The sequence below is a fragment of the Agelaius tricolor genome, unplaced genomic scaffold (genome assembly GCF_023055355.1).
Source record: "Agelaius tricolor isolate 1412-34295 unplaced genomic scaffold, bAgeTri1.0.p SCAF_66, whole genome shotgun sequence".
Taxonomy (NCBI): Eukaryota; Metazoa; Chordata; class Aves; order Passeriformes; family Icteridae; genus Agelaius; species Agelaius tricolor.
The window spans coordinates 781,496-851,626 of record NW_027269326.1 but is presented as its reverse complement, the minus strand read 5'-3'; the positions used below and the strand labels follow the sequence as shown (position 1 = coordinate 851,626).

The following is a 70,131-nucleotide window of genomic DNA, read 5'->3' as shown; positions in this document are numbered from 1 at the left end:
TACCAACAGGTGATTGTTTCATTGGTTTCATGTGAATTGTTTTTTACTCAATAACCAAGCTGTGTCAAGGCTCTGGAAAGAGTCACAAGTTTTTTGTTAGAATCTTTTATCTTTCTGTCTGTATCCTTTCTATATATTTTAGTATAGTTTAGTACAGCATTCTTTGATATAATATAGATCATAAAATAATAAATTAACCTCCTGAGAACACGGAGTCAGATTCATCACTCCTTCACTCGTCTGGGAACCCCACAAATACAAGAAACAACCTGCTGCATGCAGACCCAGGTGGGCAGCAGGGCTCGGGGGCGCTGTGAGAAGCACAGGGGAATGCAGCACTACCTTGGAGGGCAGAGGTGAAGCAGAAGGCATCGAATCTGTCCTTCTGCTTGTCCCTGGCGCCGTAGGTGCGCACCCCGGGCAGGAGGAGGCGGCCGCCGCACGGCTCCCGCGAGTTGATGATGGGGTAGTGCACAGTCCCATCCAGGATCCAGCCAGCGTTGCACCAGTCCAGCCCCTCTGTCCAGGCTGTGGGGAGAGAGGCAGCTCAGTCTTGGTGTTATAGGTAAAAGTTAAATTATGTCAAATTAGGGTACAGTTCAATTATATTGTATTAATTGTGTTATATTAATTGTATTATGTTAAGAGTGGGAGTGGTTATTAGAATGTTCTAGAAGAAGGGTCCAGGGTTTGGTGGAAGGGCGGTCTGGCGGGGCAAGGTGAGGTTGAAGAGGGATTGGATGGAAGATCTGACCAATCATTCGAAGCCCTGCAGAAACGATTGGTCCAGAATGAACGGCATTAAGGACCAATGAGAAGCCTGGAAATGGACCAATCACCATGCGGATCCAAAATGGACCAACCTGGACTCAAAGGGGGCAATAAATGGGGGGGAAGTTCAGTTAGGTCGAGGTTCTTCTTTTTGGAAACTTGTTTTCTGGGGAGAACCTCGGTGCACTTGGGGTAGTGCACTGTTCTGTTTTTGGCTCGCTGTGTGGGTGCATGGGTTTATCCTGGGCACTCCGTTCCTTGCAGCTATTTTAATAAACAAGAACCTCTTTCTCCAGAGAAAGTTTGGCCTCGTTCATATTCATAACACCGCTGTTTCCCCCCTCCCCATCCCCAGACAGGCATGGGTTTGGGCTGAGAAGGAGGTTGATTTTTTAATGCTTCACCTTTGTAGAGCTGCTGGTAGGTGGCGAGGCGGGAGTCCTGCTGCTCGCAGGCTCGCTTGGCTTCGTGGTAGTTGAATTTGTAGCGCCCGTTGCTGGGCTGGTAAGGGAAGACAACACCTGGAGGGACAGAGACGGGGTGAGGGCATTGCTGTGCCCAAGGAGGCTTTGACTCAACACCCATGGGGACTCAGTGCTGAATTTAAGGCTGGGGAATGGCGGTGGAGGCACAGAGCCACAGGCTCCATTCCAGCTGAGTGTCCCCCTCCTGCCACGTCCCCCAGGGATGTACTGTAGCAGCCACAGGGCTGCAAGGCCTCCCTGGCTGTCAGTTGATAAGAAGGTAAGAAATGCCTAGTCATGATGACTGGACCAAGAGACCCCTCTTCCACCTCAGACCCTGGTTATCTCTCTGTAAGACCATAGGTCATTTTCACCTTGACCCTTACCATTGGACTATTGTTTCCCAAAACCCACATACCCTCTATAAACCCCTGCCTCTGCCCAGAAGAGCTGTCACTGTGACCCTTCACAGAGGCTGCCAATAGAGACACATCTCTGGAACCTCACACAGCTCTCCTGCTCTCTCTCCTGCATGTGTTGAGGCAATTAGCAAGCAAAGAGCTGAAATCACCAAAGAGCTGAATTCACTCAAGAGCTGATCTCACTTAAGAGCTGAGCTGCTTGCTAAGATTGCCTGCAGCTGGGAGCCTGCCTGGGGCACCTGGACAGGTTGTGCTTGGCTGGACTTTGCTATCCAGACACCTATGGACAGACCCTGAAACCCCAAACCTTTATAATGCACCCCAAGCTCACCCTCCAGGTGCAGTGTGAGCGAGATGCTCTCACCCTCCAGGGGTGATTCCAAGCTCATCCTCAAGGTTCAATGTGAGCGAGATGCTCTCATCCTTCAGCCCATTGATGAGCTGGCAGTGGTGGTGCCGTTTGTCCCCCAGGGCTGTACCCCAATCTCACCCTCGAGGTGCAGCATGAGTGAGATGCCCTCATCCCCCAGGGGTGATTCCAATCTCACCCTCCAGGTGCAGTGTGAGTGAGATGCCCTCATCCCCCAGGGATGATTGAAATCTCACCCTCCAGGTGCAGTGTGAGCGAGATGCTCTCACCCTCAGGGCTCTACCCCAATCTCACCCTTGAGGTGCAGCATGAGCAAGATGCTCTCATCCCCCAGGGGTGATTCCAATCTCACCCTCCAGGTGCAGTGTGAGTGAGATGCTCTCATCCCCCAGGGCTGTACCCCAATCTCACCCTCGAGGTGCAGTGTGAGTGAGATGCTCTCATCCCCCAGGGCTGTACCCCAATCTCACCCTCCAGGTGCAGCATGAGCGAGATGCTCTCATCCCTCAGGGATGATTCCAATCTCACCCTCCAGGTGCAGCATGAGCGAGATGCCCTCATCCCTCAGGGATCATTCCAAGCTCACCCTCGAGGTGCAGTGTGAGCGAGATGCCCTCATCCCTCAGGGATCATTCCAAGCTCACCCTCGAGATGCAGTGTGAGCGAGATGCTCTCATCCTCCAGCCCGTTGACCAGCTGGCAGCGGTAGCGCCCCTCGTCCTCCAGCGCCACGTTGCTGATGGTGAGCGAGGCGTCGTAGCGGTGGCTGTGCCGCAGGCGCACCCGCGGGCTCAGGGGCCCGTAGTTCTTGTGGAACAGCCCGTTGGTGATGATGATGATGCTCTCGCCGTAGTTGGCCGGCTCCACCTTGCTCCACTTGACGCGGTAGTTGCGGGGCAGGGCCCGCAGCACGCAGGGCAGGGTGGCCGTGGCACCGCGCTGCGTGTGCACCGTGGGGTGCAGGGGCTCCAGCAGGTACTGCAGGTGCAGGGGGGCTGCAGCCCCCAGGCAGCCTCAGCACCACCCCTCTGACACCCCCTGAGCAGCCTCAACCCTCACCAGCGTCTGATGGTTTCTGTCATCCATCCTGACTCCTCTGCATCAACCCTCAGCAGTGTCTGATGGTTTCTATCATCCATACTGGGTCCTCTCCTTCCACCCTCACCAGTGTCTGATGGTTTCTATCATCCATCCTGGCCCCTCTGCATCAACCCTCAGCAGTGTCTGATGGTTTCTATGATCCATCCTGGCTCCTCTCCATCCACCCTCACCAGTGTCTGATGGTTTCTGTCATCCATCCTGGCCCCTCTGCATCCACCCTCACCTGTGTCTGATGGTTTCTATCATCCATCCTGGCCCCTCTGCATCCACCCTCAACCCTCACCAGTGTCTGATGGTTTCTATCATCCATACTGGGTCCTCTGCATCCGCCCTCAACCCTCACCAGTGTCTGATGGTTTCTGTCATCCATCCTGGATCCTCTCCATCCACCCCTCAACCCTCACCAGTGTCTGGTGGTTTCTGTCATCCATCCTGGCTCCTCTGCATCAACCCTCACCAGTGTCTGATGGTTTCTATCATCCATCCTGGCCCCCCTGCATCCACCCTCAGCAGTGTCTGATGGTTTCTATCATCCATCCTGGCCCCTCTGCATCCACCCTCAACCCTCACCAGTGTCTGATGGTTTCTATCATCCATACTGGGTCCTCTGCATCCGCCCTCAACCCTCACCAGTGTCTGATGGTTTCTGTCATCCATCCTGGCTCCTCTGCATCCACCCTCACCAGTGTCTGATGGTTTCTGTCATCCATCCTGGCCCCTCTGCATCCACCCTCACCAGTGTCTGATGGTTTCTATCATCCATACTGGGTCCTCTCCTTCCACCCTCACCAGTGTCTGATGGTTTCTATCATCCATCCTGGCCCCTCTGCATCAACCCTCAACCCTCACCAGTGTCTGATGGTTTCTGTCATCCATCCTGGCCCCTCTGCATCCACCCTCACCAGTGTCTGATGGTTTCTATCATCCATCCTGGCTCCTCTCCATCCACCCTCACCAGTGTCTGATGGTTTCTATCATCCATCCTGGCTCCTCCTCTTCTCTCCTGCACCTTCAGGAGGCACAGCTCAGCTCCTGCCCGGTCTGAACCCACCCAAAATCACCTCCCCTCTCCAGCACTGAGTCCAAACAGCAGTGCCCAGTCCTCCCCCCAGGCCCTGCTCCATACAGAGCTCCACATTCATATATATAAATATATATAGGGCCCCACATCCATATATATATACATATATATAGGGCCCCACATCCTGCCCCCCACTCCCTGCGCCCTACAGGGCTCCACATCCATATATATTTATCTATATAAGGGTCCACATCCTGCCCCCCAGATCCTGCTCCCTACAGGGCTCCACATCCATATATATACAGATATATAGGGCCCCACATCCTGCCCCCCAGGCCCTGCGCCCTACAGGACTCCACATCCATATATATTTATACATACAGGGCTCCACATCCTTTCCCCCAACCCTGCTCCCTATAGGGGCTCCACATCCTACCCCCCAACCCTGCACCCTACAGGGCTCCACATCCTTCCCCCCAGGCCCTGCTCCCTACCTGGGGTCCCCGTTGGCCTCTGGAAGATGCTGGACCCTGGGGGTGCTGCCAGGAGCCAGAGGCAGCCGAGCAGGAGCAGCCTGTGCATCCTCAGAGCCGGGGGCAGGACGGAGCCTGGGGGGAGAGCAGGGCTCAGGGACATGCAGGGGGACACCCCCCGGCTTTGGGGGGGCCTGGAGGGTGTCATCCTGCTCTGGGGGGGCTCTGTGACATTTACTGTGCAGGGAGGACACGGCTTGCAGGACCCCGACCCCACTGCCCGTGCCAACCCTCCTTGCTGGCGCTGCCCCGCTCTCTTACCGTGCCCAGCCAGGTCCTTGGGGGAGCTGCCGTGCCCATCCAACGCCCCGTGCCCATGAGCAGCTCCTGCTGCTTCCCTCCTCTGTCACAAACACCCCATGGTGGGGCTGGGGGTCCCACGGAGGAAGAGGTGACACGGGGACAGCACGGGAGGTGGCGAGCAGGTGCTCCCAGCCAGCCCTCCCCTGTCACCGTGCTGGGGCGGGCAGTGCCCTGGCACGCCCCTGGCCCTTGATGCCCGCTCCCATGGTGCCCTCTCTCCCTGCCCTGTCACCGTCTCTTCCTGCTTTCTTCTCTTTTATTTTGTCCCCTCTCCAACACCTCCCCGAGGAGCGCACGGGGAGGAGGAAGCACAATTTCCCATTGTGAGTGTCTTTCTCTTTATTGTTCTGCTCGGCAAAACACAGTGTGCCCGGGTAACAAACATCCCTTTATCTGCAGGGCACAGCTTTGGGAATTCAGGGAAAACGACTCAGAATTCAGGGAGAACGACTTCAGTTCTGTATTGGCCTCCAGCAGCCTCTTGGGCTGGCAAAGCCCTCCCAGTGCTGGGAAGGAGCTCTCTGAGCCCACAGACAGCAGGGAAAGGGTTAATTTTATTCCCCTCTCCCTGTCCCTGATGGAGGGATGATGTTCCCTTTGGGAATTCAGGAAAATCCTCTTGGGCTGGCAAAGCCCTCCCAGTGTTGGGATGGAGCTCTCTGAGCCCACAGACAGCAGGGCAAGGGTTAATTTAATTCCCCTCTCCCTGTCCCTGATGGAGGGATGAGGTTCCCTTTGGGAATTCAGGAAAAACCTCTTGGGCTGGCAAAGCCCCCCCTTGTGCTGGGACAGGGCTCTCTGAGCCCACAGACAGCAGGGCAAGGGTTAATTTTATTCCCCTCTCCCTGTCCCTGATGGAGGGATGATGTTCCCTTTGGGAATTCAGGAAAATCCTCTTGGGCTGGCAAAGCCCTCCCAGTGCTGGGAAGGAGCTCTCTGAGCCCACAGACAGCAGGGAAATGGTCAATTTAATTCCCCTCTCCCTGTCCCTGATGGAGGGGTGAGGTTCCCTTTGGGAATTCAGTCTGCATCAAGCTCCAGGAGCCTCTTGGCCTGGCAAAGCCCCCCCTGTGCTGGGCTGGGGCTCTCTGCGCCCACAGGCAGCAGGGCAATGGTTAATTTAATTAATTTAATTTCATTTCCCCTCTCTCTGATGGAGGGATGGTGTTCCCACCCCTTGAAGCTCTGGAGAGTTGTGCAAGGGGGCTGCCCCTCCACTCGAGTTCCCTCTGGATTTATCCTGCCCTCCAAAAAGGCATCAGAGAGGCCTCCCCATCATCCCCTCGGGCCAGGAGCAAAGCACAGGCACACAATGGTGCTGTGTTCTGGGCTGCCACAACTTCTTCCTCCCCCAGGGTCCATGTCCAAGGGTGGAGGAAGCTCCTCTCAAAGGAGGCACAGGACAAGCAGTGACTGTCTCCAACAGCACCCTGGCCTGGCCATGGCACACTCAGCACAGCAAGCAGCCCCTCCAGGAGAGATGGGCATCGGGGTGCCCTTGTCCCCCACCTGCTCCCCACTGCTCCCAGCCTCTTGTCAAGGAGGGACATCAATTTTGGTGGCAGCAGGTTGAGCTGGAAGCTTCTTTGTAGGAGTGTCGGGGGGTAGGATGGTCAGGACAGATGGAGATGAGAGATCTCTGCAGCCAGGCTGTGGAACTTGGGGTTTATTGCAAAGGGCCTGGGTGCAGGGGCCTTTTGGGATTTGGGGTTTATTGCAAAGGGCCTGGGTGCAGGGGCCTTTTGGGATTTGGGGTTTATTGCAAAGGGCCTGGGTGCAGGGGCCTGCTGGGATTTGGGGTTTTTGCAAAGGGCCTGGGTGCAGGGGCCTGCTGGGATTTGGGGTTCATTGCACAGGGCCTGGGTGCAGGGGCCTTTTGGCATTTGGGGTTCATTGCAAAGGGCCTGGGTGCAGGGGTCTTTTGGAGTTTGGGGTTTTAGCAAAGGGCCTGGGTGCAGGGGCCTTTTGGGATTTGGGGTTTATTGCAAAGGGCCTGGGTGCAGGGCCCTGCTGGAGCTGCCAGGCACAGCTGGAGCAGGACTGAGAGAAGAGAGGGGCAGAGAGGATGAGAGGGTGAGAGAGTAAAGGAGTAAAAAAGGTAAGAGAGTAAAAAGGGTAAGAGAGTGAGGTTCTCATTACAATACCATAAATCTTCTTCTGTGTTGAATATTCTAATTCTCACTAACCAATCTAGTCCAAGATACAAATCCTACAGCATTTCCATCCAGCCTATAAGAATCATTACATTACCATCCTGGGTTACATTTTAAACCCTACAAACTCCTCTTTGGGCCCTTCTGCCAAGCTGGCAGGGTCTGCTCTGCCCCTTGGGCCTGTCTGCAAGCAGAGGGTGTTGTTCCATCAAAAGGGGATCACCTTCAGTCCAGCCACACCATTGTTTTCCAGTTGTTCAGTAACTGAGGGATCTCAAAGCTTGCTTTCATTTCAATCTCTCTTATAGTTTCCATATTCTCAAAATCTTTTGCCAGACAATCATATTTGTAAGGCTTTCCTGTTTCCCAACACTTCTTCCAGCTCACAATGGTCAGAGCTTTGTGATCATCACTGTGATGAGTGAAAGGTGCCCTCGTCCCCCACCTGCTCCCCACTGCTCCCAGCCTCTTTTCAAGGAGAGACATCAATTTTGGTGGCAGCAGGTTGAGCTGGAAGCTTCTTCCAGCTCAGACTGGTCCGAGCTTTGTGATCATCGCTGTGACGAGCAGAAGGTGCCTGTGGCTTTGCTCCCCCGGCCTGAGGGAGGCTAAACCAGAGCAGCAGCGCTGCAAACGCCTCCCTGCAGCTGCCCACGGTTATGGGCTGGGTCCGAGGCTCTTCAGGGAGTCTGTCATCTCCCTCCCTCACACTTCCTGTGCCCACGGCTGCAGAAGCACATCCTGTTCTCCCCCAGCAGCAGCTCTTGGCTGCAGGATGCTGATTCCCAGCTCTGTGCTATCACAGACGAGCTGTTTCTCACATTTTTTCCCAAGTGAAGGCAGCAGTTACAGTCCCCAGCCCTCAGAAAACCACAGCCCGAGGCAGAACACTTGCAGGGGCTGCCATGAGTGACTCATCCCCCTTCCCCACCCCGTTAGCATCAGGGCAGGACCCCAGCCCACCACTGCTTATCTGAGCTCAGGGTTTGGCCCAGCGCTGCGGGAAGGAGTCACCCAAGTCACTTCCCAAACACACACTGTGTAACCTCTCTGCTCCTTGTCTCCTTTTCTCCCTTTTTGGGATCTGCACCCACTCTGCCAACACCTCTGCAGAAGCAGAGGCAGCCACAGAAAAGCCAAGGAGCCCCTGGGGCTCAGCTCCCCCAGCTCCTGGCTGGGCTCCAGCAGGAGCCTCTGGCTCTGCTCCTTGGTCCTGTTCTTAAAAACCCAGGTTTTCCTTCTCTCCTCTGGTCCCCACAGGAAACCTCAGCCCCAAAGCTCCCTGAACACTCATTTTTCCTTCTGATCAGGGAATTTGAGCCAAGCTTTGCTGAGCCAGCACCTCCACCCTTGGGCATCACCCTCCACCTCCTCTGCCTGACCCAGTCCCCAAACCCACCGTGTTTCTGCAATGCAGAGGCAGAAACCTCATGGATCCTCCCCACATCTCCTGCCTGAGGGAGCCCAGGAAATTCCTCAGGCTGCCCTGCAGGACTGGAGACCCTGCCAGGGGGCTCAGAGACCCTGGCACAGAGCCCAAGACCCCTGTGCCTTTGATTTAGCCCTTGGAAAAAACAATTACCAGCCTTGTATGAAGGATTACAAGCCACGAAAGTTTAAGTAGAATTATAGTGAATTTATCACAGGGTGAAAAAATAGATTTTTTTGGGTTTTTAGAATGGGGGTTCAGGGGGCAAGATGCAGGGATTTGGGCATATCCAGCCTTTCTCCTTCTTCTTCTTCTTGGCCTCCATCTTCTGCTGTGATGGTGGCACTTTTGGATTGGTTTAGAGTAGAAGCTCAGTGTCTAACATGGGTGATGGGTATTGGGAAATTATTGTAAATAAAGTACATGTAGTTTTTAGTATAAAAAAACTAACACCACCCCAAGGGCTGGAAACTATTACCAGCTTTGTGTGAGGAGCTACAAGCCACAAGAGTTTGAGTAGAATGATAGTGAATTTATCAGAGGGTGAAAAATAGATTTTTTTGGGGTTTTTAGAATGGGGGTTCAGGGGGCAAGATGGAGGAATCTGGGCAAGCCCAGCCTTTCTCCTTCTTCTTCTTCTTCTTCTTCTCCTTCTTCTTCTCCTTCTCCTTCTTCTTCTTCTCCTTCTCCTCCTTCTCCTCCTTCTCCTCCTCCTTCTCCTTCTCCTTCTCCTTCTTCTCCTTCTCCTTCTCCTTCTCCTTCTCCTTCTCCTTCTCCTTCTCCTCCTCCTCCTCTTGGCCTCCATCTTCTGCTGTGATGGTGGCACTTTTGGATTGGTTTAGAGTAGAAGCTCAGTGTCTAACACAGGTGATCGGTATTGGGAAGTTATGGTAATATTTTACAGGTAGTTTTTAGTATAAAAAGATAACACCACCACCCTGGGGCAGGGCAGAGTGCCTGGACTGTCTTGCTGAGCGTACCTCGGCAGGACAGGAGAAAGAATTTTATAGATAAGAAACAATAAACAACCTTGAGTCCAAGAAATGAAGAGCCCTGACTCCTTCAATCGCTGGGCTGGGAAAAGAGACTTTCTAATGAATATCAGGGTCACTGTGACCAGCAAGAGACCCCGAGACTGCCCAGAGAGAGCGACACCGACCCCACCCCGCAGCCCACACGGTTCCCAGCGCAGTGCCTGGAGCCACCTGCTGTGGCATCCCCACCTGTGCAGGTGTGCCGGGGCATCCCGGCCCCAATTTCCGTGTTGGCAGCGCTGCCCCGCTCCCAGCAGTCCCTTGGAGGTGAGCAGAACCTGGCAGCCGCCGCGACAGGAGGAGTTTGCAGCCCCGGCGTGGCTCTCCCTCCCCATGCAGCCCCTTGGCAGGGCTTCCCCTGCCCCCCGACATGTCTGAGCACGCAGCCGCCTCCAGGCTGTGCTTCCCGGGGCTGTGCTTCCTCCTGCAGGTCCTCCTCATCCTCCTGTTCGCGGTGTGGGTGCGGTACAGCCCCGAGGGCAGCCCCGGGCCGTGCCCCCCGCCGCTGAACTGCAGCCGCAGGAGCCAGGACCCGAATTTCCTGCAGCCCCGTGAGTACCCCCATGGCAGAGCCCTTCTGATGAGGGGATGGCGCTGGGTGTCACCTGCACACCTGGCACTGACTCCGGAGATACCAGAGAGGCACTGTCGAGCTGCAGGTTGGGGTGCTGGGGCTTCCCAGAGGGGTAGAGCAGACACGCTGCAGGGATTTCTGAAATCATTGCAGGAAAAGAGGGGAATTTGGGGCTGGGGTGTGTGTAAGAGCACAGAAGGGATCACTGAGTGCAGTGAAAAACTGCATTTCTTCATTCTATGAAAAAATCAAGGAATTTGGATCATCATCCCAAGCCTGGTAGGGAGCACAGCAGCTGCTCCGGGCACTTCAGAGCTTCTCAGCTGGGGTTTGTAGAGCCAGGGGGTTCACACTGAGCCCCTTCCACAGAGCACTGCAGGCTTGGGGTGCTGGGGCTTCCCAGAGGGGTAGAGCAGACACGCTGCAGGGATTTCTGAAATAATTGCAGCAAAAGAGGGGAATTTGGGGCTGGGGTGTGTGTTAGAGCAGTGGAGCTCAGAAGGGATCACTGAGTGCAGTGAAAATCAAGGGATCATCATTCCATGCCTGGCAGGGAGCACAGCAGCTGCTCCTGGCAATTCAGAGTTTCCCAGCCAGGTTTGCAGTGCCAGGGGATTCACACTGAGCCCCTCCACAGAGGATTGGAGTTCAGAAGGGATCACTGAGTACAGTGAAAAACTGCATTTCTTCATTCTGTGAAAAAATGGGATCATCATCCCATGCCTGATAGGGAGCACAGCAGCTGCTCCTGGCACTTCAGAGCTTCTCAGCTGGGGTTTGTAGAGCCAGGGGGTTCACACTGAGCCCCTTCCATGGAGGATTCAAGCTCAGAAGGGATCACTGAGCACAGTGAAAATCAAGGGATCATCATCCCAAGCCTGGTAGGGAGCACAGCAGCTGCTCCTGGCAATTCAGAGCTCCCCAGCCAGGTTTGTAGTGCCAGGGGGTTCTCACTGAGCCCCTTCCACAGAGCACTGCAGGCTTGGGGTGCTGGGACTTCCCAGACACGCTGCAGGGATTTCTGAAATAATTGCAGCAAAAGAGGGGAATTTGGGGCTGGGGTGTATGTTAGAGCAGTGGAGCTCAGAAGGGATCACTGAGTGCAGTGAAAATCAAGGGATCATCATTCCATGCCTGGTAGGGAGCACAGCAGCTGCTCCTGGCACTTCAGAGTTTCCCAGCCAGGTTTGCAGTGCCAGGGGATTCTCACTGAGCCCCTCCACAGAGGATTGGAGTTCAGAAGGGATCACTGAGTACAGTGAAAAACTGCATTTCTTCATTCTATGAATAAATGGGATCATCATTCCATGCCTGGTAGGGAGCACAGCAGCTGCTCCTGGCACTTCAGAGCTTCTCAGCTGGGGTTTGTAGAGCCAGGGGGTTCACACTGAGCCCCCTCCAAGGAGGATTCAAGCTCAGAAGGGATCACTGAGCACAGTGAAAAACTGGGGATCATCATTCCAAGCCTGGCAGGGAGCACAGCAGCTGCTCCTGGCACTTCAGGAGCTGCAGAGCTTCTCAGGTGGGGTTTGCAGTGCCAGGGGATTCACACTGAGCCCCTTCCAAGGAGGATTCGAGCTCAGAAGGGATCACTGAGTGCAGTGAAAAACTGCATTTCTTCATTCCATGAAAAATTGGGATCATCATTCCATGCCTGATAGGGAGCACAGCAGCTGCTCCTGGCAGTTCAGAGCTTCCCAGCCAGGTTTGCAGTGCCAGGGGATTCACACTGAGCCCCTTCCAAGGAGGATTCAAGCTCAGAAGGGATCACTGAGTGCAGTGAAAATCAAGGGATCATCATTCCAAGCCTGGTGGGGAGCACAGCAGCTGCTCCTGGCACTTCAGGGTGTGCAGAGCTCCCCAGCCAAATTTGCAGTGCCAGGGGGTTCTCACCGAGCCCCTTCCAAGGAGGATTTGGCTCGCTGGGTGCTACCAACGGGGTCTGCATCATCCTGCTGCATGCTGGGCATCACTGCAGAGCTCCTGCCGGGGCTCAGGGGCTGCCGCTGGGTTTTCTGAGCCACAGGCAGGGTTGGCAGCGGGACAGGAGCTGCAGAGCGCCCCGGCAGAGAGAGAGGAAGGAGCAGAGCCGCTGGGTGGGAGCTGCAGCAGGTTCTCCCGGTTCCTGCTGCCCACGGAGCCCCACCCTGCAGTGACTCACGGAGCAGCCCGCCCCACAGCTGTCAGCTGGAGAGGTGCAAAGGGCACCCAGCCCGAGCAGGAATCCGGCCCCACATCCTCTGCTTTGCCACCAAATGGTGCCAGACTGACCCCAGTTCTCTGCTCATGCCCTGAACTGGGACATGATGCCTTCAGGGGTGCTGACATCTCAGAGCCACTTTGGTGCTGCTCTGGTGGGTGCAGACATCTCTTGGCCACCCCAGGAGGTTTCTGTGCTGTGGGGTGAATGTGCTGAGGTTTCTGCACAGTTGCAGATGGGGTGGCTTGGAGAGGCTGCAGAGGGTGACAGCAGGCAGGGGTGGCTGTCCCTGTGCAGGTACAGAGCAGGCAGGGGTGGCTGTCCCTGCACAGGTCACAGCAGGCAGGGGTGGCTGTCCCTGTGCAGGTACAGAGCAGGCAGGAGTGGCTGTCCCTGTGCAGGTACAGAGCAGGCAGGGGTGGCTGTGGCTGTCCCTGGCACTCCCATTGCAGATCTCCAAGGAAGATCTGTAGGAACCCAGGACATCCCTCTGGCTGTCCAGGATGGCCAAGACCCCTGCCAGAGGGCTCAGGGAGCCTGGCACAGAGCCCACAATGCCTGTGGGGTTTTGATTATGACCCATGGAGCAAGTCACCAACCTTAGATGAAGATCAGCAAGCCAGGACAGTTTAAGTAGAATATTAGTGAATTTATCACAGGGTGAAAAATAGATTTGAGGGTTTTTGGTATGGGGGTTCAGGGGGCAAGATGGAGGAATCTGGGCATGTCCAGCCTTTCTCCTTCTTCTTCTTGGCCTCCATCTTCTGCTGTGATGGTGGCACTTTGGGATTGGTTTAGAGTAGAAGCTCAGTGTCTAACACAGGTGATAGGTATTGGGAAGTAATTGTAAATATTGTACAGGTAGTTTTTAGTATAAAGACATAAAACCACCCCTGGGGGCAGGCAGAGTGCCTGGAACTGGGCCTCAGCAGGGCAGGAGAAAATTTTTTATAGATAAGGAACAATAAACAACCTTGAGAGCGAGAAATGAAGAGCCCTGACTCCTTCTTCAAGTGCTTGGGCTGGGAAAAGAGACTTTGGAACTTTTCTTGGGGTCACTGTGAGCAGCAGAGATGCCCACAATCCTCCACCCTGGCTCCAGCCTCACATCAGGTGCAGAGAGGCTTCAGCTCCCCAGGCCCGGGGGTGTCTCAGCCCTGGCTGGGTCCCCTCAGGGCCCATCCCGAGGGTGTTTCCCTCCCTCAGCACCCCCAGAGCCATCCCTGTGCCTCTCCCCCAGCAGGGTTTCGGGATGTCCACGTCCAGGTGCTCCTCAGCTTTGGGCTGCTCGTGGCCTTCCTCAGCCGCTGTGGGCCGGGCAGCGCTGCCATCATCATCCTCATCACAGCCTTCTCCATCCAGTGGGCTATTCTCATCCAGGGCATGCTTTACTTCTCCCTCGACGGCAAAATTTCCGTGGGAGCTCAGAGGTAAGGCAGGAGGGAGCTGCTGAGCCCAGCCCAGCCCTGGCACACTGGCTCCCTCCTCTGTAAAACTCGGGGCTCTGCTTTGGAGGAGGATTTTGCAAGTGGGAAGGGGTTTGAATACCGCTGTAAGAGCCTAAATGAGAGATGTGGGACTCCAGGTGGCTCTCCAAAATGCAGTTTATTGTATCCAAAATCCAGTTTATTGTATCCAAAATCCAGTTTATTGTATCCAAAATGCAGTTTATTGTATCCAAAATGCAGTTTATTGTATCCAAAATCCAGTTTATTGTATCCAAAATGCAGTTTATTGTTTCCAAAATGCAGTTTGTTGTATCCAAAATCCAGTTTATTGTATCCAAAATGCAGTTTATTGTATCCAAAATGCAGTTTATTGTATACAAAATGCAGTTTATTCCATCCAAGGTGTTACAGCAGTCCAGGGTCGTGGGTGACAGAGCTGTGCCCACAGCTGTCAGCTCCAGCTGCAGGCAGGCCTGGACACCCTTTGGTTTTGGTTAGAATGCATTATAAACTTTCCTTTTGGTTACAATGCATTATAAACTTTCCTTTTGGTTGCAATGCATTATAAACTTTCCTTTTGGTTACAATGCATTATAAACTTTCCTTTTGCTTACAATGCATTCTATACTTCTCTTTGTTGAGCATCTTCATACATTAGAACCAATCTCTACCTTAACTTTTATCTCTAGCCTATCATAACTGCTATAATTACCATATTCATGTTACTGCTCTCCAATCACTCAAAGTCAGTACATTACAGTTTAAGCCAGAAGTTGTTTTTCAGTTTTCTTGCAGTAGAAAATTCTGAGACCTTTTTTCTACTTGCACTTGGCTGACTTGTTTGCCTGTGCTATCTTTGTGCTTGGTAAAAACATCTTCTTGTCTGGGGTGGGTTTATCCTTTGCTCTAAGCCATAAAAACCCTTCTAACTAACATAAAATACCCTTGGCCTCCTTGCTTATCCAGTCAGACTGGCTCTGCAATTCTTTTCTTCTGTATCAAAACTTGCTTCCATCTCTATTCATTCATCAGACTCTACATTTAAAATCTTTCTGCCAAGCACACAGACCTGTGAGACTTTCCTGTCAAACTCTCATCCTTCCCAACACAAAATAGTGCTGGGGTCATTGCTGGCTGCTGAGGCTCGGCTGGGTTTGGGGTGTTTGTGTCCAAACCCAGACATTTTCCCCTCTGAGCACTTCCCCACCCCACTGGAGCAGCCTGGAACACCCAACTCACCCCAGGGTGCAGGAGATGATGGTTCCCCCCTGTCTCTGTCAGGGTTTGGGGAAGAACTGAGCAGCTCCAGCCTTGGGGAAGGTGATTCCTGAAGGGTTTTGTGCTCATTCTCTAATGGGCAACTGAAGTTCCCCAGGTGAGCAAAGAGCCACCTCCTGTGTCCCCACTGTGCCCAGCAGTGCTCCAGGCTTTGGGCTGACAGGGATGGGGCCATTTCCTGCCTGTCTGGGCACTTTGAGCACCTGAAGAGGGCAGAGGAGGCTCCTTTTCTGCCCCAGCAGAGGTGAGGGGTGTCCTCTGAAAGAGCCCAAACCAAAACTGGGCATGGAGAAGGTCAAAGCTGTCAAGAATTCCCCTCCAGAAAGCAAGGAGCAGCTCTCAGGAGGTAGACCCAGCACTCCCTCAGCTCTTCTTGCCAAATTCTTGAGACTTTCTTGTCAAACTTTCATCCTTCCCAACATCCCAGCCTGGCAAGGGCTGTGTGAGCACTGCCAAGGGATTTAGGGGCGCACTCTGGCCCTCAGTGCCTCAAGCCCAGCCATCCCTGTGTCACCAGCACCACAGGGCTCTGCCTGCTCGGCTCCTGATCCCTGCCAGCTCTCCCCAGCCCCTGTGCTCACCCCTGTGCTCATCCCACACTCTTCCTCTCCTTCCCAGCCTGGTCAGAGCTGATTTCTGCACTGCAGCTGTTCTGATCTCCACTGGAGCTCTTCTGGGCAGGGTGAACCCTGTGCAGATGCTGCTGCTGGCCCTGCTGGAAGTCACCCTGTGCACCCTCAATGAATTCATCCTGCTCAGTCTCATGGGGGTGAGTCACCCACTGCGAGAGGCCCTGGGTTTGGGCTCCTCATGACAAGTTCTGCCTCATCTGGAGAGGCAAATCCCTCACCCTGTTGCAGTATTTGCACTGGTTTGGGGCTTTCAGTTGTTGGTTTCCTGGGTCTGGGTTGAAGGCACTTGAGACAGTAATTCACATTTGGATTTAGGTGTTTATTATTTGTTATCAGTAAAACAGTCTCACTACTGTGAGTTGGGCAGCTTTTCATTAGAAGGCACAATCTGGCCAACAATCTCTTGTCACAAGGTCTTTTAAGACTAAACTATCCAATTAAGAGCTGACACCTGGATTATTTTCCCTTTTAACCCAATAACTGATCCCAAAGACCCCACAATGAGGACTTTTCTGCCCAATTACAAAATGCTGGAAGTCACCCTGTGTACCCTCAATGAATTCATCCTGCTCAGTCTCATGGGGGTGAGTCACTGGCTGGGGAGCCACCAGAAAGGGAGTGGCCCTGGGTTTGGGCTCCTCATGGCACGTTCTGCCTCATCTGGAGAGGCAAATCCCTCACCCTGCTGCAGTATTTGCACTAAGTTGATGTTGGTTTCCTGTTTCCTGGGTCTGTATTGAAGGCACTTGAGACAGTAACTCATGTTCACACTCAGGTGTTTGTTATTTGTTATCAGTAAAACAGTCTCACAACCGTGAGTTGGGCAGCTTTTCATTAGAAGGCACAAAATGGCAACAATCTCTTGTCACAAGGTCTTTTAAGAATAAACTATCCAGTTTATAATTATTTTCCCTTTCAACCCAATATCTGATCCCAAAGACCCCACAATGAGGACTTTTCTGCCCAATTACAAAATGCCACCCAAACCCATGAAGAAGAAGGAAGAAGAAACCCAGGATGACACCCTGTGCCCTCCATCTTGCACACTAAAAACCCCAAACCCTCAATTTCTCACCCAGTGATCCACCTACACTACTCTCCATAATCTATTTCACACTTTTGTGGGTTCCAGTCTATTTTGAAATCCAGGAAACTTTCTCCATGGATGAGGGTCAGAGTCAGTGCTGCCCTGGGGGTCAGGGCAGCCCAGAGCAGGCACAGGAACATTCCCAGTGCTGCCCTGGCTTTCCACATCACCTCAGCTCCTGCACACACTTTCCCCATTTTCTGCACTCCCCAGGTGAGCGACACAGGAGGCTCCTTGACCGTGCACACCTTTGGTGCTTACTTTGGCCTGATGGTTTCACGGCTCCTGTACCAGCCCCACAAGGACAAGAGGAAGAGGGAAGAGCAGCAGGATAAGGGGCACCAGACGGGTGCCTTTGCTGTGGTTGGTATGGAGCTCACATCTACAGCCCCTACAGCTGCTGGTGGAAGGGTTGTCACCAATCTGAGGGTGTGGCTTTGACCAGGAGATTGCTGCAAACATCAAGGCCAGATGTCCTGCACCACCCTCCTCTAGAAAAACCTTTTCCTTGTGTTCTGCCTGCACCTCCCTTGTGGCCACGTGTGTCTCTTGGCCCTCACAGGAACGTTCTGTCCCCCAAGGGATCAGCTCCAGCACCAAGACCTGTTCTATTTCCTGCAGGAACCATCTACCTGTGGATCTTCTGGCCCAGCTCCATCTCCACCACCACTGTCCACCACAATGCAGAGAACTGGGCAGTGCTCAACTCCTACTTTTCACTGGTGGCAAGCACTGTGTCCACCTTCATCCTCTCTCCTCTCCTCTACGAGGAGAGCACCCCAAGGCTGGTAGGTCCTCTCCTGGGACAAACCCACATCCTGCCCTGGAGGAATAGGCCTGAACACACCCAGGGCAAAAGGGGAGGCCTGTTAGGCTCATGAAGAACCAATTTGTGATGGTGTTCACAGGGGTCTGAGGATGAGGGACGAGATGAGGATCTGACTCCATGTTTCAGAAGGCTTGATTTATTATTTAATGAGATATATTATTGTCGCAGGCATCTTTTATGGGAAATCCTTTCCTTAGGATTTTTCCTCCTGAGAAGCTGAGAGGCCTCAGGAACAAAATGTAAACAATGGTTATCTGCTGCTGTGGAATGCAACAAGTAGATCTTTGATTAGTCCATGTTAGTTGTTTCTAATTAATGGCCAATCACAGTCCAGCTGGCTCTGACTCTCTGAGACACAAGCCTTTGTTATTTTTTCCTTCTTTTTCTATTCTTAGCCAGCCTTCTGGTGAAATCCTTTCTTCTATTCTTTTAGTAGAGTTTGAATACAATATATATCATAAAATAATAAATCAAGCCTTCTGAAACATGGAGGCAGATCCTCATCTCTTCCCTCAACCAAAAACCCCTGTGAACACTGTCACAAATTATAATAAAACTATACTAAAAGAATAGAAGAAAGGATTTCATCAGAAGGCCGGCTAAGAATAGAAAAGGAAGGAATGAATAACAAAGGTTTGTGGCTCGGACAGAGAGTCTGAGCCAGCTGGGCTGTGATTGGCCATTAATTAGAAACAACCACATGAGACCAATCCCAGATGCACCTGTTGCATTCCACAGCAGCAGATAACCATTGGTTACATTTTGTTCCTGAGGCCTCTCAGTTTCTCAGAAAGAAAAATCCTAAGGAAAGGATTTTTCAGAAAATATCCTGGCTACACCAATTTGAGGAAGGCAAACCCCCCCTCCCAGTCCCCTGCTGGTGCTCTCCATGGAGCCAGTTCCCCTGACCATGTCCTGCTCCATCAGGTTCAGATCCAGGATGCCACCCTGGCTGCCATGGCCGTGATGGGCATGGCTGGGGAGATGCTGCTCACCCCCTTTGGTGCCCTCATCGCAGGGTTTCTGGTTGGCCTCATCTCCTCCCTTGGCTTCAGATTCTTCATGGTGAGTCCCCAAGGATGCTGATCCCAGCACGGGGATCTGCTCCCAAACCTGCAAACACAGGGCTGAACCACGGCCCCCCTGGAGGCTCCAGCCCACCACCAGCTCTCCCCTGTGCTCTCCCCAGCCTGTTCTACACTCCAAGCTGAAAATCCAGGACACCTGTGGGGTTCACAACACCCACGGGCTGCCCGGGGTGCTGGGGGCCCTGCTGGGGACGCTGCTGACGCTGCTGGCCACCGCAGACACTTTTGGTTACAGGTGAGAGGAGCCAGAACTGGGGATGCCAGTGCCTTGATGCACCAAGCTGGGGCCACCAGAACCCCTGAGATCAGGGCTGCTCCACTCCCCTGTTACAGCAGCGCTTTAGGAGCCATTACCCAGAGCTGTGAGCCAAACAAAGCTCCCCAAACCAGCAAACTCCCCAAACAAACCAGCTCCCCAAAGCCTGTCTCCTCTCTGGCATGCAGGTTGGAGCTGGTATTCCCACTGGTGGCCCAGGGCAGCCGGACAATCACTGACCAAGCACTCCTGCAGCTCGGTGCCCTGCCCCTGACCCTGCTGCTTGCAACGCTCGGGGGCTGCATCACGGGTGAGTTTTGCCTCCAGCACAGAGGGATGGAGGGCGTGAGGGGCAGGGAATGGATGGGTTTGGGGAAAAGGGCAGGAGCACCCCCAAAGCAAAGCATCCCCATCAGGCAGGCCGGGCAGAGCCCAGGGGTGCTCAGCACTGGGCAAACCCAGCGGAGATCGGGGCTCCCCTTGGGGCTGGGGTTCCCTTGTGGGGCCGGGTCCATCCATGGGGCTTTACTCCCCTCTGGCCGGGGTCCCCCCCGGTCTGTGCTCCCCCCGGTCTGTGCTCCCTCTGCTCTGTGTTCCTCCCCATTCCATGTCCCCCTGTTCTGTGCTCCTCTCTGTGTCCGGGGCTCCCCTGAGGCTTTCCCCAGATCCGTGCGCCCCCCGGTCTCGGCTCCCGGTTCCCCTCGGCTCTCCCCCAGTCCCGGCTCCCGGTTCCCCCCGGCTCCCCTCTGGTCCCGGCTCCCCCCGGGGTTTGAGCTCCCCCCACGGCTCCCCCCGATCCCGGTTCCCCCCGATCCCGGCTCCCCCCGGTCCTCCCCGGCTCCTCCTGATCCCGTTTCCCCCCGGTTCCCCCTAGTCCAGGCTCCCAGTTCCCCCCCGTTGCCCTCGGTCCCGGTTGCCCCCGGTTCCCCCGGTCCTGGCTCCCTCCCGCTCCCCCCGGTCCCGGTTCCCCCCGGTTTCCCCGGCTTTCCCCGATCCCGGTTCCCCCAGTCCCAGCTCCCACCGGGTCCCGGCTCCCAGTTACCCCCGGCTCCCCCCGGTCGGTCCCGGTTCCCCCCCCCCCCGGTTCCTTCCCGGTTCCCCCCTGCTCCCCCGGTTCCCCCCGGCACCCCCCGATCCCGGCTCCCCCTTCTCCTGACTCCCCCCAGTCCCGGTTCCCCCCGGCTCCCCCCGCCCCCTGTCCCGGTTCCCCCCGGTTCCTCCCACTCCCGTCTCCCCCCGGTGCTGGTTCTCGGTTCCCCCCAGTCCCGGTTCCCCCCGGTGCTGGTTCCCGGTTCCCCCCAGTCCCGGTTCCCCCCGGTTCCCCCCAGTCCCGTCTCCCCCCGGTGCTGGTTCCCGGTTCCCCCCAGTCCCGGTTCCCTCCAGTCCCGGTTCCCCCCACTCCCGTCTCCCCCCGGTTCTGGTTCCCGGTGTCCCTCCAGTCCCGGTTCCCCCGGTTCCCCCGGTGCCGGTGCCGCCGCTGCCGCCGCTAGATGTCAGGGGAAGCCCGGGCAGCGGCCGCCCCGCTCTCAGACGCCCTCGCCCGGCTTTGGGTGTCCTCAGGAGCCCTCCTGAAAATCAACGTGCTGAGGTGCTGCCCGGCCGCGCTGTACAAGGAGAACCCCGGCTTGCGGGAGGTAAAGCTGCGAATTGTTGGTTAAAAGGGGTTTTGGGTCTCAAGCAGCGGCAGGGGTTGGTATTTCCCCCCAGCTCCCTCCTCTTCCAGCAGCATTTAGGAGAGCTGCAGTAAATGTCCCTGGTCATGGACTCAGAGAATCCCTGACTCGTTTTAGGTGCCCTCTAAAAGCACCAGGTCCAACCGTTCCACTGCTGCTGAGGCCACCACTAAACCATGTCCCCAAAAATCTGTTAAAAACCCCTCCAGGGATGGAGACCTTACCACTCCCCTGGGCAGCCTGTGCCAGCACTGGACAATTCCAGTGAAAGAATTTCCCCCATATTCCATCTAAACCTTCCTGGTGGAAGCTGAGCCCCCACGCAGCCCCAATCTGCCCTGAGCAGGGCCCATTTCTGCCCCTCTCTTGTCTCCATGCAGGGCCCATTTCTGCCCCTCTCTTTTCTCTGTGCAGGGCCCATTTCTGCCCCTCTGTGCAGGGCCCATTTCTGCCCCTCTCTTGTCTCTGTGCAGGGCCCATTTCTGCCCCTCTCTTGTCTCTGAGCAGGGCCCATTTCTGCCCCTCTCTTGTCTCTGTGCAGGGCCCATTTCTGCCCCTCTCTTGTCCCTGGTGCAGGGCCCATTTCTGCCTCTCTCTTTTCTCTGTGTAGGGCCCATTTCTGCCTCTCTCTTTTCTCTGTGCAGGGCCCATTTCTGCTCCTCTCTTTTCTCTGTGCAGAGCCCATTTCTGCCCCTGTCTTGTCTCTGTGCAGGGCCCATTTCTGCTCCTCTCTTTTCTCTGAGCAGGGCCCATTTCTGCCCCTGTCTTGTCTCTGTGCAGGGCCCATTTCTGCTCCTCTCTTGTTTCTGAGCAGGGCCAATTTCTGCCCCTCTCTTGTCTCTGGTGCAGGGCCCATTTCTGCCCCTCTCTTGTCCCTGGTGCAGGGCCCATTTCTGCCCCTCTCTTGTCTCTGGTGCCAGGCCCATTTCTGTCCCTCTCTTGTCTCTGTGCAGGGCCCATTTCTGCTCCTCTCTTGTCTCTGGTGCCAGGCCCATTTCTGCTCCTCTCTCGTCTCTGTGCAGGGCCCATTTCTGCCCCTCTGTGCAGGGCCCATTTCTGCCCCTCTCTTGTCTCTGAGCAGGGCCCATTTCTGCTCCTCTCTTGTCTCTGAGCAGGGCCCATTTCTGCCCCTCTTTTGTCTCGGGTGCAGGGCCCATTTCTGCTCCTCTCTTGTCTCTGAGCAGGGCCCATTTCTGCCCCTCTTTTGTCTCGGGTGCAGGGCCCATTTCTGCTCCTCTCTTGTCTCTGAGCAGGGCCCATTTCTGCCCCTCTCTTGTCTCTGAGCAGGGCCCATTTCTGCTCCTCTCTTGTCTCTGAGCAGGGCCCATTTCTGCCCCTCTCTTGTCTCTGGTGCCAGGCCCATTTCTGTCCCTCTCTTGTCTCTGTGCAGGGCCCATTTCTGCCCCTCTCTTGTCTCTGAGCAGGGCCCATTTCTTCCCCTCTCTTTTCTCTGAGCAGGGCCCATTTCTGCCCCTCTCTTATCTCTGAGCAGGGCCCATTTCTGCCCCTCTGTGCAGGGCCCATTTCTGCCCCTCTCTTATCTCTGAGCAGGGCCCATTTCTGCCCCTCTCTTTTCTCTGTGCAGGGCCCATTTCTGCCCCTCTCTTGTCTCTGGTGCAGGGCCCATTTCTGCCCCTCTGTGCAGGGCCCATTTCTGCCCCTCTCTTGTCTCTGGTGCAGGGCCCATTTCTGCCCCTCTGTGCAGGGCCCATTTCTGCCCCTGTCTTGTCTCTGTGTAGGGCCCATTTCTGTCCCTCTCTTATCTTTGTGCAGGGCCCATTTCTGCCCCTCTCTTGTCTCTGAGCAGGGCCCATTTCTGCCCCTCTCTTGTCTCTGTGCAGGTGCCTGAGGAAGGATCTGACCCCAGTGCAAGTGGAAAGGAGGAGCTGGGCAGCAGCACCTTGGTGTGATGACCCCAAAGCCCCTCTGAGCTCCTGCACCACCAGGGGTGTGCCACGGCCAGTGCCCCTTGGTTCTGGCAGCCTGAAGCTTCCATCAGGAGCCAGCCAAACGTTTTGGGAGCAGCTGGGTGTCCACAGGCCTCTGCAGGGTGAAGAGGAGCTGCAGGATCCCTGTGCTTGCTGTGGGAGCTGCCAGGGTCACCTCAGGGTGTCCAGGCTTGGCTCAGCCACTCCCCCTCGCTGCTCCTTGCCTCAGTTTCCCCATCAGCTGCTCTCTGGGGGAAGGCAATGGGGAGAGGAGAGATGGCTGTGCTGGGGAACGGGCCCAGGAGGCTGAACAGAAAGCAGCAAAGACTTTGTACAGATATTTGTGCACATAGCAATTAAAATATATGGATTTTTTTTTGTAACTTCAGGATTTGCCCCTGAATTCTCACAGCACCTGCCCAGCTCTGCTGGCTGTTTCCTTCAGGTGTCAAAGTCCCCCAGTTTGCCCTGCACCCCAAACACTGATGCCATTTGGTTTCAGGGGTTGTGCCACCCATCTGCGGATGGTGCAGTCTCTGGAGGGTGGGACAGCTCCCAGGGGCAGGAGCAGGGTGACACCAGCACGGGGGTGACCCTGTGTCCCCCTGAGCACTCCTCACCTTGCACCAGGGGCTCATTTCAGCACAGAAACACCCCCAGCACTCAGCCCTGCTGTGACAGAGATGCTCCTGTGGCCACTGCAGCCCCAGGATGCCCAGAACCCAAATCCCACATCCCCCTGCAGGACCCCAACCCCACAACTCCTGCAGACCCTGACCCTGCAGGACCCCAATCCCACATCCCCATGCAGACCCTGACCCTGCAGAACCCCAATCCCACATCCCCCTGCAGGACCCCAATCCCACATCCCCATGCAGACCCTGCCCTGCAGAACCTCAATCCCACATCCCCTGCAGGACCCCAACCCCACATCCCCCTGCAGAACCCCAATCCCACATCCCCCTGCAGACCCCAACCCTACATCCCCTGCAGACCCTGACCCCACATCCCCCTGCAGACCCTGACCCTGCAGGACCCCAATCCCACATCCCTATGCAGACCCTGCCCTGCAGACCCCAACCCCACATCCCCTGCAGAACCCAAATCCCACATCTCCTGCAGGACCCCAACCCCACATCCCACTGCAGAACCCCAACCCCACATCCCCATGCAGACCCTGCCCCTGCAGGACCCCAACCCCACATCCCCTGCAGAACCCCAACCCCACATCCCCCACAAAGGGGCTCCCACCCCCCTGGGAGCAGATTGGAACACCCTGGAAGCCACAGAGAGCCCTGCAGTGACTGGAGCAGGGCCACAGCCCCAGAGGACTCCTAGAGGGGCCATGCTGGGGGTCCCCAATGGGGGGGACACCTTGGGGTCCCATCTCCCACGAGCCTGGAGTGGCTGCCAGACACTTTCACACCTCCTGTGCCAGACTGGCACCCACCATGTGGGATTCCTGCGGGCACAGGTGTGCCCAGCTGCCAGTGCCACCATCCCTGAGGAGGGGACACAGCCCCAAAGGGGACAGGGGGTGCAGGGCCAGCACAGAAATGTTTGGGGGAAATGCTTGGTAGCCACAGGTGGGACCCTCTTGTTCTGTTATCTGCTGCTGTTGAAGCACACGGATTTCCTTTAACTGACTGGACAAAAGGAAGACAAAATTTCAAAATTTCATTAATTCAATGCATTAATGAAATTATTAATGAAAAGCTTTTGTTTGCAGGTGGTCATAAAACATCACTATAAAACACAGCAAGAAGTCAAAACATCTTGCTTTGATATAAGTCAAACTATCACTTTAAACTTTCCCCACTTTCGTTGTCCCGCACAGAAAATGGTGAAATCAGCACATTAAAGGCCTTGGTGTCACTGAAATTCCATGACAAAACACAGGGAATTGGGTCACCCGTTCCTGCTGCTGCTGCAGGCCCTGAGGAAGGGCCCTGCAGGGACTGCAGCCCCACTCCTGCCTCAGGGGGCAGGGGAGGACACGTCCCTGTCCCCACAGCCGTGTGACACGAGGAGGGAGACGCGGGTGCAGCAGGGCTGGTGTCATCACCCCTGGCCTGAGCTGGAGAACCATGGCCCCAAATCCCCCTGCAGAGCCCAAATCCCCCTGCAGAACCCACATCCCCCTGCAGAACCCTGACCCTGCAGAACCCTGACCCCAAATCCCCCTGCAGAACCCTGACCCTGCAGAGCCCACATCCCCCTGCAGAGCCCTGACCCTGCAGAACAATGAACCCAAATCCCCCTGTAGAGCCCAAATCCCCCTGCAGACCCCAAATCCCCCTGCAGACCCCAAATCCCCCTGCAGACCCCAAATCCCCTGCAGAGCCCACATCCCCCTGCAGAGCCCAAATCCCCCTGCAGAACCTGACCCTGCAGAACCCAGACCCCAAATCCCCCTGCAGAACCCTGACCCCAAATCCCCCTGCAGAACCCCAATTCCACATCCCCCTCCAGACCCCACATTCCCCTGCAGAACCCCAGCCCCAAATCCCCCTGCAGACCCCAGACCCCACATCCCCATATAGACCCCACATCCCCCTACAGACCCCTGACCCCACATCCCCCTATAGACCCCACATCCCCCTGCAGACCCCTGACCCCACATCTCTCTACAGAATCCCAGGCCCACATCCCTCTACAGAACCCTGACCCTGCAGAGCCCTGGCCCCACATCCCCCTGCAGACCCCACATCCCCCTGCAGACCCCACATCCCCCTGCAGAACCCTGACCCCAAATCCCCCTGCAGAGCCCACATCCCCCTGCAGAACCCTGACCCTGCAGAGCCCTGGCCCCACATCCCCCTGCAGACCCCACATCCCCCTGCAGACCCCACATCCCCCTGCAGAACCCCAACCCCACATCCCCCTGCAGAGCCCACATCCCCCTGCAGACCCCTGACCCTGCAGAACCCTGACCCCAAATCCCCCTGCAGAGCCCACATCCCTCTACAGAACCCTGACCCTGCAGACCCCTGACCCCACATCCCCCTACAGACCCCAAATCCCCCTGCAGACCCCTGACCCCACATCCCCCTGCAGACCCCAGACCCACCTCACCCCATTCCCAGCCCTCTCCTCCCCTTTCCCAGCCATCCCCCTTCTGGTTTTTTTTTTTGATCTCCTCGCAGCGCATCTTTAAAAGCAACCCAACTGCGCCGGGGAGAAAATCCGCTGCAGTGAGATCATTGCGAGACCCTCAGACGTCGGGGTCGGGTGTGAAATGAACCTCCCTCCTCCTCCTCCTCCTCCTCCTCCTCCTCCCCCGGCCCTTCTCAAAGGCTGTTATGTTTTGTAATCGGATTAAGGGCAGCCCTGCGCCCTCCCCACGCCGCTCCCGGCCCGCGGCCGCCGCTCTCCCCGCGCTTGTTTAAGCGAGCGCGGAGCTCTCCGTGCGCAGGGAGCCTGAAAGGTTTAGTCAGCGAACAAATTGCTTCTCTGTAGGGGCCGTTTTCTTCCCCAAGTTGAACATAATGATGGCAGTTTGAGGAACAGATGGTGCAGCTGAGCACAGATAATCCCGCCGGGCTCGGGGAGAGCAGCGCCGGCTCTGCCCGCACCGCCCGCGGCCGGCCCGGGACCGGGGGGCACCCGGTGGTCGCACCCCGACCGAGCACAAGGAGCTCACCCCGCCCTCGCACCTCTGCTGGCCCCCGTTTGGGTGCCAGACTCCGCTCGTGCCTCAGTTTCCCCCGAGGGGAATCTCAGCTCCGTCACTTTGCGAGGCAGGGCTCGCCTCCGGATCGCAGGGACCTGGGGAGATGAGATGTGAGACAGAAACAGCCTTCCCACGGCTGAGAACAGCTCATTTCCCTCTTATTTTCCTATTTTGCCCCTCTCTCCAACAGCATTGGAGATGTGGAAAGAGCTGAAGAGATTCCAGCAGCTCATTTCCCTCTCATTTTCCTATTTTTGCCCCTCTCATTTGCTCTTGTAAGGCAAAGATTGAAGACTGAACCCCTTCTTAGAGTTACCTTACCACCCTGCCTCGGGAAGAAAGGATTCAAACCCTCATCTCTCCAACAGCATTGGAGATGTGGAAAGAGCTGAAGAAATTCCAGCAGCTCGTTTCCCTCTCATTTTCCTATTTTTGCCCCTCTCATTTGCTCTTGTAAGGCAAAGATTGAAGACTGAACCCCTTCTTAGAGTTACCTTACTGCCTCGGGAAGAAAGGATTCAAGCCCTCATCTCTCCAACAGCATTGGAGATGTGGACAGAGCTGAAGAAATTCCGGACTTGGGTGTGCAGTGTGCCCGTGCCCAGCTCAGGGATGCCGGGATCTGCCCCCTGAATGAGTCTTTATTTAAAACCCAGCAGCGGGAAGAGCCCCACGGACACGGTGCAGGCAGGGCAAGGCAGGGACACATCTGCATGGAGCCCTCCCCATGCCAGGCTGGGACCACAGACCCTTCCCCACTCCAGACTGGCACCACAGACCCTTCCCCACTCCAGGCTGGGACCAGAGACCCTTCCCCATGCTAGGCTGGTACCAGAGACCCTCCCCACTCCAGGGGTCACGGACACATGCATGGAGCCCATGCCAGGCTGGCACCACAGACCCTTCCCCACATCATGGGGCACGGACACATCTGTGTGGAGCAAGCCCTGCTCACACCAGGCTGGCACCACAGACCCTCCCCATGCCAGGCTGGCACCACAGACCCTTCCCCACTCCAGGCTGGAACCACAGACCCTCCCCACACCATGGGGCAGGGACACATGCATGGAGCAAGCCCTGTCCATGCCAGGTTGGCACCAGAGACCCTTCGCCATGCCAGACTGGCACCAGAGACCCTTCCCCACACCACGGGGCATGGGCACATCTGCATGGAGCCCTCCCCGTGTCAGGCTGGGACCAGAGACCCTTCCCCACTCGCGGCTGGCACCAGAGACCTTTCCCTAGTCCAGGCTGGCACCAGAGACCCTTCCCCACTTCAGGCTGGCACCACAAACCCTTCTCCACACCAGGTTGGGACCAGAGACCCTTCCCCATGCCACGGGGCACAGGCACATCTGCATGGAGCCCTGCCCATGCCAGGCTGGCACCACAGACCCTTCCCCACTCCAGACTGGCACCACAGACCCTTCCCCACACGATGGGGCAGGGACACATGCATGGAGCAAGCCCTGCCCATGCCAGGCTGGCACCACAGACCCTTCCCTACTCCAGACTGGCAACACAGACCCTTCCCCACACCGTGGGGCACCAGAGACCCTTCTCCACACCAGGCTGGGACCAGAGACCCTTCCCCATGCTAGTCTGGTACCAGAGACCCTCCCCACTCCACGGGGCACAGACACATGCATGGAGCAAGCCCTGCCCAAGCCAGGCTGGCACCACAGACCCTTCTCCACACCAGGCTGGCACCACAGACCCTTCCCCACTCCAGACTGGCACCACAGACCCTCCCCATGCCATGGGGCACGGACACATCTGCATGGAGCCCTCCCCATGCCAGGCTGGCACCACAGACCCTCCCCACTCCAGACTGGCACCACAGACCCTTCCCCACTCCAGGCTGGCACCACAGACCCTTCCCATGCCAGACTGGCACCACAGACCCTTCCCCACTCCAGACTGGCACCATAGACCCTTCCCTACTCCAGACTGGCACCACAGACCCTTCCCCACTCCAGACTGGCACCATAGACCCTTCCCCACTCCAGACTGGCACCACAGACCCTTCCCCACTCCAGACTGGCACCACAGACCCTTGCCCACGCCCGGGGCTCTCCCAGCCCCCAGGACACGCTCCAGGCACACTGCACCGCGTGCCTGTGTCCGCAGGGTTTGTTTCATTCAGTCCCCTGAGAGCCCCGGCTCTGACAGCTCCCCTGCCCTCTCCGTGGCAGCCCAGCTGCCGAGAGACCTGCCTAATTCACCTCTTGCTAATGCAGCAGCTCGATCAGCTGCTCGGAGGGTGTTTTACAAGTCAAAGCAATAACAGCATCCCTCTGCTACAGCTGGGGAAACTAAGGCACACAAAGAGGTGCCCGGCAGTCCAGTGGAATTAGGAGCAGGAGAAAGCCCGAGCTCGTGGTGTACATGTCCTTACACATCCACAGCCCCCACCCCCGGAGCAGCTGATGCCGGGTGCTGTTGATGGAAAGGCAGCTAATCATCTTTCCCACCTTCCTCGGAGTGTGAATCGTTATCCCAGCGACACCTGGAAAGCTCCTTGTCACACACATCCCATAATGGGCACCAGATGGGAGAGGCAGGGCTGGGGAGAGGGGCAGGGGCCTGGCCGCCCCCACACCGAACAAAGAGCAGCGCCCAGGAGCTCCCCAGTACGGACCAGTATGGCCAGTACTGGGTTGGAGGGTCAGCAGCAAGGGGAGGGCCCAGGCAGAGGTGGCAGTGGAGGAAGAGGCACCACGGGTGGCACTGAAAGCCTCAATAACCACCCAGGCAGCCCTGCCCGTTGGGAAAGGACGGGAAAAAGTGACAAATGAAGGTTAAAGGCAGCAGAGCCATGGAGCCCTGGCACCCCAAACCCTCCAAAGGACATCAGAGCCTCTGCTCAGTGCCAGCCTGGCAGGGGCACCATGGGTGCAGGGAGCCCTGGCACCCCAAACCCTCCAGAGCACATCCCACCTTGCCTTGGAACCTCTGCTCATGCCAGCCTTGCAAAGGCACCATGAGTGCAGGGAGCTCTGGCACCCCAAACCCTCCAAAGGACATCAGAGCCTCTGCTCAGTGCCAGCCTGGCAGTGCAGGGAGCCCTGGCACCCCAAACCCTCTAAAGCACCTCAGAGCCTCTGCTCATGCCAGCCTTGCAAAGGCACCGTGGGTGCAGGGAGCTCTGGCACCCCAAACCCTCCAGAGCACATCAGAGCCTCTGCTCAGTGCCAGTTTCACAGTGGCACTGTGGGTGTAGGGAGCCCTGGCACCCCAAACCCTCCAAAGCACCTCAGAGCCTCTGCTCAATGCCAGCCTGGCAGGGGCACCGTGGGTGCAGGGAGCCCTGGCACAGTTTGGATGGTGACAGGGGGGACACGATGGGAATTAGAGCCAGGTCCCTGTGCTTGGAGTGACCCAGAGCCCCCCAGTTCCTCCCTGACCCCAAACTCTGGGGGCAGAGCCCAGTCCCCAGTGCCACTGCAATTACAGAGCCACCTTCTCAGGCCCCCATTCATTGCCACAGGCATAATGAGCCCCCAGGCCTCATCAGGGGGGGCAAAGCAATTAAAATTGCTGCCCTGGTGGCTGCGTGGGTGGCTCTGGTGTGGGTTGATGCCAGTGCCCCTTTTGGGGTGAGTGGGCACTGCCAGGCTGGGCAGGGCTCAGATTGCTGCGTGTCCCTGGGGGTGAACAATCGACTCGTTCTTCCCTGGCTTCAAAGAATAATAAAATAAAAAATAAAGAGGGAATAAAGGCCCCAGTAAAGCTGGGAGTCAAGTTTATTTACAAACGGAGTATGAAGTGAAGGGCCTGGAACAAAGGTGTTATGTAAGGGACAGTCACTAAGGGGCTCTTTACCCACGCTAATTGCCACTTGCTCCATGATATCCATTTAGCTGGCAGCTGAAATGGCCTCCTCAGCCCTGTGGGTTCAAGCAGTGCTTGTTTGCAGCACTGCCCAGTGCAATTAGTGCAGCAGCACAGGGGCTGCTGCAGTCCTGTCAGCACCCAGGACACCCCTCTGGATGTCCTGAGCAGCCCAGACCCCTGCCAGGGAGCTCAGGGAGCCTGGCACAGAGCCCACAATGCCCCTGTGGGTTTGATTATGACCCCTGGAGCAAGTCACCAACCTTAGATGAAGATTAGCAAGCCACAACAGTTTAAGTAGAATATTAGTGAAGTTATCACGGGGTGGAAAAGTAGATTTGAGGGTTTTTGGTATGGGGGTTCAGGGGGCAAGATGGAGGGATCTGGGTATGTCCAGCCTTTCTCCTTCTTCTTCTTGGCCTCCATCTTCTGCTGTGATGGTGGCACTTTGGGATTGGTTTAGAGTAGAAGCTCAGTGTCTAACACAGGTTATAGGTATTGGGAAGTTATTGTAAACATTGTACAGGTAGTTTTTAGTATAAAGACATAAAACCACCCTGGGGACAGGCAGAGTGCCTGGAACTGTAGGATCTCAGCACATCGTTCCCGATGCCCAGAGATGCCAGGAGAACCCTTGGGTGTCTCGGAAATCCTGGAATGTTGCCAAGAGTGTTTGGTGGCTTGATTTTGATCCATCCACAGAAGTGACAGCAGTTTGAGGACATGAGAATCACTTTAGAGTACAAGGTGTAAAAGAGACACATTTAGAGGGTGAAATATAAACTTTAAGGTTTTTGGTACAGGGGGGTTATGGAGACAAGATGGAGGGATCAGGGCGTGTCTCGTCCTTCTTCTTTCTTCTTCTTGTCCTCCATCTCCTGTGGTGATGTTGGCACTTGGGGATTGGTTTATAGTAAAGGTGCACTTGCTAACATGGGTGAAAAGCATTGGGAAATAAAGGTAAATATTGTGTACGTAGATTTTAGTATAAAAAGACATGACCGCCCCGTGGGTGGTCAGAGAGTGCCTGTGACTGCTTGCAGATCAGACCTCTGCTGGGCAGACAGAAAATTTTGTAGATAAGAAATAATAAACAACCTGAAGATGGAAAAGCTGAAGAATCCAGACTTGTCCTTTGCATCGCGTGCCACCCAAAAACCGCCCTACCCGTGTGGGGCAGAGACAGACAGCCGAACCCGACATGGAACTGTCCTGCTGGATGGACCTGGGCAGGGCAGGAGAGAATTTTTTATAGATAAGACACAATAAACAACCTTGAGAGCGAGAAATGAAGAGCCCTGACTGCTTCTTCAGGTGCCGGGCTGGGAAAAGAGACTTTGGAACTTTTCTTGGGGTCACTGTGAGCAGCAGAGACCCCAACACTGTCCCACCACCCAAACCCAGCGGGAAGCCTCACACCTCCCCAGCAATGGGATCACAGAGCCCACAGAGGGTGGGTGGGTGGGTGTGCTGGTGGGCACAGGGCTTGGCAGGGAGAGAGGCTGCCGTGTGGGGGATTTTGGTGTCTGTTGTGTAACAGGGAGGGACCTTGAGGTCATCCCAACCCAGCCTGGGTGGTGAGGGGCAGAAAATCAATGTGGGATTCTTGTGGAGAATGATGGCCCTGAAAGGAGAACGAGGTCTGGAGAGGATGAACAGAACCTGATTGTGACCGTGTTCACAGGGGTCTAAAGATGAGAGAAGATACAAAGATCTGACTCCGTGTTTCAGAAGGCTTGATTTATTATTTTATGATATATATTATATTAAAATTATACTAAAAGAATAGAAGAAAAGATTTCACCAGAAGGCTGGCTAAGAATAGAAAAAGAAGGAATGAATAACAAAGGTTTGTGGCTCAGAGTCAGAGCCAGCTGGGCTGTGATTGGCCATTAATTAGAAACAACTAACATGGACTAATCAAAGATCTACTTGTTGCATTCCACAGCAGCAGATAACCATTATTTACATGTTGTTCCTGAGGCCTCTCAGCTTCTCAGGAGGAACAATCCTAAGGAAAGAATTTTCCATAAAAGATGCCTGTGACACCTGATGTTTGTGACGGTGTTTCCCAGGGCTCCAACTGGAAATTGCCCTCAAGTGCAAAAGCCCCAAAGGCAGAAAGCAGAATAAAAACAGAATAAAAACCATTGGGGAGGAGAAGGTGCTGTGAGCTCCTGCAGTGTGTGTGCCCTTCCTGCTCCAGCCCTGCCCTCACCCCTGGCATGGCACAGGGACCCTCAGCTCTGCTCCAACCAAACCCAGGAAAGGGGGAAGATGAGGTGGCAGCACCCCCAGGAGCCCAGAGGTCAATTTTATTGACAAACTGCCTCTTGAATGGAGCAGAGGGAACAATGCTGGCCTCAGCCCGGGTCACTGGGGCCGTGTAAAGCAAGGGGCCGGCCCCAGTGGCCCCGGGAGAGCCCTCCAGGCAAAGTGGCCTTTCCCAACGTGTTTGCATAACCTCTGACCCCTTCTTTTGGGGTTTAATTGAAATCCCAGCTCGGTGACAAATTGGCATGACCAGCAGGCTGGAGGCTGAGAGGGTGAGCGTGGAATGATGCTGGGAACTGCCCTGGCTGCTCTGGCACTGCCCGACCTGCTGCCCCTTCCTGCCCTGCCATGGCACACCTGCAAAGCCCAAGGGGGGTTTTAATCACACCCTGCTCCTTCCTCTGCCCCATGTCCCTGCCCAAAGGCCACCACAGCGGGCTTGGGACAGGAATCCAGCAGCAGCTCTGTCTCAATACAGGCAGGAGCACACAGGCACTGTCTGAGGCGTGTGAGCCTCCCTCAGAAACTTCATAATCTGAAATCTCCTTGGGCTGGAATGCTCTGCTGCTTTGTTAATCACAGAGCTCCTTGGGCTGAGGCATTTGCAGTTTGCACCCTGGCAAAGCTCCACCAGAGACTCCTCTCCCTCCCTGCCCAAAGGGAAAGGTCACAGCCCTTCTCCAGCCCTGTCCTGAAGTAAAAACTGCTTTTTAGAGCCAAAAGGAGAAATGACTTCCTAGAAAAACAACTGTAACTGAAGTCCCAAAGCAGTTTTGGGCATCAAAACCTGACATGGAGCCCAATGGAGCTGAAGCCATCCTATCTCAGAAGTTCCTGGGAGAGAGGTGAGAAATGACAGAATTCCCTGTGATGGCAGAAATCTCATTTTCTGCAGAAACCAGACTAAAAACAAAGAGAAAAAGCCCCAAACCAGACTCCTCTCGATCCCCATCCCTTTTGCAGAGCATTTGCAGCATCCCAGCTGCTCCTTGCAGCACATGGGTGATGCAGGGGTGGCCAGGTGGGTTTCCCTGCTGGCTAAAGGGACTGCACAGAACCCTCCAGAGCACAAATATTTCCCCTCCACTTTTCTTCCCGTCCCAGAACACCGGATTCTGGGATTAGACTGCAGAGTTTTCCTGCCCACAGGTAAAGATTTAATATTTCACACTGTGTAGAGCATGCAGTGTGAATCCCAGCTGCCTTTTAACAATAATGTCTGGTATCATGTGCAACCACACCCCTGAAGTGCAAATGGCACAGGTGAGGTTGGAACAGTTCCCGCTAAATCCCTGCAATTTCCAAATTTCCACGCGCAGCCAGGGGCCTGTGAATCACTGAGGCTCCTGCCTGTGGTTCTGCTGGCCCTGCCCTGCAGGATTTCACTGCTCCTGGATTTTATATCCCACATCTTGGAGCAGCAGTCACACATTTTGCAGGAGCAGCACAAGACTTTCCCTCAGGAGCGTGTCTGTGCATCCAACTCACATTGAAGCACCTTAAAAACAGAGCAGTCCCACATTGAGGCAAAACCCAAAAATATCTCCATTGCCGCCTGCTTTACTGTCTGCGCCTCATTTGCAAATCATTTACAGGGATTTTTACATATCCTAAAATACTTCTAATTGCAGGTTTGGTGTCTGTCATCCGTCACTGATTAATACATTTCGTTGCTATTATTGTTATTATTACTATTAACCGTGCATCCATCCAATTCACAAATCAAAGTCTGTTGCCCAGGATGGAGCCACGAGGATCAGGTTTGTTTCTAGGAGGTGCAGCCATCAGAGGGGATGAGACCCAGAAGAGCAGCCCCTCTCCCTGTGGATCTCTGCTTTGTAAAGAGCAGGAGATCAGCACTTTGCAGAAGATGTGCAGAAATTAGGGTCTAAATCAGCCCCAATGCCTCCAACAAACTGGGGGTACTGGTGGGGACTGGACAATTCACTCTCCCACCTCCCCATACCAGTTTCAAGGGACACAAATCAGTTGTAATTTGATTTTGTTAACCTCCTTCTCTCCCAGCCTCACTCACACCACTGGGAATAAATCCAGGATGATTTTATTCCCCCCTTTTTTTTGCTCCCAGCTCCCAGGTCAGCCTCACGCTCTGCTGGCTGTCACTGAGCCACCCAGCCCTGTGATGAGACCCATAAGAGCAGCCCCTTGGATCTCGGCTTTGCAAAGAGCAGGAGATCAGCACTTTGCAGATGTACAAAATGGGGTGTAAATCAGCCCCAAATGCCTCCAACAAACTGGGGGTACTGATGGATCTCAAATTGCTTTGCAAAGAGCAGGAGATCAGCACTTTGCAGAAGATGTGCAGAAGATGGGATCTAAATCAGCCCCAAATTCCTCCAACAAACTGGGGGTACTGGTGGAGACTGGACAATTCACTCTCCCACCTCCCCATGCCAGTTGCCACGTTTCAAGGGACACAAATCGGTTGTAATTTTGTTTTGTTAACCTCCTTCTCTCCCACACCACTGGGAATAAATCCAGGATGATTTTATCCCTCCCTTTTTTTTTGCTCCCAGCTCCCAGGTCAGCCTCACGCTCTGCTGGCTGTCACTGAGCCACCCAGCCCTGTGACGAGACCCAGAAGAGCAGCCCCTTGCCCTGTGGATCTCAAATTGCTTTGCAAAGAGCAGGAAATCAGCACTTTGCAGATGTACAAAATGGGGTGTAAATCAGCCCCAGTGCCTCCAACAAACTGGGGGTACTGGTGGAGCCTGGACAATTCACTCTCTCACCTCCCCATGCCAGTTGCCACGTTTCAAGGGACACAAATCAGTTGTAATTTTGTTTTGTTAACCTCCTTCTCTCCCACACCATTGGGAATAAATCCAGGATGATTTTATCCCCCCTTTTTTTTTGCTCCCAGGTCAGCCTCACGCTCTGCTGGCTGTCACTGAGCCACCCAGCCCTGTGATGAGACCCAGAAGAGCAGCCCCTTGGATCTCAGCTTTGCAAAGAGCAGGAGATCAGCACTTTGCAGAAGATGTGCAGAAGCTGGGGTGTAAATCAGCCCCAGTGCCTCCAGCAAACTGGGGGTACTGGTGGGGACTGGACAATTCATCTCCATGCCAGTTGCCACGTTTCAAGGGACACAAATCAGTTGTAATTTTGTTTTGTTAACCTCCTTCTCTCCCACACCACTGGGAATAAATCCCGGATGGTTTTATCCCCCCTCACGCTCTGCTGGCTGTCACTGAGCCACCTTCCCCCGTGCCCCGTGGGTCACCATTCCCCCACACAAACTTCGCTTTCCACCAGTTGAAGATCTTAGAGGCTCCTCGCACAAAACCCTTTGAGGTATTTCATGCGAGGCTTGAAAAGGCTCCTGCTTCCTCTGGGGGGCATTATCATGACAACCGCCTTTAATTCAGCGCCGATGCCGGCTCCCAGCTGGATCCTCAGCCACGCCAAGTCCCCCCGACACCCTTCGGCTGCCTCCGAGAGGCCAAAGGAGCGCTCGGGTCCCAGGATCACGGGGAACCGGCCCATCCCCATTTCCCAGTCCCCATCCTCATATAAATTCCCTTCCAGTCGCCCCGCACTGTTCTCTGCGCCTTCTTCTTTTTTTTTTTTGCGAGCGCTGCCCTCCTCTTCCCCACTCCCACCGGGCGCTTCCCTCCTCCCCGCGGTCCCTCCTCTGTCCCCAGCATCCCCCTTTTCTCTCGGCTCTCTATAAACAAAGCGCCTCAGTGTCTGCGGGGGAAGAAAAGTTGCATTATGCAAATGGGAAAAAGCGACCGGGAGATTTCTCACTCCGAGAACCCCCAGAATTCCGGGCTTGCACCTCGGTTTCCATGGCATGGCCAAAGCCTGCTGGAAGCTGGTTTGCATACGGATGAGAGAGGAGATGAAATCAGCACGAAAGCCCATCGCTGACAGAACTCCATTGTTTCGCCTGTCTGATTTGGAGGCTAATAAAACGCCATTAAAAAAAAAAAAAAAAAAAGAAAGAGGAAAAAAAAAAAAACCAACAAAAAAAAAAAACCCCGCCGCTTTCATCCTGCCTTTGCTCAGGGACGGGGAGGGGGCGGTAAATGTGATGATGACGGAAGATCAGCTGCGCTGTCGGACTTGGGGTGAAGGAAATTCCCAGGATGCACTGCCCTGCGAGGCAGAGCGATGCCGACAGGAGATGGTGCTGTGGGCAGAGCGCTGCGCTGGCAGAGGCTGCCGAGGCAGAGCCAGCCTTGCTCCTCTGGCACAGGAGCGTTAAAACGGCCCAGGTTCAGCCACAAACCTGCCCATGTCATGGCACATCTCGGGGAGTCTGTCCATCCATGTGTGCCATGTCCAGGGGAGACACTGGAGCAGGCTCATGGGCTGGGATCAGGCTCTCCTTTCAGAGTGGAATGAATTAAAAACTGTGAATAAAAGGCTGGGGTGGGGAGAAGGTCAGGGAGCTGCACAGTGCTTCCATGCTCCTTCACCACACAAACCATCGCTCTGCTGGAGGAGAGGGAAGAGACAGCACAGAATAGCCACACACATGGGTGCCCCATCCTAAGAGCCTCCTTGGGCTGCTCCTGGTGCTCCTGCACATCCCAGCACCTTCCCAGGGCTCTGAGGAGTGAGCTGGACGGAGCAGGAGCCTCCTTGGGCTCTTCCTGATGCTCCTGCACATCCCAGCACCTTTCCCAGGGCTCTGAGCTGGATGGAGCAGGAGCCTCCTTGGGCTCTTCCTGGTGTTCCTGCACATCCCAGCACCTTCCCAGGGCTCTGAGCTGGATGGAGCAGGAGCCTCCTTGGGCTCTTCCTGATGCTCCTGCACATCCCAGCACCTTTCCCAGGGCTCTGAGCTGGATGGAGCAGGATCCCCATCCTAACAGCCTCCTTGAATTAAAAATTGAATAAAAGGCTGGGGTGGGGAGAAGGTCAGGGAGCTGCACAGTGCTTCCCTGCTCCTTCACCACACAAACCATCGCTCTGCTGGAGGAGAGGGAAGAGACAGCACAGAATAGCCACACACATGGGTGCCCCATCCTAAGAGCCTCCTTGGGCTGTTCCTGGTGCTCCTGCCCATCCCAGCAGCTTTCCCAGGGCTCTGAGGAGGGAGCTGGATGGAGCAGGAGCCTCCTTGGGCTGTTCCTGATGCTCCTGCACATCCCAGCAGCTTTCCCAGGGCTCTGAGCTGGATGGAGCAGGAGCTCTTGGCCCTCGGTGGCTCTCCTGCCCTGGGCCTTGCCATGGCCACCCAGTCCCTTTCCTGCTGCCAGCAGGGCATTGTGTGCAGTGTGTGCCTTCCAGAGCAGCATGATTTGCCTTGAAAGGGCTGATTTGCTTTCCCCGGTCCATTGAAAGTCTGAGACCAAAGGCTGTTCCCTCCAGGCGCTCGGAAACCTGGCACCCTTTCCACTTTGCTTCCCTGTGCCCCTCAGCCCAGGGGCTCCTGCTGAGATTTTGCTGTCAACAGAGTTTTGTTCCCTTTCTAGGGCGGCGCAGAAGGGACACAAGGACCTTGAAAATGGCAGCTTCTTTGACACGGCTATTCTCCTTCGACCCCCCTGGCTGAATAAAAAACTCACAAAAATGAAGTTTACTGTATTTCCTCCTTAGGGGGAAAACACTGCATCTTGGTACTAATTAATTTACCTCATTAACATTGGGTCTGTATGCAAAGACCTCTTTCTGTACTGGTCGGGACAGAGGAAATAACAGGAATAAAAAAAAAAAAATAAAATATTCAGGCAACTCTCAGCCCTGACTGTAAAAGGGGCATCGCAGGATGAACTGTGCCACAGTGATCATTCAAGGCTCAGGGAAAACCTCTGCAGGAGAACGGCCTCCACCTCCACCTCCCCTCTGTTTGGGGCCAAACCACAGCAGAACCCTGACACTGGGCAGGAGGTGCAGAGGGAATTCACTGCTCAGGGGGATGGAGCAGGAGGGAGTCGAGGAACAGATTCTGTGAAGGAGGGGAGCAGGGAGGATGCCCATGAGCAGGGCACCATTCAGGCCGCTGGGCTCACCCCTCTGCTGCCTTCACCAGAAGCTCTGGGCCGTGCTTAGACCCTGAATTTTCCCAGGGCTTGCCCATCTCCCACTGCTCCTGCCTAGGAAAACCCTGCTCTGCTATTTTGTTCTTTTCCCTGCCAGATGCCAGCTCTCTTCAGCCTCTTTCTTCTCCCCACGCTTTGCTTTTGCCGCATAGTTCCGGAAATCAGAAACAAAAGGAGAGGAAAGAAAATAGGCTGGATCTGGGGGGGGAGGAGGGGGAGTTTCCCTTCCGTTCAGCTTTTCCAGCTCTCCCTGCCTCCCAATATCAGGCACTCGGTGGCACCTCACATGACGAGCGCTCGCGCCCACGTGCGTGCCCACGTGATGAGATGCCCGCTTGTGCCAGGCTGCTGAATGAAGGAGAAAAGCAAAGAGGCTGGGTTTGAGCCCAGCTTCATTGGCAGGAGAAGCAGGAGGATGGAGGAGAAGCTCCTCTCTGCTCTCACTCTGCACCCTGAAGCTGCATGGCTGAAACGCACGGGCTGGAGGGAAAGCGTCCCCAGGCCACACAGTTCCAGGCTTTGTGGCAGAATTCAGGACACCCCTCTGGCTGTCCTGGATGGCTCCAAGGGGAGCCAGGGGGCTCAGAGACCTTGGCACAGAGCCCAAGACACCTCTGATTTTGAGTATGACCCATGGAAAAAATTACCAACCTTATATGAGGATCTGCAAGCCCCAAAAGTCTAAGTAGAATAATGGTTAGTTTGTCACAAGGTGAAGAATAATTTTTGGGGTTTTTAGAATGGAGGTTCAGGGGGCAAGATGGAGGAATCTGGGCATGTCCAGCCTTTCTCCTTCTTCTTCTTGGCCTCCAGTTTTTGCTGCGATGGTGGCATTTTTGGATTGGTTTAAGGTAGAAGCTCAGTGTCTAACACAAGTGATAGGTATTGGGAAGTTATTGTAAATATTGTAGAGGTAGTTTTCAGTATAAAAAGATAACACCACCCCAAGGGCATCCCCAGGCCACACAGTTCCAGGCTTTGTGGCAGAATTCAGGACATCCCTCTGGCTGTCCTGGATGGCTCCAACCCCTGCCAGGGGGCTCAGAGATGTTGGCACAGAGCCCAAGACAGCTGTGATTTTGAGTATGACCCATGGAAAAAATTACCAACCTTATATGAGGATCTGCAAACCACAAAAGTCTAAGTAGAATAATGGTTAGTTTGCCACGGGGTGAAAAATGGATTTTTTGGGGTTTTTAGAATGGGGGTTGAGGCAAGATGGAGGAATCTGGGCGTGTCCAGCCTTTCTCCTTCTTCTTCTTGGCCTCCATTTTCTGCTGTGATGGTGGCACTTTTGGGTTGGTTTAGAGTAGAAGCTCAGTGTCTAACATGGGTGATCGGTATTGGGAAGTAATTGTAAATATTGTACAGGTAGTTTTTAGTATAAAAAGAGAACACCACTCCAAGGGCGTCCCCAGGCCACACAGTTCCAGGCTTTGTGGCAGAATTCAGGACACCCCTCTGGCTGTCCTGGATGGCTCCAACCCCTGCCAGGGGGCTCAGAGACCTTGGCACAGAGCCCAAGACAGCTGTGATTTTGAGTATGACCCATGGAAAAAATTACCAACCTTACATGAGGATCTGCAAGCCCCAAAAGTCTAAGTAGAATAATGGTTAGTTTGTCATGGGGTGAAAAATGGATTTTTTGGGGTTTTTAGAATGGGGGTTCAGGGGGCAAGATGGAGGAATCTGGGCATGTCCAGCCTTTTTCCTTCTTCTTCTTGGCCTCCATTTTCTGCTGTGATGGTGGCACTTTTGGGTTGGTTTAGAGTAGAAGCTCAGTGTCTAACATGGGTGATAGGTATTGAGGAGTAATTGTAAATATTGTACAGGTAGTTTTTAGTATAAAAAGAGAACACCACCCCAAGGGCATCCCCAGGCCACACAGTTCCAGGCTTTGTGTCAGAATTCAGGACATTCCTCTGGCTGTCCTGGATGGCTCCAAGGGGAGCCAGGAGACTCAGAGATGTTGGCACAGAGCCCAAGACACCTGTGATTTTGAGTATGACCCATGGAAAAAATTACCAACCTTACATGAGGATGTGCAAGCCACAAAAGTATAAGTAGAATAATGCTTAGTTTGCCACGGGGTGAAAAATAGATTTTTTGTGGATTTTAGAATGGAGGTTCAGGGGGCAAGAAGGAGGAATCTGGGCGTGTCCAGCCTTTCTCCTTCTTCTTCTTGGCCTCCATTTTTTGCTGTGATGGTGGCACTTTTGGATTGGTTTAAGGTAGAAGCTCAGTGTCTAACATGGGTGATAGGTATTGAGGAGTAATTGTAAATATTGTACACATAGTTTTTAGTATAAAAAGAGAACAGCAGTGTGCCTCTGTCTGACCTGCTGAATGGACCTCGGCTGGACAGGAGAAAGAAGTTTCTAGATAAGAATCAATAAACAACCTTGAGATCAAGAACTGAAGAGTTCTGACTCCTTCTTCAACAGCCAGGCTGGGAAAAGAGACTTTCTAACGTATCTCAGGGTCACTGTGACCAGCAGAAGTCCTGAGCTGAAGCAGTAAGAGCTGGGCTTTCAGGGCAGGATGTTGGCTCCCACTGTGGTTCCTGGGGCCCTACAGCTCAGATTCTGGCAGCCAAAACCTCCCAAGCACTGTGAACTGCCGAGCCTGAGTCACTCATCTGCCCCCGCATCTTCATGTAACCCCCTTCCAACAGGGCTGGCAGCCTGGGTTTGGGTGTCCACATCATCTGAACAGTTTGATTCACAAATATTTTTGGTTTATAAAGGGAAATCCCCCTTCCCAGGCTTCATATTCACTCACTGAAATGGCCAGCAATCATCCCAGAATTTGCTTTCCACAACAAACAAAACCCCAGCTCAGTGTGTGTGCTCCCATTTGGCAGTGCCAGCTCCCACTCTGAGCATGCTGCCCTTTCCCAACTCCCCTCATTTCTGACAGCACCGAATTTCAGAGCCACTGGGAGCAGCTCCCACCTGTGGGATCTCAGCACATTGCTCCCGATGTCCAGAGTTGCCAGGAGAACCCTTGGGTGTCTCGGAAATCCTGGAATGTTGCCAGGAGTGTTTGGTGGCTTGATTTTGATCCATCCACAGAAGTGACAGCAGTTTGAGGACATGAGAATCACTTTAAAGTGAAGGGTGTAAAAGGGACACATTTATAGGGTGAAATATAAACTTTAAGGTTTTTGGTACAGGGGGGTTATGGAGACAAGATGGAGGGATCAGGGCGTGTCTCGTCCTTCTTCTTTCTTCTTCTTGTCCTCCATCTCCTGTGGTGATGTTGGCACTTGGGGATTGGTTTATGGTGAAGGTGCACTTGCCAACATGGGTGAAAAGTATTGGGAAATAAAGGTAAATATCATGTACGTAGATTTTAGTATAAAAAGACATGACCGCCCCGTGGGTGGGCAGAGTGCCCTTGGCTGCCTTGCAGGTCAGACCTGTGCTGGGCAGACAGAAAATTTTGTAGATAAGAAACAATCAACAATCTGAAGATCGAAAAGCTGAAGAGTCCAGACTCGTCCTTTGAATCGTGTCCACCCAAGAACCGCCCTACCCGTGTCGGGGCACAGACAGACAGACAGACAGACAGACCCCACACCAGCCCTCAGGATTCTCCACGAGGGAGGCAGCATGGGCAGGACCCTTTGTGCATCCCCATGGAGGAGAGGGAAGGTGTTTGCAGCACGGGCTCGGCTCCGCAGAGAGGGTCAGGGTGTGTCCCTGCATTGGAACAGAGCTGGGGTGCTCAAAGCTGCGTGGGGCAGGGGCTGCTTGGCTCCAGCCACCAGCAAGAGCTGCAAAGAGGTGAGAAAATGGGCCAGGAAGGGACACACTGAGAGCCCCTGGCACTGCCCTGGCACTGCCCTGGCACTGGGGCACGTCCCAGGCTCGCTGCTGGAGGGAGAGCAAGGCCAGCTCGCAAAGCAAAGCCCAGCACGGCCCCAGGGGGACACAGAGCTGCCAAAAGCAGAGCACAGCACCAGCCCTGCCAAAACAACCCCTGCCACACACAGCCCAACCCTCCTGCTGTATCCTCCTCAGACAACTTCACCTGCTGCTGGAGCAGGAGCAGGGAGATGCTCCCACCACCAGAAACCTGCTATTAGCGGCAGGTGCTCTGTCCACCCCATTTCAGCTGCTGCCAGACTTCCAGTAATTCTCAGTGACCTCGTTTTCACTTCATTTTGTAAATCATTTTTGGGTTGTTGTTTTTCATTTTACTCAGTTTTTAATTTGTTGTTGTTTCCCTCTGAGCTGGAGTTTGTCATTTAATCAACTTAGGCCCAGATATCCTGGAGGGTGTTTGGGGAAGGGGGGTGGGGGGGGAAGAATGAAAACGCTAATGTCACATCACCTCCCTAAAATGAGTTTTAATTGTAATCCTTTAATCCCTCTCAGATGGCCCTCTCTTCACTGATGTTTTTCATAATTATTCCTTGCCATTTTCCCATCGGTCTAAGGAGTGTCTTCAAGAGGGAGGGGGTGGAGAAAAGGCCCTTTTATAAAATAATAATAATGGGCCAAATTAAGACACAAAGAGGGAAATAACAAGGGGGCAAGGGCTGCAGAGACAGAATGGGGATTATTAATGCCTCCCCCCTCAGAAATTTCAGTGATGGTGCTCTCAGCCACCCCAATCAGTGGGCAATTGAGGCTTGTTTGCTCGAGTGGCTGCATCCTCCTACAATGACCCACATTTAGCCAAGTGGCTGCATTGACAGAGTACCAGGTGCGCAGCATTGGGAAAGCGCCTCGAGGCAGCGTCTGGGCAGCCCAGCCCCGAGGGTCTGCACGGGGCTGCCACCTCTGGGCAGTGCCCACCTCGGGGATGGTGCCCACCGCTGCCCCATCACTGTCTGTCACCTCTGGGCAGTGCCCACCTCGGGGACAGTGCCCACCGCTGCCCCATCACTGTCTGTCACCTCTGGGCAGTGCCCACCTCAGGGACAGTGCCCACCTCGGGGACAGTGCCCACCTCTGGGTCAGTGCCCACTCTGGGGCAGTGCCCACCGCTGCCCCATCACCCTCTGCCCACCTCGGGGACAGTGCCCACTCGGGGACAGTGCCCGCCTTGGGGACAGTGCCCACTCTGGGACAGTGCCCAGCTCTGGGGGCAATGCCCAGCTCCAGGACAGTGCCCACCTCTGCCCCATCACCCTCTGCCCACCTCTGGGACAATGCCCACCTTGGGGACAGTGCCCACCTCGGGGATAGTGCCCACTCTAGGACAGTGCCCTCCTGCCCGAGGATAGGGGCAGTGGGTGTCAGAATTCAGGACATCCCCCTTGCTGTCCTGGATGGCTCCAACCCCTGCCAGGGGGCTCAGAGACCCTGGCACAGAGCCCACAATGCCTGTGTGGTTTTGATTATGACCCCTGGAAAAAAATTACCAATCTTAGATGAAGATCTGCAAGCCATGGCAGTTTAGGTAGAATGATAGTGAAGTTATCACGGGGTGAAAAATCGATTTTTGGGGTTTCTAGAATGGGGGTTCAGGGGGCAAGATGGAGGGATCTGGGTATGTCCAGCCTTTCTCCTTCTTCTTCTTCTTGGCCTCCATCTTCTGCTGTGATGGTGGCACTTTGGGATTGGTTTAGAGTAGAAGCTCAGTGTCTAACACAGGTGATAGGTATTGGGAAGTAATTGTAAATATAGTACAGGTAGTTTTTAGTATAAAAAGATAACACTGCCCCAGAGGCAGGCAGAGTGCCTGGACTGTCTTGCTGAGCGTACCTCGACTGGACAGGAGAAAAAATTTTATAGATAAGATACAATAAACAACTTTGAGAGCGAGAACTGAAGAGCCCTGACTCCTTCTTCAACAGCCAGGCTGGGAAAAGAGACTTTGGAACACATCTCAGGGTCACTGTGAGCAGCTGGAGACCCCAAGAAGTGGGAACCTCCCCTGCAGAATGGGTGAGCTCCCAGGGCCCTCTGCCACTTGGAGGGCATTGAAGGGCATGGCTCCCACTGCTGCTGCCAGTTCTCAGCCCCATCACCCTCTCAGACCAGCTGTGCCTTGGTCTCATCCAGCAGGAGCCCAAAAGATGCTGAAGAGGGGAGGCACTGACTTCCCCAGCAGCAGCACAGAGGTCACGCCTGGGCTGGGGAGGAGGTCAGAAAGGGTTTTCAGCATGGTCACAGTCCTGCCAAGTGGCACTGAGCCCTCCACGTGTGCCATTCACATTCTCTGAACACAGAGAAACATAATTCTGTCTCTCAGGTTTTTGCTAAGGAAGCACAGAGATCAAAGCAATTCTGATTTGCTGCTCCTGTGTTTGTGCTCATGTAGAATGTGTTCTAGAGATTGTTTACCTGAGGTGACCAATTGGATCCATGTGTATCAATCAAAACTCTCAAGCAGACAGTCAGGAGCTTTGAGCAGTTAGTTAGAAGTGTAATGTAATATAGATATAGTAGAATATAATGTAATATATAGAATATAATGTAATATAGATATAGTAGAATATAATGTAATATATAGAATATAATGTAATACAGATATAGTAGAATATAATGTAATATGTAGATTATAATGTAATATAGCTATAGTAGAATATAATGTAATATATAGTTTATAATGTAATATAGCTATAGTAGAATATAATGTAATATATAGAATATAATGTAATATAGAGATAGTAGAATATAATGTAATATATAGAATATAATGTAATATAGCTATAGCAGAATATAATGTAATATAGCTATAGTAGAATATATTGTAATATATAGAATATAATATAATATAGCTATAGTAGAATATAATATAATATAATATAATATAATATAATATAATATAATATAATATAATATAATATAATATAATATAGATATAATATAGATATAATATAATATAGATATAGTAGAATATAATGTAATATAATATAGTTTTAATAAAGTGAGTGTTCAGCATTCTAAAGCCTTGAAGTCAGATGCCAATCACTTCCAGAGCTGGGCTTGCCTGATTTTACAATTTTACAATATCCACGCCATCTCAGCCCTGGGTGCTCTTGCCTGCACCCACTCCTGTCCCCCTGCAAAACTGAGCCAGCAGGAGAACAAACCAACCCCTGTCCCTGGCCAGAGGCTCTGGCAGCACCCACCCCCACAGGATTTTAGGGTCTCTGCTGCTCTGGAATGCCAAAAAGCATTTCAGACCCACCACAGCCATGTCTGCCTCCACAGTGCTGCACCCAAAACCTCTTGAAGGGACAAAAAGCCCAATAAAAGTTCACTGGTTGCTCCTGAGCCCTTTGGGAAGCGAATCAGAGCCAGGTTAATGTTGCACTCAGGTCTCTAAAACACAGGGGTGTTTTTTCAGGGGAATTAAAGGATGTGGCCTCAGGAGCACAAGCAGGAGTTGGGATGCTCTGGAAGTCGGGTCCCAAACACAAAAGTGCAGAGCTTTCATTCCAGAGCTGCTCTGGGGAAGCAGTCAGCGAAAGGGGAGCGTTTACAGCCCACTGAGCTTGTGTTTAATCTGGGAAACTTCTTGTACAGGTCTGACAGGGGTTAATCCAGCCCTAACGTCTCTTTCACCCTCTCTCCTCCTCCCCAGCCAGAAAGCTCAGCAATCCTTGCTAATCATCCCATTGCTTCAATGAGCTTGACCCAAAAGGCACCAGCAATGCCTCAGCTCCCTGCTCCAGCTTTCCCCTGCTGCCACCTGCCCCATCCCAGCCTGGCCATGACATTCCAGCTTTACACCTGCTCTATCCCACCCTGGCCACGACATTCCAGCTTTACACCTGCTCTATCCCACCCTGGCCACGACATTCCAGCTTTACACCTGCCCCATCCCAGCCTGACCACGACATTCCAGCTTTACACCTGCTCTATCCCACCCTGGCCATGACATTCCAGCTTTACACCTGCTCTATCCCACCCTGGCCACGACATTCCAGCTTTACACCTGCTCTATCCCACCCTAACCACGACATTCCAGCTTTACACCTGCTCTATCCCACCCTGGCCACGACATTCCAGGTTTACACCTGCCCCATCCCAGCCTGGCCATGACATTCCAGCTTTACACCTGCTCTATCCCACCCTAACCACGACATTCCAGCTTTACACCTGCTCTATCCTACCCTAACCACGACATTCCAGCTTTACACCTGCTCTATCCCACCCTGGCCACGACATTCCAGCTTTACACCTGCTCTATCCTGCCCTAACCATGACATTCCAGCTTTACACCTGCTCTATCCTGCCCTAACCATGACATTCCAGCTTTACACCTGCCCCATCCCACCCTGACCATGACATTCCAGCTTTACACCTGCTCTATCCCACCCTGACCACGACATTCCAGCTTTCCCCCTGCCCCATCCCATCCTGGCCACGACATTCCAGCTTTACACCTGCTCTATCCCACCCTAACCACTACATTCCAGCTTTACACCTGCTCTATCCTGCCCTAACCACAACATTCCAGCTTCCCACCTGCTCTATCCTGCCCTAACCACGACATTCCAGCTTTCCCCCTGCCCCATCCCAGCCTGGCCATGACATTCCACTTTCCCCCTGCCCCATCCCAGCCTGGCCAGGACCAGGGATCTGACTGAAAGTGCAGGGTGACCCTTGGGGACAGCGGGTCCTGGCCGCAGTGACCTCGGAGGGCAAAGTGATTCTTGCAGGAACAAAGAGCCCCTGTGTGCCAACAGGCCAGAGTTTGTGTGTAATTAACTCAGGACAAACCAAACAGAGCGAGTTGATGAGCACAGAGGCCGGGAGAGGCTCAGGGTTTATGGACTCCCAGCTCCAAGGGAAGGAGGATCAGCAGCCCCTGAGCTGCACAAGCAGAGATGCACACAAAGCAGGGTAGGAAGGGGAGGAAAAACCAGGATTACAGCAGGGTTTGGCTGACAAAATAGTGTCAGGCACCAGGAGCAGCTGGGGGGAAGAGCTGGAAGAAAAGGATCTCTTTAATTATTTGAGCATCAGAGAAGGAAGTACCTCGTGGCTGGAGGGGTTGAGATGGTCAGTGGGAGCTTCCCCTCCACCCTGGAGAAGGCTGGAGGGCCACTGGAGGCCAGCTGGACATGGGTGTCTGTCCTGCAGCCTGACTCAGGGGCAGGAATGGCAAAGGTGGAAAACCCTGGCCCTGCCACAATCTGGGGCTGCTCAGTGTCCTGAGCATGGCACAGAGGGGCTGTTTTACCTCTCTCCAAATCCCACCCAGTCAGGGAAAAAAAAGAGGAGCTCAACATCACAAAAAGTCCCTTTCCTCCCCAGCACATCTCCCTCACATGGCATCTTTTCCTCCTAACAAACAGGGAAGAAAAAAAAAATTAAAATTGCTGAGTGGAATTCCTCAAGAGTTCCCATGCAGGAGCAACAAAGTGTTTGGTTTGAGTTGCACTGGAACATGACAATTACATGCAGAATTTTCAATTATTTGTGCAGTGCAGTATCACTGGAGAGGTAACAGACAGCAGAAGTTTATTGAAAGTAAAATACTAAGGTACTTTATGGTATGTTATGTTACCAGACCTCAATAAACACATTGGAATATCATATTAGTGAGTTATTCTGCTGCTGACAGGGAAATATTCTCATAAAATACATCAGTTTAAACAAAACTGCGTTTTCCTGTTGATGCATCACCAACGATATGAACACATCCTCTCCTGTCAGCCCTGAGCTGCTCCCAGGCACAAATGAGCTCCACTGGGTTGCACCCAGAGGCCTCAAACCCCAAAAATGACCACAAATCCATTTTCACCCCTTCTCTCCCACGAAATTCATGCTCCAGCTGCAGCTCTGTCCATCCCCTGCAGCACCGTTTCTTCAGGTGACACTTTTGGACAAAGACACGCCACCAGTGATTCCAATCCCCAGCCTCAAATATTTTCTTTTTCCAGGAAAAATGCCTTTTTTGACTCATGACAACAAGAAATATCCACGGAAGAAAAACAGAGGAAGAGGAAAGGCTGGAGAAAACAATCCAATTTGCTTCTTTTTGAAGCGATTTTTAATTTTTTTTATTTTTTTTTAACACTCGTTTCCTGGCTATTTGGGAAATGTTGGAACTGTGGGTTCAGCTGCAGCGATGCCACGTCCCTTGAGCACCGTTCCCCCTTTTCCCAGCCCCTCTGCAGCCCCCCAAACCCTGAGCCCTTCTCCCAGCCCCGCTCATTGTCCTTGGCGTGGAGGTTGGCACCGAGGCGTGGGAAGCAAAGCAGCAGCTCCGTGCCCTGCCAGGCCCCTGCACCCCGAACCCGGTGCCATCCCCACCCCAGGGGCAGCTGGGGATCCTCAGGGAAGAACTGGAGCGAGGGTGGATAAAAAGAGGAGCAAAAGAAAGGGAAAACAGCCCCCTTTAAAATAAAGAGGAGGAGGAGAGAGCAAAGGGGGGGGGGGGGGGGAGTGTAAAAATCGTTAGCACTAATTATCAGGCACAGGGACAAACGATTAATTTGCAAGTCAATTAGTCTCAGATAGGTTCACGTTTCCTGTTCTCAGCCACTGAGGGGGAAAGAAAGAGGGAGACACAACTGCGGCCTTAATCCTCCTCAGAGGCGGCCATGGCGGGGCTGCCTGCCTGTGCCAAGGCGGAGGGAGGGGGGCACAGCTGGCACGGCCATGGCGAGGGGCGGCCGTGGCCAGGGCCGTTATGTGCCACTCATTGTGCCCTCGCAGCGGCCCTGGCACCGCGCCGGGCCCTTCCCCGCCAGCCCCGGCCGCCATTTGGGAGCCCTGACGCCATTTTGTCGATGCCCGGGGAGAGCGGCCGCTGCCGTGGATTGTCCACACTTGGGGGTCACTGCCTCCCTCCATCTTTCACTGGGGGTGCTCCTGCCTCCCTCCATCCCTCACTGAGGGTGCTCCTGCCTCCCTCTGCCACAGCCACCCCTCTGTGTGGGTGCCCTGACCGCCATTTTGTCGATGCCCTGGGAAAGTGGCTGCTGCTGTGAATTTTCCACACTTGGGGGCCACTGCCACCACTGGGGGTGCTCCTGCCTCCCTCCATCCTTCACTGAAGGTGCTCCTGCCTCCCTCTGGCACAGCCACCCCTCTGTGAGGGTACCCTGGCACCATTTGGGAGCCCTGACGCCATTTTGTTGATGCCTGGGGAGAGCGGCCGCTGCCGTGGATTGTCCACACTTGGGGGTCACTGCCTCCCTCCATCCCTCACTGGGGGTGCTCCTGCCTCCCTCCATCTCTTGTTGGGGGTGCTCCTGCCTCCCTCCATCCCTCGTTGAGGTGCTCCTGCCTCCCTCTGCCACAGCCACCCCTCTGTGAGGGTGCCCTGACCGCCATTTTGTCGATGCCTGGGGAGAGCGGCTGCTGTGGTGGATTTTCCATACTTGAAGGCCACTGCCTCCCTCCATCCCTCACTGGGGGTGCTCCTGCCTCCCTCCATCCCTCTCTGCCCCTGCCAGGGCGTGCAGCTGTGGGCACCATCGAGGGCGTGGTGGTTGAGGACACGGAGGGACCCGGCCGGGCCTGGTCGGTCCTGGGGTTATGGCAGCGCTGTGGGGACAGGCAGAGCTCTTGACACCAGGGATAGGTGGGCACAGCCACCCCATTCCTGCACTGCCAGTGCCCAAAGCAGGGGGGTTTTGCCCAAAATTGCCCTCTGAGCTGCAGCAAACATCCCCCGGGCTCGGGGCTCAGCTGAGGATGGGCAGGAGCTGGGGGGAAGAGACATTGGTGGTCAGAGTGTCCCCAGCCCAAACCCAAGCTGTGGCTGTGTGGTTTGTGAGCAGATCTCCCAAAACCAGCAGATCAAACAGTAAAATAAACATTTTTTTAAAATAAAGCAGTAAAATAAATATTTCCCAGGGGTGGCTTGGGGAGCCAATCACACCTCACCCATCCCTGAGAAACATGGGTGGAAAATTGGAAAAAAACCCAGCTCAAAGGACGAGCAAAAACAACAGCAGAGGGAAGCTCCTGGCTCCATCCTGCAGGACAGACAGCACCCAAGGACACACAGACATGGTGGGGAATGGTCCCTGCACCTTTGCCAGCCCAGCCACCCTGCAGCTCCATGCAAAGTTGCCCTCTGAGCTGCAGGAAACAGCCCCCAAGCTCAGGGCTCAGCTGAGGATGGGCAGGAGCTGGGGGGAAGAGAGGAAGAGACATTGGTGATCAAGGTGTCCCCAGCCCAAACCTGAGTTGTGGTTGTGTGGTTTGTGAGCAGATCTCCCAAAACCAGCAGATCAAACAGTAAAATAAACATTTCCCAGGGGTGGCTTGGGGAGCCAATCACACCTCACCCATCCCTGAGAAACATGGGTGGAAAATTGGAAAAAAACCCAGCTCAAAGGACGAGCAAAAACAACAGCAGAGGGAAGCTGTGGGCTCCATCCTGCAGGACAGACAGCACCCAAGGACACACAGACATGGTGGGGAGTGGCCCCTGCCCCTTTGCCACCCCTCAGCTCCGTGCCAGCCCCTCAGGGGGGTTTGTGGTGGCAATGCCCCCCGCGCGTGGCAGCCGAGCGCGCCCCGCGTTCCCCACGCCCTGCCCTGCCCTGCCCTGCTCTGCTCTGCTCTGCGCAGGGAGATTTGTGTGCCTGTGGACACAACATGTCTGGGACCTGACAAAAGGCATCTGATTGACACAAAAAGGGGGCTGACAAAAGGCCGAGCGGGGCTGCAGAGCCCTGCACAATGCTGGGCGCCGGTACCACGCGCAAAGGGTGGGCACAGGGTGGATTTTGAGGGCACCTCCGCCTTGCGCGGTCAAAAATTCAAGAAATACATTTGGAATCTTTCAGTGCAGAGTGGGGGGTTTGTAACACCATCCCTGGCGGTGCCAGGTGAAACTCACCCCCAGAGACAGCTGCAGGGCACCAGGCTTTGCCATCCTTTTCCCAGCTCTTCTACAGGGTGAAATCCAACCAACTGTGAACCTCCATGGATGTGGCGAAAATGCCTCTGGATCTGAAGCAGCCAAGCTCCTCTGCAGAGGGGCTGCAGCCCCCAGCCCAGTGCCCTGCCCTGCCGTGGCCACCCATCCCCTCCAAATTCATCTGTCCCTTCCAGTGCACTGCCTGCATGATAAAAAACATGGATTTTTTTTTCTTCTTCTTCTTTTTTCTTTTGTCCTTTTGTACCTGGAGCAAGGACCCAGCTGAATCCCTGGGAATATTTGGATTTTTTCTAAGAAAATTTCTCGAATTTTTTAAAGTTTTTTTAAATTTTTTTCCCCCTTCTCTTAATGAGAGACAAAAATATTTGAGGCTTAACTCTCCACTGCTGGAGTGGCTTTGGTGCATGAGCTGCTGAGCAGGCACAGTGAAAGACACTATATATCTTTAAAAAGTAAAAACTTTCCACACCTTTTATCTTTTTGCTTTAATTTTGCTATAATTTTTTAATGAAAAATTCAACCAGCTTCACAACAGATTAATGTTTGAACAGAGACTTTCAAGGATTGTTTTACAATTAAAAATGGTTCTGAGCAGGATTGACACGCGTTTAAAAACTTTTGTTCAACCACACACCTGAGATCTCCTGTTTCTGTGGATGCATGGAATAAGTTCCAAAACACAAACTCAATTTTTAGGTAAATTTTTTTTTCTTTTTCTTTTTTTTTCTTTTTTTTTTTTTCAAGAGAAAAAATGTGAACACTAAGAAAATGTTTAGTTCACAATAAAGAATCAATCCAAATTCCTAAGAATAATAGGAAATACCCTGGGATGATGCTACACAAAGGAGCTAAATTGGTTCCCACCAGCTCAGGACCCTGTAAAAGCCTTGTTAAGACTTTTATTTTTTTTTTTTTAATGTGGATATTTAAAATTGTAATTTCAAATACGTTATTTTATCAAAATAATTTCTAATTAAATACCGAAATTTTAGTGCACTAAAACATTTCTCAAATACTGTTCATTCTATAAATGAACAAACATGAGTGGCAGGAATAATCAAGTGGCTGAAATCTCTATTTTTTTTTTTAACTTCTGGGGGCAAATGATCGCTGCCATTTATGCCCCCAGCGAAAAATTTGGGGTTTTTTTTCGTTTGCTAAATTAAGAGGCAAAGTGGGAGAATTACATTTAGTAACTGGCTTAAAACGGGATCCTGCTTGACCCGACAAATCCCGGGTAACAAGACGGCTTTGTCTGAGCGTGTGGCAGGAGAGATTTTACACTTCCTCTGGCACAGAGCTGGGAGCAGACCCAAAACCCCCCGAAATTCCCCCAAATTTCCCCTCTTGCCTTTTTAGGGGGGACATAATTCCGCTTCAACGATTTTTAGAGGGAAAGAAGCAAAAAAAAAAAAAACAAAATTAAAATACGGGTTGGATCAATTTAAAGAGGGTTATTTGGTCTATTTGACGGGATGGAAAATTGAGAGGAGAAAAGGCAGAAAACGAAGCTGAAGTTTAGGCTGGGAAGGGTGGGGGCGTGGGAAAGTTCTCGAAACCCCCCAATTCTCCCCAATCCTTTCCCAGCTCTGGGGGGAGCCAATCCCACCCGGGACGGTGCGGGGAGGCTCCTCCGTGGGAAATAAATTTTAAAAAAATTAAAATAAAATAAAGAAAGAAAAGGAGAGAGACGAGAAATGCCAATGAATATTTTAAAAGGAGGGACAGCGAGCTTTGAGCCCGAGGTCCAGCGCTGCACCCTCCCAAAAAATGCCCCTTTTTTTGCAGATTTTGGCTTTAACCCGGCATAAAACAACTCCGCTCCTGCGAGTTCAACGCGGATCTTTTCGCTGCCGGCAGAACCGTGTTTGCAAATGAATTCTTTGAGTTGTTACGAGCCGGCTGCACCCCCTCATTCCCATTCTCAGCTCATCCCCCCCATTCTCAGCTCATCTCCCCCCAATTCCGGGCTCATCCCCCCCAATTCCGGGCTCATCCCCCCCAATTCCGTGCTCATCCCCTCCATTCCCATCACGTCCCCCCCATTCCCGGCTCTGCTCCCCTTCGGGACCCCCCCCTCATTCCCAGCTCATCCTCCCCATTCCCAGCTCATCCCCCCCATTCCCAGCTCATCCCCCCCACCCCATTCCCGTCTCATCCCCCCCATTCCCATCACGTCCCCCCATTCCCATCACGTCCCCCCCATTCCCAGCTCATCCCCCCTCATTCCCAGCTCATCCCCCTCCAATTCCCGGCTTATTCCCCCCACCCAATTCCCAGCTCATCCCCCCCACCCAATTCCCAGCTCATCCCCCCATTCCCAGCTCATCCTCCCCATTCCCGGCTCATTCCCCCCCATTCCCAGCTTATCCCCCCCTCCAATTCCCAGCTCATCCCCCCCATTCCCAGCTCATCCCCCCCACCCCATTCCCGGCTCATCCCCTCCAATTCCCGGCTCATCCCCCCCATTCCCAGCTCATCCCCCTCCAATTCCCGGCTCATCCCCTCCATTCCCATCACGTCCCCCCCATTCCCAGCTTATCCCCCCCTCCAATTCCCAGCTCGTCCCCCCAATTCCCAGCTCACCCCCCCCCAATTCCCGGCTCATCTCTCCCATTCCCATCTCATCCCCACCCCATTCCCCCCATTCCCATCACGTCCCCCCACCCCATTCCCAGCTGTCTCCCCCATTCCTGGCTCATCCCCCCCAATTCCCAGCTGTCTCCCCCATTCCTGGCTCATCCCCCCCATTCCCAGCTCATCCCCCCCAATTCCCAGTTCATTTTCACCCAATTCCCGTCTCGTCCCCCCAATTCCCAGCTCATCCCTCTCCCCCATTCCAGCTCATGCCCCCCATTTCCCATCACGTCCCCCCCATTCCCATCACGTCCCCCCCATTCCCATCACGTCCTCTCCATTCCCATCACATCCCCCTCCATTCCAGGCTCGTCCCCCCCCAATTCCCAGCTCGTCCCCCCCAAATTCCCGCCTCATCCCCCCCATTCCCGACCCTGCTCCCCTCCGGGCCCCCCGGCAGCCGCCGAGGTTGCACCGAAAGAGGGAAGAGCCGACAACTTTTGTGTCCTTTGTTATTTTTATTTGTCGCCTTTGCCTCGCTCATAGTCCTGGGTTTACTCCGATCAACTCCGTACCAACTAATTTAATTTTTAAAGCTTATTTTATAATCTGATTTGGGAGGGGGAAATCTCCATTTATGATTTCCCCCCCTCCCACCCCCAGCCTGCTGGACGCTATCATTATTCTTGCATTTTCTAATGAAAAGCAAGATTACAAATTAATTGAATTGGTTTCCTCCCCCCTCCCCGGCCACCCCTTTCAGTCTGTCGTCTCTGGTAAATTTGGGGCTAATGGTAAATAAATTGCGAATATCCGCGGCGAGGATGGAGGGTGGTTTTGGGTTTGGTTTGGGGAAATCCCAGCGAGCCGAGTCCCATTCGGGGCCCCTCATCCCCCTCCGGCTTCCCCCCCATCCCTTCTGGGGAGAGCAGTGCTGGGGAACGGCAGGAAAAACACCACGAAACAGAAAAAAATAAAAGGTTTGAAGGGCTGGGAGATGGAAAACGGGTTTCTCTTATGTTTTTTTTGGGGGGATTTTTTGGTTTTTCTTGCTGTTTTTTTTTTTGGTTTGTTTTTTTTTTTGTTGGGTTTTTTTGTTTTGGCTTTTTGGGGTTTTTTTAATAAATCCCACAAACACGGGGATTTCAGCCGATTACACAAAACAAACCAGAGCAGGAGCAGCAGCAGCAGCTCCGAAATTGTCCCAAAAGCCACAACCCCCCCCGAGCCGCCGCCGGAGCCGGCGCGATCCCTCCTGTCCCGGCTCCATCCATCACCCCCCGGCTGTGTCCGAGCTGCAGCCCCCCCAAAACCACCCCAAAACAACAAAATAACAAAATAAAATCCATTCCTCTCGTGAACCACCAATTTGTCAAGTTACAGCTGGAAACTCTGAGAAATAATAGATAATTTGGGGACTTTAAGCTTTCCATGTGATCCTCTAATATCAATTTAATTTATTTTCATTTTAGTCTTATTTTTTTAACATATCTAAACACAGGTCTTATATTTATAATCATAGGGATTAAATCTGACCTGGATTATTATTATTATTATTATTATTATTATTATTATTATTATTATTATTATTATTATTATTATTATCACCACTACTGCTGTTTTTTTTTAAATAGCACAAATCTGTTAGAAAACACTGCAGCTAGATTTGTTTTTATTTTATTTTCACAAAAAGCTTCAAATCTGCCCGTTTTGCTTGCTGGTATATTCAGTCCCTATTTGATTCGACTCACTGTAAACATGGCATTAATTAGGTCGTTTTAGATCACATAAATAATTGCTAAATTCGATAAAAAGTTGTTTCTCCACCACATAACCCATCCCTGAAGCCAAAGTCCGGGTTGTGCCTCCTGTACAGGACTCTCCACACTCACAGCATTTCACATTTCTCCCTGATTTATTCCACTGGCCTCGAGTGAACGATTTTGCACATTTAACCAAAACCCAGCGTGTTCCAGGCTAGAAAATCCCTTCCTAAACGTAAAAATTGCTGGTTTTTTTTTTTTTTTTTTTTGCTGCTGCTTCTCCAGGAAGAGCCAGAACCGTCCCGTTTCCACTTTTTTCTTGCAAGCAGCAGAAATAATAAAAGTTTTGTGGCAGAGCCCTCCCCCAGCAGAGACGGGAGAAGTCCCCGCGCTCCCTCTGCATCCTCCCAGCTCCGAGGCTTTTTCCAGCCCCGTGGTTCTCTTGTAATCCCTTTTTTTTTGCCCTCTCCCTTCTTCAGTACAAACCCATTTTCTGCTAAAATCTGTCACCAATACATAGATTTTAGAGAAGGGGAAAAAAAAATAAATAAATTAAATATTCCAGGTCCTGCAATGCCAGGGGTTTCCCAGCTCTGGGATAGGGAGAGCACCCTCAGGGCTGTTTTACTACAGAGAAATCTCCCACCCCATATAAATGACACTGAATATTTGCTTTGGAAGGAAGAAAAAACTGAAAAATCAGCAAGTGGCATTTAGGGAAGAACTGGAAAGGCAACATCTCCAAAATTTCTAGGAATTTAAATTTTAATGTTTCCTTTGGAAAGTTTAAACTTTTTTTTTTAAGCTGAAAAAAACCCCAGAAGTGTCCTTGAAACCAAGCACTGCTCTGAGCAGAGCTCAGCTGAAGCCAGCCCCACATTTTCCCCTCAAATGAATTTTTAGAAAAGCCCAAACTCAAGCTCACATAGTCCCAGCCTCAGCCTGAACCCTCTTCTCCCTGTCTGGAAAATGCCAGGGAAATGTTTCACCTGTGTCAGGCAGGGATTTGGGAGGAGGCTGCCAAGCTCTGCAGCCCCCCAGGACAGAGAGGAAAATCTCAGGATAAAATCAACCTCACTGCCAGGGTATTGCTCCCCTCGGACTGCTCCTCATTTGCTGGGCACTGAACCCCTTTTTATCCTAATTCCCCCTTAAAAGGAAGTAAAAACCACTCCCATTTGGAAATAAACCCCACTCCCATTTGGAAATAAAACCCATTCTGATTTGGAAATAAACCCCATTCCCATTTGGAAATAAACCCCATTCTCATCTGGAAATAAACCCCATTCTGATTTGGAAATAAAACCCATTCCCATTTGGAAATAAACCCCATTCTCATCTGGAAATAAACCCCATTCTCATTTGGAAATAAAACCCATTCCCATTTGGAAATAAACCCCATTCTCATTTGGAAATAAACCCCATTCCCATTTGGAAATAAAACCCATTCCCATTTGGAACCATTCTCTGCAGCCCCCCCAGGACAGTGAGGAAAATCTCAGGATAAAATCAACCTCACTGCCAGGGTGTTGCTCCCCTCGGACTGCTCCTCATTTTCTGGGCACTGAACCCCTTTTTATCCTAATTCCCCCTTAAAAGGAAGTAAACCCCATTCTGATTTGGAAATAAACCCCATTCTGATTTAGAAATAAAACCCATTCCCATTTGGAAATAAACCCCATTCTCATTTGGAAATAAACCCCATTCTGATTTGGAAATAAAACCCATTCCCATTTGGAAATAAACCCCATTCTCATTTGGAAATAAAACCCATTCCCATTTGGAACCATTCTCTGCAGCCCCCCAGGACAGAGAGGAAAATCTCAGGATAAAATCAACCTCACTCCCAGGGTATTGCTCCCCTCGGACTGCTCCTCATTTTCTGGGCACTGAACCCCTTTTTATCCTAATTCCCCCTTAAAAGGAAGTAAACCCCATTCTGATTTGGAAATAAACCCCATTCTGATTTAGAAATAAAACCCATTCCCATTTGGAAATAAACCCCATTCTGATTTGGAAATAAACCCCATTCTGATTTGGAAATAAACCCCATTCTGATTTGGAAATAAACCCCATTCCCATTTGGAAATAAAACCCATTCCCATTTGGAACCATTCTCTGCAGCCCCCCAGGACAGTGAGGAAAATCTCAGGATAAAATCAACCTCACTAACACTGACTCCAACGTTTTTGTTCTCCTTGGACTGCTCCTCATTTTTTGTGCACTGAACCCCTTTTTATCCCTAATTCCCCCTTAGAAAGGCAATAAAATCAAATAAAAATCTATCCTCACTTGGAAGAGGATGAAGTCACACATCCATGTCCTTTAATCACATATAAACAATTTGAGATTTTCATTTCTTTCTAACCCTGACAACTTTGATTCAGCCTTTCCCTCTGGCACCACCTTCAGCTGCAGGAGCAGCCCAGGCCTGATCCTTCCCTCCTTGCAGGTGACACCAACAAAAGCAGCAATTTTTAGGGCCAGAGTTGTTAAGCAATGAGGTTATTTGGGATAAACGAGCCTGCCCTGGCTCTGGCAGCTCAGGGAGGTGCCCATGAGCAGAGAAATTCTGATTTCTCTGCAGGACTGCTGGGAGGCAGCACCAAAACCTCTCTGGGAAATGGATAAAGCCAAAATGATAATTTACACCCAGCACAGTTCTGAGCAGGGTGCTGCTAAAGTGGATATTTCATATTTTACATCCTCTAGAGGCTCCCCCCTCCCTGCAGTGCTCCTGCTCCAGCAGCAGCTCTGGGGTTGGGCACATGAGGGCTGGGAAAATCCCTGATCCCATTGGAACGGGCAAAACGGGCAGGGAGAGGGGACAGTGCCACAGCCACCACCCCAGAGACTCAGGAAAGGTGGCACAGAGGGACAGGAGTGACCCCAGAGCCAGGAAAGGTGGCACAGAGGGCAGGAGGAGCCCCAGGAAAGGTGGCACAGAGGGCAGGAGGTGACCCCAGAGACTCAGGAAAGGTGGCATAGAGGGCAGGAGGTGACCCCAGAACCTCAGGAAAGGTGGCACAGAGGGCAGGAGGTGACCCCAGGAAAGGTGGCAGACAAGACAGGAGAAGCTTCTGAGTCCAGAAAAGGTGGCACACAGGGCAGGAGGAGCCCCAGGAAAGGTGGCACACACACCCCAGAGCCTCATGAAAGGTGGCACACACAGGGCAGGAGGTGACCTCAGGAAAGGTGGCACAGGGAAGGAGGTGAACCCAGAGCCTCAGGAAAGGTGGCATAGAGGGGCAGGAGTGACCCCAGAGCCTCAGGAGAGGTGGCACACACAGGGCAGGACGTGACCCCAGAACCAGGAAAGGTGGCACACATGCCCCAGAGCCCCAGGAAAGGTGGCACAGAGGGACAGGAGGAGCCCCAGGAAAGGTGGCACACACAGGCAGGAGAAGCCTCTAAGTCCAGGAAAGGTGGCACACAGGGCAGGAGGTGACCCCAGAGCCCCTGGAAAGGTGGCACAGAGGGACAGGAGGTGACCCAGGAAAGGTGGCATAGAGGGACAGGAGTGACCCCAGAGACTCAGGAAAGGTGGCACAGAGGGCAGGAGGTGACCCCAGAGCCAGGAAAGGTGGCACAGAGGGACAGGAGGAGCCCCAGGAAAGGTGGCACACAGGGCAGGAGGTGACCCCAGAGCCCCCAGAAAGGTGGCATAGAGGGCAGGAGTGGCCCCAGAGACTCAGGAAAGGTGGCATAGAGGGCAGGAAGTGACCCAGGAAAGGTGGCACAGAGGGCAGGAGGTGACCCCAGAGCCAGGAAAGATGGCACACAAGGCAGCAGGTGACCCCAGGAAAGGTGGCACACACAGGCAGGAGAAGCCTCTGAGTCCAGGAAAGGTGGCACACAGAGCAGGAGGTGACCCCAGAGCCTCATGAAAGGTGGCACACACAGGGCAGGAGGTGACCCCAGAGCCCCCAGAAAGGTGGCACACACGCCCCAGAGCCTCATGAAAGGTGGCGCACACAGGGCAGGAGGTGACCCCAGAGCCAGGAAAGGTGGCACAGAGGGCAGGAGGTGACCCAGGAAAGGTGGCACACACAGGCAGGAGAAGCCTCTGAGTCCAGGAAAGGTGGCACACAGGACAGGAGGTGACCCCAGAGCCCCTGGAAAGGTGGCACACACAGGACAGGAAGAGCCTCTGACCCCAGCAAAGGTGGCACACACGGGTAGGAGGTGACCCCAGAGCCAGCAAAGGTGGCACACACGCCCCAGAGCCAGGAAAGGTGGCACACACGCCCCAGAGCCTCATGAAATGTGGCACACACAGGACAGGAAGAGCCTCTGACCCCAGCAAAGGTGGCACACATGGGTAGGAGGCGACCCCAGAGCCAGGAAAGGTGGCACACACGCCCCAGAGCCAGGAAAGGTGGCACACACACCCCAGAGCCAGGAAAGGTGGCACACACACCCCAGAGCCCCAGGAAAGGTGGCACACAGGGCCAGCAGGGCAGGAGGAGCCCCTCTGTCCCTGCCCACCCCACTGACCTGCCCAGAGCTGGTTCAGGGCCCTGCCCACGGGCTGGGCACAGCTGGGAGCTCCTGGGAAGGCCCCAGTGCCCAGCTGAGGGAGGGACAGGGGTAGGGTCACAGTGGGATGGGGGATTGTGTGGTGACCCCCACATGCCAGGGCACGTCACATCCCTGCTCCCACAGCTCTGCCACCACCAGGCAGGGACAGGGGCACTCCCTGAGGATACACCTGAGCCCAGCCTGGCACCACGGGAGCACCCCTAAATCCCTAAATCCTCTACAGACAACAGGGCAGCTCTCACCAACCCCCCTTGGAAACCCCAAAAGAGGGGAATGGATGAAAGCACCACCCTGAAAGGGACACAGGAACACCCTGAAAGGGACACAGGCGCCCTGAAAGGAACATGGGCACACCCTGAAAGGGCACACCTTGAAAGGGACACAGGAACACCCTGGAAGGGACACGGGCACCCTGAAAGGGACACAGGAACACCCTGAAAGGGACATGGGCACACCCTGAAAGGGACACGGGCACACCCTGAAAGGGACACAGGAACACCCTGAAAGGGACACAGGAACACCCTGAAAGGGACACGGGCACCAACCTGAAAGGGACACAGGAACACCCTGAAAGGGACACAGGCACCCTCTGAAAGGGACACAGGAACACCCCCTGAAAGGGACACAGGTGCCCTGAAAGGGACACGGGCACCAACCTGAAAGGGACATGGGCACCCCCTGAAAGGGACACGGGCACCTCCTGAAAGGGACATGGGCACCCTCTGAAAGGGACACAGGAATCCCCCTGAAAGGGACACAGGCACCAACCTGAAAGGGACATGGGCACCAACCTGAAAGGGACACAGGAACACCTTGAAAGGGACATGAGCATCACTCAGAAAGGGACATGGGCACCCTGAAAGGGACATGAGCATCACCCTGAAAGGGACACAGGAATTCCCCTGAAAGGGACACGGGCACCAACCTGAAAGGGACATGGACACCCGCCTTGAAAGGGACACAGGAACACCCTGAAAGGGACACAGGAATTCCCCTGAAAGGGACACAAGCACCACCCTGAAAGGGACACGGGCACACCCTGAAAGGGACACAGGAATCCCCCTGAAAGGGACACAAGCACCACCCTGAAAGGGACACGGGCACACCCTGAAAGGGACACAGGAACACCCTGAAAGGGACACGGGCACCAACCTGAAAGGGACACGGGCACACCCTGAAAAGGACATGGGCACCCCCTGAAAGGGACACGGGCACACCCTGAAAGGGACACAGGAACACCCTGAAAGGGACACGGGCACCCTCTGAAAGGGACACGGTGGGCACCCCCTGAAAGGGACACGGGCACCCCCCTGAATGCCCAGGGGATCCTTTCTGTGCCCACTGAACCCAGCAGCATTTCCCAGTGCCAACACCCTGGCACACAGCACAGGAAAAGAGGGCAGCAGCTGCCAGGCAGTGCCAAAGCCATGGCAATTACTGGGGGGGGGGTCGATGGGGGCAGCTGGCTGCTGATTTTTTATTTATTTTTTCATTTTTTAATTCATCTCCCTTTAAACAAGATCGTTCCCATGAACAAAGCGCTCGGCCAGAACAGGTTTGGGAGGAGAGGAGCAGGCGCGGGACGTGCCAGCCCCACACACAAACAACCTAAAAAAAGAGAACCCAAATCTATTTTTATGTCTCTGTCTCTCGCCTGGGCTGCTCCAGGAGCCCGGCATGGAGGCTGCGGGGCGGGATTTGGGATTTCACCTCCGGGATTTCACCTCCGGGAGGTGCCCGGCTCCTTGCTTGGCAGGGCAATGCCCAGGATGGTGCCAGCCCTGGATCCCTTTCCCACCCTGACCTGCCACACCTGGCCCAGCCTTTTGTCTGGCGTTTTAATGCCATTAACGTGCAGAAAATAAACGGAAAATAAACACTTTATTCACAGCTGAACGCCACATCCCACCCCCCATCCCGTTAATACAACGCTGAGCCGCTGACAAATATTCCCTTTAAAAATGCCAGCACGGCTGGGAAGGGATTTGTTTTCATTTAGGGGAGATGGGGAATTTTTTGCCTTAATCAATGTTTTTCCTTGTTTGCACTGGAGCAGGATATTTATGAGGGGTCAGCTGTGGCAGCAGCAGCACAGGATGCAAAAACGTGGCAGGGCTGAGGTGCCACAGCATCGCTGCTCTGTGCCACGATTTTAAACCTCAAAACCAGCTCTGATGCTTAACTCAAAGATTTATTAACATTTCATAATATCTAATTTTTTTCTTTTTATTATCCTACCCAGGGAGCGCAGGGAATTGCACAGAAATTGGTTATATTCAAACTATTTTCAGCTTTTTTTTCCTTTTTTTGGTGGTGTTTTTCCTATATTTGTGCCTATAAATATCCTATATAAGTGCTATATATCCTACTATAATGCTATGTATATATCCTATATAAATGCTATATATATCCTATCAAAATCCTATATAAATGCTATATATATCCTATCAAAATCCTATATAAATGCTATCTAGGATAATCCTATATAAATGCTATCTATGTGGATATTACAAGACAAAAAGAAAAAAAAAAATCTGGTTTACTCAAGGAGCTTTTCCCTAGTTTAAACACAAGAAACCATTGATTTTTTTTTTGACAAAAGTTTAACAGAATTCCTGCGTTCCATTTAAAAAATTAAGTGACATCCCTCTTTCTCCTCCATGCCACTTTTTTCCTGGCTTTTTTTTTTTTGCAGCTGAAGGCAGAGATTTACTGCCTCACCTGGAAAAAGATCTTTCAACAATTGCACCAACATTGCCAAACCTGCCCTGTGCAGCAGAGCCCTCCCTCCTCACAGCCAGAACGAGGGGAAATAAATGTATTTTATTGAATAGTTTAGGCTGGGAAAGAACTTTAAAATCAATCCAGCATTAAAAATTCAGAAGTGTTTGAGTCCTCACTGACAACCCCTCAGGCAGGGCAGAGCCCTGTGGCACAGAGAGGGACAGGGAGGGACAGAGGGACAGGGAGGGACAGACAGGGACAGGATCTGCAGCCCCTGCCCCAGCAGTGCCTCTCCTAGAGCCAAACTGTCCCCACTGTCCCCACTGCCCACCCAGACACCTCGAGCAGCCCCTGTTGAAACCAGCGATCCTTTAACCCTTTAAATGCTCTGCCAGCATCCTCCTGCAGCCCCAGAGCTGAATTTGGGGCTTCTTTTCCTCTGGATTTGCGGTTTCTTTTCTTTTCCCCTGGGATTTGGAGTTTCTTTTCCCCTGGCATTTGAGGTTTCTTTCTCCTGGAATTTGGGGTTCATTTTCTCCTGGAATTTGGGGTTCATTTTCTCCTGGAATTTGGGGTTCCTTTTCTCCTGAATTTGAGATTTCTTTTCCCCTGGAATTTGGAGTTTCTTTTCCCCTGGAATTTGGGGTTTCTTTTCCCCAGGCATTTGGGGTTTCTTTCCCCCTGGAATTTGGGGTTCCTTTTCTCCTGAAATTTGGGGTTTCCTTTCCCCTGGCATTTGAGGTTTCTTTCTCCTGGAATTTGGGGTTCATTTTCTCCTGGAATTTGGGGTTCCTTTTCTCCTGAATTTGAGATTTCTTTTCCCCTGGAATTTGGAGTTTCTTTTCTCCTGGCATTTGAGGTTTCTTTCTCCTGGAATTTGGGGTTCCTTTTCTCCTGAATTTGAGATTTCTTTTCCCCTGGAATTTGGAGTTTCTTTTCTCCTGGCATTTGAGGTTTCTTTTCTCCTGGAATTTGGGGTTCATTTTCTTCTGAATTTGAGTTTTCTTTTCCCCTTGAATTTGGGGTTTCTTTTCCCCAGGCATTTGGGGTTTCTTTCCCCCTGGAATTTGGGGTTCCTTTTCTCCTGAAATTTGGGGGTTCTTTTCTCCTGGAATTTGGGATTTCATCTCTTTCCCCCGGCATCTGGGTTTTCTTTCCCCCTGGCATCTGGGTTTTCTTTTCCCCTGCCATTTGGGGTTTCCTTTCCCCTGGCATTTGGGATTTATTTCCCCCTGGTATTTGGGATTTATTTTCCCTTGGCATTTGGGTTTTCCCCTCACTTTCCCCTCTGTGAGGTTGCAGAGCTGCTCTGCAGTTCCAGTTCCAGGGCCAGCAGAGGCTCCCAGAGCCACCTCCTGCCCTCCCTGATGCTCTGGGCAGCTGTGCCACCTCCCCAGCCCCCAAAGTGGGTTCCCAGCATGGGGGACCCCAGCCCCAGACAGGGTGGGGACCCTACAGCACAGCCAGCACCTCCTTGGTGGCACAAAGCCACCACTGCTGCTCTGCTCCCCACTTTTAAACCTTTTGTTGTCAGCCAAAGGGCTCAAATATTGGGGCATAGGAAAGCACAGACCCATCTGCTTCCCATCTGATTTTTTGGGGGAAAAACCAGAAAATTATGTTTTTCAAAAATAATCCTGTGTCTGCACTGAGTCAAGCATTTGGCAAGAAGAACTGGGCCTTCCTCCTGAGAGCTGCTCCTTGCTTTCTGGAGGTGAATTCTTGACAGCTTTGACCTTCTCCATGCCCAGTTTTGGTTTGGGCTCTTTCAGAGGACACCCCTCACCTCTGCTGGGGCAGAAAAGGAGCCTCCTCTGCCCTCTTCAGGTGCTCAAAGGTGCCCAAAAAGGCAGGAAATGGCCCCATCCCTGTCAGCCCAAAGCCTGGAGCACTGCTGGGCTCTCAGGGCACAGTGGGGACACAGGAGGTGGCTCTTTGCTCACCTGGGGAACTTCAGTTGCCCATTAGAGAATGAGCACAAAACCCTTCAGGAATCACCTTCCCCAAGGCTGGAGCTGCTCAGTTCTTCCCAAACCCTGACAGAGACAGGGGGGAACCATCATCTCCTGCACCCTGGGGTGACTTGGGTGTTCCAGGCTGCTCCAGTGGGGTGGGGAAGTGCTCAGAGGGGAAAATGTCTGGGTTTGGACACAAACACCCCAAACCCAGCCGAGCCTCAGCAGCCAGCAATGACCCCAGCACTATTTTGTGTTGGGAAGGATGAGAGTTTGACAGGAAAGTCTCACAGGTCTGTGTGCTTGGCAGAAAGATTTTAAATGTAGAGTCTGATGAATGAATAGAGATGGAAGCAAGTTTTGATACAGAAGAAAAGAATTGCAGAGCCAGTCTGACTGGATAAGCAAGGAGGCCAAGGGTATTTTATGTTAGTTAGAAGGGTTTTTATGGCTTAGAGCAAAGGATAAACTCACCCCAGACAAGAAGATGTTTTTACCAAGCACAAAGATAGCACAGGCAAACAAGTCAGCCAAGTGCAAGTAGAAAAAAGGTCTCAGAATTTTCTACTGCAAGAAAATTGAAAACCAACTTCTGGCTTAAACTGTAATGTACTGACTGTGAGTGATTGGAGAGCAGTAACATGAATATGGTAATTATAGCAGTTATGATGGGCTATAGATAAAAGTTAAGGTAGAGATTGGTTCTACTGTATTGAGATGCTCAACAAAGAGAAGTATAGAATGCATTGTAACCAAAGGAAAGTTTATAATGCATTGCAACCAAAAGAAAAGTTTATAATGCATTGTAACCAAAAGAAAAGTTTATAATGCATTGTAACCAAAACCAAAGGGTCTCCAGGCCTGCCTGCAGCTGGAGCTGACAGTTGTGGGCACAGGCTCTGCCACCCACGACCCTGGACTGCTGTAACACCTTGGATACAATAAACTGCATTTTGAAGAGCCCCTGGAGTCCCACATCTCTCATTTCAGCTCTTACAGTGGCGCTCAATGTGGAACACCATTAATAAGAGCCTGAATGAGGGATGCAGGACTCCAGGGCTGCCTGCAGCTGGAGCTGACAGCTGTAGGCACAGCTCTGGACTTCTGTAACACCTTGGATACAATAAACTGCATTTTGAAGAGCCCCTGGAGTCCCACATCCCTCATTCAGGCTCTTACAGTGGCGCCCAACGTGCAGCACCATTAGTAAGAACCTGAATGGGGGACATGGGTCTTCTGGAGCTGACAGCTGTAGGCACAGGCTCTGCCACCCATGACCCTGGGGACTGCTGTAACACCTTGGATACAATCAACTGCATTTGGAAGAGCTGCCTGGAATCCCACATCTCTCATTTCAGCTCTTACAGTGGCGCTCAACGTGGAGCACCATTAATAAGAGCCTGAATGAGGGATGCAGGACTCCAGGGCTGCCTGCAGCTGGAGCTGACAGCTGTAGGCACAGCTCTGGACTTCTGTAACACCTTGGATACAATAAACTGCATTTGGAAGAGCCTCTGGAGTCCACAGCGCTCATTTTGGCTCTTACAATGGCGCCCAACGTGTAGCACAATTAATAAGAGCCTGAATGGGGGACATGGGTCTTCTGGAGCTGACAGCTGTAGGCTTAGCTCTGTCACCCACCACCCTGGCCTGCTGTAACACCTTGGATACAATAAACTGCATTTGGAAGAGCTGCCTGGAATCCCACATCTCTCATTTCAGTTCTTACAGTGGCGCCCAACGTGCAGCACCGTTAATAAGAGCCTGAATGGGGGATGCAGGACTCCAGGCCTGCCTGCAGCTGGAGCAGACAGCTGTAGGCACAGCTCTGGACTTCTGTAACACCTTGGATACAATAAACTGCATTTGGAAGAGCCCCTGGAGTCCCACATCCCTCATTCAGGCTCTTACAGTGGCGCCCAACGTGCAGCACCATCAGTAAGAGCCTGAATGGGGGACATGGGTCTTCTGGAGCTGACAGCTGTAGGCACAGCTCTGGACTTCTGTAACATTTTGGATACAATAAACTGCATTTTGAACAGCCCCTGGAGTCCCACATCTCTCATTTCAGCTCTTACAGTGTCACCCAACGTAGGGCACCATTAATAAGAGCCTGAATGAGGGATGCAGGACTCCAGGCCTGCCTGCAGCTGGAGCTGACAGCTGTAGGCACAGCTCTTGACTTCTGTAACATTTTGGATACAATAAACTTAATTTTGAAGAGCCCCTGGAGTCCCACATCCCTCATTCAGGCTCTTACAGTGGCGCCCAACGTGCAGCACCATTAGTAAGAACCTGAATGCGGGACATGGGTCTTCTGGAGCTGACAGCTGTAGGCACAGGCTCTGCCACCCATGACCCTGGGGACTGCTGTAACACCTTGGATACAATAAACTGCATTTTGAAGAGCCCCTGGAGTCCCACATCCCTCATTCAGGCTCTTACAGTGGCGCCCAACGTGTGCCACCATTAATAAGAGTCTGAATGAGGGATGCAGGACTCCAGGCCTGCTGGAGTTGACAGCTGTGGGCACAGCTCTGTCACCCACAACAGCACCTGGAATTCTGTAACTCTTGGATGGAATAAACTGCATTTTGAAGAGCCACCTGGAGTCTCGCAGCTCTCATTTAGGCTCCTACAATTTTGGATTTTGGAGATCTAGCTCTGGACTGGCGCAGGGATGGCAGCAATCTTTTAATCCTGACGAGCTCCTCTCTCCAGTTGTGCACAAACTGAGGCTGTTGGGGATATCACCAGTAGTGGGTGGAGCTGGCTGGGCATTTTTCTGATGGAAAATGACAATTCATCAAAAGCAAGATGTCATGCCTAAACACAGTCCGTTCCTACAAAGAGCTTGTTTGGAAAGAGAAATTGTGAGAGGAGAAGCACTGAAACGAGATCAACACATTTTGCTTTGGGCTTTTCAAGAAGGAACACTGAGCCTGTTGAAAAAAAAAATCACTTTTCATTTTAATATTTCGCATTATAGAGTCTAAAGTAATTTACTTTGCAATTTCACTCTGAGAAAAACATTGAAGTTTCATCTCTTGCTCTCCCTCAGAAGTGGAAGAAAGGGGGAAGGAGAAGGGAAGAAAAACTCTAAGTATTGCCAATGAATTTAAAACATCCTCTTCCCCTTCCGGCTGCCTTCATGAGATCAGCCCTGAATATACAGGATTCAGGAAAAATCTCATTCCAGAAGTTTTCTCAACAACAACAAAAGATTAGGGCTGGAAATGCCCACGGGAGAGGAGGAGGTTGGTGACCATTTTTTTGGTGAAGATTGGGAGATTTTGGTGAGGATGAGCATGAGGAGTCCCCTGGGATGGGGGAAGGGCCCATCTGGAACCACTTGTGGTCAATCACGAGGAACAGCAGCAGATGAAATGTGTGGGGGCTGCACCAAACCCCCTCTCTTTGGTGGGAACAGCTTGAACCACCCCCCAAAAGCAGCCCAGGGCTCCCCCAAACCCCTCCCTTTAATGGGAACAGCCCTGAATCACCCCCCAAAACCCACCCAGAGCTCACCCAAACCTTCTTTCAATGGGAGCAGCCTGAATCACCCCCCAAAACCAGCCCAGGGCTGCCCAAACCTCCCCCTTCAGTGGGAGCAGGCTCTCAATCACCCCCCAAACCAGCCCAGGGCTCCCCCAAATTCCTCCCTTTAATGGGAACAGCCCTGAACCACCCCCCAAAACCCACCCAGAGCTCACCCAAACCTTCTTTCAGTGGGAATAGCCCGAACCACCTCCCAAAACCAGCCCAGGGCTGCCCAAACCCCTCCTTTAAATAGGAGCAGCCTGAATCACCCCCAAAACCAGCCCAGGGCTCCCCCAAGGGCAGCTCCTCTGTCTCTGGCTGCACCAGGGAGTTCCAGCTCCAAACCTCCAGCCCAGGCACTGCAGATGAAAGAGGAAGAGTTGGAGAAAAGCAAAGTGCTCCTGGATGAGGTGGAGCAGCAACCCCTGAGCCTCACCCAGCCCCTGGCACAGCTCTGCACACACAGTGGCACCACCAATGCCCCTGGCACAGCTCTGCACACACAGTGGCACCACCAATGCCACTAGCACCAATGCCAATAATGGCACCAGTGCCCCCAATGCCACTGGCACAGCTCTGCACAAACCATGGCACCACCAGTGCCACTGGCACAGCTCTGCACATACAATGGCACCACCAATGCCCTCAATGCCCCTCAGCACCAATGCCAACAATGGCACCATTGTCCCCAGTGCCACTGGCACAGCTCTGCACATACAATGGCACCACCAATGCCACTAGCACCAATGCCAATAATGGCATCAGTGCCCCCAATGCCCCTGGCACAGCTCTGCACACACAATGGCACCACCAATGCCCCTGGCACATCTCTGTACACACCATGGCACCGGTGCCCCCAATGCCCCTGGCACAGCTCTGCACACACCATGGCACTGGTGCCACTGGCACAGCTCTGCACACACAATGGCACCAATGCCCCCCATGCCCCTGGCACAGCTCTGCACAAACCATGGCACCACCAATGCCCCTGGCACAGCTCTGCACACACAATGGCACCAATGCCCCCAGTGCCCCTGGCACAGCTCTGCACAAACCATGGCACCACCAATGCCCCTGGCACAGCTCTGCACACACAATGGCACCGGTGCCCCCAATGCCCCTGGCACAGCTCTGCACAAACCATGGCACCACCAATGCCCCTGGCACAGCTCTGCACACACAATGGCACTGGTGCCACTGGCACAGCTCTGCACACACAATGGCACCAATGTCCCTGGCACAGCTCTGCACACACAATGGCACTGGTGCCACTGGCACAGCTCTGCACACACAATGGCACCAATGCCCCCCATGCCCCTGGCACAGCTCTGCACAAACCATGGCACCACCAGTGCCCCTGGCACAGCTCTGCACACACAGTGGCACCAATGCCCCCCATGCCCCTGGCACAGCTCTGCACACACAATGGCACCAATGCCCCCATGCCCCTGGCACAGCTCTGCACAAACAGCTTTCCAGGCCCTGCCCGGCTCTCCCTGCTGCCATAGAAACCCCCGTTCAGCTGGAAGTGCATTGAAGGGTGGTGCTGGCCCTCACTGAATCCATCACATTGTGTTCCACCAGGGGAAAAAGAGAGATCCCACCCCTTTGTGCCCCTGCCTTCGCTTGCTCTGCCCAGGGGATGGTCCCTGTGGGGTTCATTTGGTGTTGGCAGTGCCATCCCCCCTCCCCAGGCATGGCACAGCCCTGGCAAGGAGCACTGCACCCCATCAGGCCTCTTGGCACTGCATCTCCCCAAACAGCACCAAGGAAGCACCAAAAGGTTCCTCAGAATCCTTTCAAAAAGCAAATATGGGAATATATGGGA

The 70,131-nt window shown here is 53.2% G+C and overlaps 2 protein-coding genes and 1 long non-coding RNA gene across 3 annotated transcripts in view; 1 reads left to right on the top strand and 2 right to left on the bottom strand.

Moving 5' to 3' along the window:
• The window catches only part of HAPLN2 (hyaluronan and proteoglycan link protein 2), a 6,981-nt gene extending 1,716 nt beyond the window's left edge, over nt 1–5,265 (bottom strand). The window contains exons 1-5 of the mRNA XM_071456792.1: nt 4,944–5,265; nt 4,644–4,757; nt 2,672–3,022; nt 1,176–1,292; nt 343–528 (exon numbers count right to left, since the gene is read on the bottom strand). Of these exons, the coding sequence (XP_071312893.1) occupies nt 343–528; nt 1,176–1,292; nt 2,672–3,022; nt 4,644–4,731 (742 nt within the window). The 5' untranslated portion in view covers nt 4,732–4,757; nt 4,944–5,265. The remainder of the gene's footprint in view (nt 1–342; nt 529–1,175; nt 1,293–2,671; nt 3,023–4,643; nt 4,758–4,943) is intronic.
• A 4,706-nt stretch (nt 5,266–9,971) lies between these two features.
• On the top strand, nt 9,972–22,977 carry RHBG (Rh family B glycoprotein). The gene is made up of 10 exons (XM_071456939.1): nt 9,972–10,152; nt 13,619–13,805; nt 15,720–15,870; nt 17,034–17,187; nt 17,442–17,608; nt 18,577–18,714; nt 18,839–18,972; nt 19,182–19,303; nt 20,554–20,627; nt 22,508–22,977. The coding sequence occupies exons 1-10, from the start codon at nt 9,972–9,974 to the stop codon at nt 22,574–22,576; spliced, it is 1,377 nt and encodes a 458-aa protein (XP_071313040.1). The 3' UTR covers nt 22,577–22,977.
• A 3,141-nt stretch (nt 22,978–26,118) lies between these two features.
• LOC139584803 (uncharacterized) lies at nt 26,119–26,869 on the bottom strand. The gene is made up of 2 exons (XR_011676837.1): nt 26,762–26,869; nt 26,119–26,362 (listed from the first exon to the last, which is right to left on the bottom strand). It is a non-coding gene; the product is annotated as an uncharacterized lncRNA (long non-coding RNA).
• Between the last annotated feature and the right edge of the window lie 43,262 nt (nt 26,870–70,131).

Coding starts and splice junctions, on each gene's coding strand:
- RHBG (XM_071456939.1), top strand. CDS start 9,972: ATGTCTGAGCACGCAGCCGCCTCCAGGCTGTGCTTCCCGGGGCTGTGC. Junction 17,609..18,576: donor AGGAGAGCACCCCAAGGCTG/GTAGGTCCTCTC, acceptor CTGCTCCATCAG/GTTCAGATCCAGGATGCCAC. Junction 19,304..20,553: donor GCTCGGGGGCTGCATCACGG/GTGAGTTTTGCC, acceptor GGGTGTCCTCAG/GAGCCCTCCTGAAAATCAAC.